The 60,948-nt window shown below is 39.7% G+C and overlaps 2 protein-coding genes across 3 annotated transcripts in view; both read right to left on the bottom strand.

The window, feature by feature from the left end:
- Window positions 1–523: 523 nt before the first annotated feature.
- On the bottom strand, window positions 524–37,872 carry LOC139130232 (uncharacterized). 2 transcript variants are annotated; one of them, XM_070695982.1, is made up of 5 exons: window positions 37,691–37,832; window positions 37,033–37,129; window positions 25,471–25,664; window positions 15,268–15,599; window positions 524–1,751 (listed from the first exon to the last, which is right to left on the bottom strand). In XM_070695982.1, exons 2-4 carry the CDS (start codon window positions 37,068–37,070, stop codon window positions 15,304–15,306), a joined length of 528 nt encoding a protein of 175 aa, XP_070552083.1. In that variant the 5' UTR covers window positions 37,071–37,129; window positions 37,691–37,832; the 3' UTR covers window positions 524–1,751; window positions 15,268–15,303. The 2 variants fall into 2 exon arrangements, 1 of the variants encoding a protein (XP_070552083.1); XR_011551824.1 differs by lacking the exon at window positions 37,033–37,129 and having other exon boundaries at window positions 37,691–37,872.
- Window positions 37,873–53,348: 15,476 nt separating this feature from the next.
- Window positions 53,349–60,948, bottom strand: part of LOC139127163 (histamine N-methyltransferase-like) — a 13,059-nt gene continuing 5,459 nt past the window's right edge. The window contains exons 2-4 of the mRNA XM_070693083.1: window positions 57,947–58,146; window positions 56,651–56,983; window positions 53,349–53,896 (exon numbers count right to left, since the gene is read on the bottom strand). Of these exons, the coding sequence (XP_070549184.1) occupies window positions 53,694–53,896; window positions 56,651–56,983; window positions 57,947–58,139 (729 nt within the window). The 5' untranslated portion in view covers window positions 58,140–58,146 and the 3' untranslated portion in view covers window positions 53,349–53,693. The remainder of the gene's footprint in view (window positions 53,897–56,650; window positions 56,984–57,946; window positions 58,147–60,948) is intronic.

Here is a 60,948-nt window from a genome sequence, read left to right as displayed (position 1 = left end):
GTATGATCGGGGCGTACCATTCTATTTGTAGGTGGTGTTAAAATTTGATAAATATTATTTGTTTTGGTGGCGACATTTTGAAACCAGCTCCGAGCGTTTGTTTAACAGCGTAGATTTGTCAGCACTGATGATATGTAGCTTTTCTGATATACAAAGATTATATCGCTTGCTTATGTTAGAGTAACTTGATGCTTTGTCAATAATTGACCACGAAATGTCAAAGACCTGGTTCTTTTTTTGACCTAGGTTGGACCCCAACTGTAGCCAAAACACTCCTTACAAAACGTCTGAATTACCTTATATTGAAAAACTTAGACTATCAGCAGGCGATTCATATCAGAGTTTGCACTTCTGCCTGTAAATGTTTATTCTCATATTATTTTCCCGTTTAAGTAGGACAGCAACACACACACCTACACACACACACCTACACACACACACACACACACACACACACACACATCCACATCCCACGTTGGAATTAATAAACGCTGCATCCATAACCATGACAACAGCCGCCATGTAAAGCTTGACCAGAAAGAGAAACTGACATGCCTGTGTAAGGCATTTTATTGACCTTCATCTTTAAACGTCAATCCCATAAAAATATCAAATCTGTGCATTTGTGCATTCTCGAAAATTGATATAAATATACATTGATATAAATATGCGTGTTGAGCACTCCAATTTTGTTCAATAAGTGATAGTGGAATTCGAATTTCAGCCCAAAATGACAGTTTACCATACATATGCGAATATATTGAGATTTGCTAGTAACGAATTCTTTCAATCCACAACTTATTGTATTCTATGTATCCTTTTATATAATATGCTTGATTATTGACCGAATTTTACTCCGACACATCATGGTGCAAACAATCAACAATTTCCTCCAATCCTTATTATCATTCAATAACGTGGACATAAGTATATGATAAAGAGGTTATCCCTCGATATCACCTCTTGGTAGGGTCGTATTGCTGCTCGTGCGGTTGTGGGCCGCATCACACGAGTCGCGGCCCACAACCGCACGAGCAGCAATACGACCCCACCAAGAGGTGATATCGAGGGATAACCTCATATTATCGTTTCACTTGATAACAGAGTCCAAGGGACATACACGTACGGATAGACAAAGGATAGTTTCAACTTTTTGATCAGCCTAAGACCGTTTATATTACAGATATGAAAACATATCAAATTCCAGATTTCAAGATTTCAACTTTTGAAATCAGGGACGTTGTTTAGATTGGAATTCTGTGGGAGGTATCGTTTTACAAAGTTGACCAATCCCCGATCGCGATGTCCTCCGGCCCATCGGCATGTGACGACTGAAAGTTCCCTTGTACCGCTAAATTTCCGTTAAATGGAGCCCGCAAGGTGATGTCCATGCTCAGTCCTTAAAAAGCACGAAGTCTTCCTCGTCTGCGATGAAGTACCGCTTGCCATCCACTACGCGCAGGCAATTTTCTGTTATGTATAACATTGATTTGTCGGTAAGTTCCTTGGAGCAGATTTTCCTGAAATCACGCGTGCCACACAAGAAATCTAAAATCATATTTCCTTCTTTCGAATCTTCTTTGAAGCTTTCCTCAAAACAAATACTATGTTCCTGCGTCGCCACCTCTATATGTACGTGTGGCAGTGCTTGTTCAAGGCTCTCCATCAGCGATAAAGAACCGCACACTATCCGACGAGCGTCATGTATGCCTTCAATCTTCCATAGATACTTGAAAAACTCTCCCAAATGCCTGTTCAGCGAGAATAATTGACAATAGCGGTTGAACAAAGGTTGAAAATAAGTTTTTGCATGAATGTGCTGAGTCCATGTTTAGGCTGCGTTCACAAATAGCGATTGGGGTGGGGGGGGGGGGGGGCTGGAAGAATCACGATTGAAATCTTTTTTTTTTCAGATCCCCCCTCAATACTTTAAAAAATTTCAAATCCCCCTCTATATGATCAACATTTTTCAAGTCTCCCCCAACTATCACAAACGCGTATATCAGTAAAAGGATGTGTGCGCAGAAAGAATAAACACGTATTGCGCCATTCCGCTCACAGGTGGTCAACACTACCTGTTATTAGCAGTTTGTAAAGTCATATTCCTAAATCAAGTTCTTCAGTTGATTCGTTTTTAAACGCATCAGTGAACTTTTTGGATTTATCAGTCTAAGCCAACTTGAGTTAATCCAACTTTGGCCAGGTAAATTGCTCCTGCCGAAGAGCACACAAAATGATGATCATGAGACAGTAGGCAAATCGTGAATTCTGGCTTATTGTCATAGTGTAAAAGATTGAGCACAGTGACCTCTAAAAAATTTGTTTCAAAAGTACAAGACATATATGAATTCGATGCTACTCAAAGTTGACAATACTGAAAGGTTCAATTATTCTATCAAATAAATATCTTCATCTCTGAAATTTGGGGTGTAATAATGCCAAATTCGGTTAAAAAAATAAGTAATTCAATTTGAATTCAATTCAATTCTTCAACTACCATGTACATCAGAGTCAGAGCTATCTCCGTCACTGCTCAGGTCTGCAGTGACAATGACATTGCATTATCAGGGCGGTACCTATTAGTGACACTACCCCTAGGGAGTAATTGTATTAACTTTGATAATATTGACAATATTTTTGTTCAATTTATACAAATTTTTTCTTGTTCTACTCCCTACAGCTTTTTGAACTGTCCATTATTCAGCTTTCTAACGCAGCCTGTGTATGTGTACCATGCATTTGTATCTCTGACAACTGACTGTTAGTCTGGACTCTAATCAAATTATCACCTAACATATAAGCTTACTTATATATACAGGCTTTGTCGACAAACTGAATATTGTGTGTTTGAGCATGCTGTAGGGAATCATCAAGAAACTTTAGTTGATATATTGCTTAGAAATATTGCCAAAATCATCAACAGTTGCAGCTTCTGCCCTGGTACTAGACTCGTTTGTTTGTTTTTTATGACAAATCATACATGTTTAATTTTTTTCAAGATAAAAGTCCTGAAATGTGACAAAATAGTTCTAGATTTTGTTAAAGTATTACAAACATTACAACAATGGCATGACATAAAAATGGTACCATTTTTCACTGAATTGCCAACAACAACTTGGAATTGTAAAATGTAAAACGTAAAAGGGAACCAAAAACTTTTTTAGTCCCCCCTACAGGCCGAGCAAAATTTTTAAGTCCCCCTTCCACTACCCCCAAAATTTTCGAATCTCCCCTGAATTTCTCCAGCATCTCCCTCTAACCTTTTTTGTGAACGCAGCCTTATGAACAATTTGCACAGTACAATGTATTTAAAAACATATGTTTAGCTGAAACATTATGTTATTCATGCAGTAGTGTACTTTGCAGCACATGCTAGAGTCATATGTAAAGCTCTTTGCTACATTGGATGTGGAAGTTGCGGCACCTGGTGAAGATTTTTGTGACGCCATTTAAATATAATGACGTCGGTAAAATTGACGACACACGGAAACTGAAAAAAAATGATATAACAATACGAGAAATTTGGGCCAATCGTATGTTGCTGGTTGAAATCTGCAAAATAATAACATTGTTTGTAAAGTAAATTATTTAATTGAGATTTTTAAAAGTTAATGAAAAGTAAAACATTAGAATCAAAACAAGTAACGTTGTCATTGTTTGGACATGTCACACCTGAGAGTTGACAAAAATTTGTTTGAGTTGTGCTAGGCGTGACTATAAGAAAAGTATATTGTCAAATGGCATGAAAGTCTGTGCCTAAACTGACAATTAAAATGTTCCTCACTTTCGTTCCACTGAGACCTCTTAACCTTTTCGCGATAGTTCGCTCAGATAGGTGGTATTTACTTCTAATGTACAATACAAAGCGATCTCACAATCATATCAGTTGGCACAACAGTTCCGCCAACAACAATATTTATTACCCAAGAATAAATCAACAAGAACAGCGGGTATTCGCAGATACCCCCGTATTGTACAATGATTGACAACTCGCTAACAAGTATAGCAAACACTGACAGTAACACATCAAAGAAATTGTTTCCGTGACGTCACAATTTACTTGAATAACACTGAAAACATGATAGCTATGTGCTAGTAAGCCTTAATGTCTTTGAACTGGCTGTACTCACAACACATAGAAATACACCAGTTCTCTGTTCATATGGTGTGCACTCAAAACAAACTCAGCAGTCTAATAGTGACAACTCTTCAGTATTTCCGGTCACTATGACAAATAAAAGTTATCTCAAAGTTTGAACACACTGTAGTAATTTAACAAGTGTACAGAAAATAAAGGTAGCCTATAGCAGTGAGGCTTTAACTCTAAACTGATACTCGAACAATGCAACAGTTCAGTAAAATTCAGTAAACACTAAACATAAACCTGAACTCAGTTGTAGTTCTATCAAACTAATACAACAGTATTTCAGTGTCAGACAACTTGTACAAACACTCATACTATTCTAAGCCTTCTTGTAGGGAAATAACAATCGCCCACTTTTCGAACCAATTTCACACCACGATCCAAACTATAAACGTCCCTCCAAGCGGCAAAGAATCACTCATACAAAATCGACTTACACTCGTGTGTGTGTGATTATTAAAGCACGATTTCGATTCCGCCGAAAGCTCGGATTTGTAGGCAAAGTTTACACAGTTCGAAGGACGAGAATCTTTGTTGTCCTACAAGCGTGTATATCTACTAAACCTGATCGTTACTGTTCCTGGCGTCCGGTCCGGTAGCGCGGCGTAGCGTTGAAGGTGCATAGAAGTTCCATTTACAGGCTGGTGAGTTCCCACTCGCGCCGAAGCTTCCGGTCTGTCCTTTCACTCGTAGCTACGTCACTCGCCCACACGTGGTCGGGCTCGATGGATCGTTCTGTCAGAAATTGTCTCTCTTACCACATATTGAATGTTCTCTAAAAATGTTCCTGAGTCTCACCCGTACTAGACTGTGTGATGGTTGAGTCAGTTCTGACGTTCACAACGTCGGAACAGAAAGTTTGAAATTCGACTGTACACAAGTCGCGTCCGGCCCCATGCCGTCTTCCAGCTTCTTCTTCTACGTCACCAGACATGTGACATAGTATACGTCATAGCCCGCCAATCACTGGCGTTTAGCCGCTCAAACTTTCTTGGCTGGTGTTCTGTTCGCTGGCTACCGCACAAGACCAGCAAAATGTTCTCGAATTCACCATCTCCATCCAAACGTACAAAGATTTATAGAGTCTATATCTCCAGCAATATAACATCGCATAATCTCCGAACAATCCTATAATTATTGTGTAAGTGTTACTGAGTGCACAAAACAAACACATTCACTTAATCATACGTGTAGAAATTGTCTGACAACATATGAAAGTTACTTTTTCTCTATTAAATAAAAAATGAGTGAAATCACACATGTGATACCCTCCCTCCCAAAGCATGTCATCCCTTATCCTCCATTTCCACCATCGGTCGATAATCGGCCGACTGGGAGTGTAAGGGGAGACATGCCAACAACCCTCCCTGGAACTGCCCCTACATGGAAATATGTACCACACAACTCTTTACAGTGGCTTTGACTACAATAGCTAAACTTCATCTTAATACGGACCTATTACATTGCGGTCTAATAAGGATGCGTTTGCTCTTCCTTGACAATCTAGAAGTCCTACCTACAAGTAACCACTCTAGTATATAAGGTATACCAGGTAAGCCCTCTCAGGGGTGAGGTGTAAATACATGCAGCAGAACAGTTACATAATACGAATGTTCACAGATATGACCAAGGGTCATCCAAGGACAATCCAGGTGGGCACTGTTGGGGTGACTCTACAACATTACACTGCTAACCCTGCAAGCAAAAGAGACTGAAGCCATATAGGTAATGAATGACTGGCTCCTCTGCTGCAAACAGTCAGTGCTGACTACACCTATAACAAATACAGTAAGAAATTCTGTTAACATAAAAGAACAAAACCACACATAGACTTTGGCAAACACGCAGGCTAGCGACTTCACAGGTTGCCGCCGTCTATATATTTGTTCTGCGTATAATTTGTTTGACCAATGTTCAACACGCCTCCACATCCAACCCGTACCAACACATCTCTGGTACTCTGTCTCCGACTCGTGCCATGGCCGACTATCTCTCCGCCGCATGTCACACCGTCCCCCAACTTGCTAAGCCATATGAGAGGGATAAATGTCAACTCGAAATCTTGCAATTACGCTAAACGATAGCGTGTACGGGAACAATGCAGCAGGGCGAGAATTCCACCTAACACACCTGGTGGCAGGACCCTTTGAAATACTCCATCACAAACGGGCTCCTCTTTACATAGTAGCTACATGGCACACACACCTGTACATGAATCGGTAAGTGGAAGCGGTCAATGCATAACTTAAAATTTGTTTGGTAACATTACTCTATAGTCGTCCATGGCTGACTGTCGGTAATGGTATATATCGCCAGTCTGATAGATATGGGTTGTTTCCCAAAATAGGTGGCTTTGGCTGTGAAGTCCGCAGGCGACGAATCTCGTCCCTCTTGCAGACTCCAACATAACTTGGCTTTCTCTCAGAATTTCTCATAGCAGCCAGCTTTCTCGCAGAAAGTTGATGACTGTACACTTCTCTGTTTCTCAGACCAGGTAACTCTATTCTTGTTCTAGTCCCCTGGATCACAGGGTAGCAAGGCATCTGAAGTGGTTCACATCCCACTAATTCATTGTTCGGCATGAACGCTGGTGCTTCTGCATTTAACCTGTGATCGACATATCTCGTATTACTGTAGCCATAATACTGTGGTTTCTATCAATTTCTCGTTGGATACCGTCATTCTGTAGCTGTGTCATCTGCTACTTCCGTTTCAACCTTGACGCTAGGGGAATCAGTCACTCCTCATCATGTTGACTTGGTTCCGACGCCTGACTGGTAACATTCACCACATCTTCTTCGCAGTGCACGGAACTCACAGCATCACTCTGAGCAGTCGTATTCACATTTGCATTGCTGATATGGGTGTCTGACAAACATGTATCTGTAGACTTACCACTCTTGTCGTCGTCAGTACCACACGACATGGCAGCTGTGTCGTCTGGCTGAATGTCTGCTCCTGCCATTCCCACATTGTCGCCGGATGGAGTGGGTAGCGACACATTGCTGTTTGGGTTGTTGTCTAACGATGCTTCACCATCTGTGCTGACTCGTTCCGTTGCTGATCATGAGGTGGACTGATGCCTTCTGAATCACCATCAGAATGTGACTCTTGTTCAGGCGGATTGGCTTCTGGCATCTGTACTTCTGAGGGTCTTGTTTGACTACTTCGTTGTACTCTTATTCTCTGAGCCCAATCTTCATCATGGAAGAACTTTCACTTTCTGCGTCGCTTGGTTCTGCAGCTGCTCTATGTGTATGTCTAGTCGGAGTTTGTATGCAGGCATTTGGTCCAGAGGATTGTCTCCTTGGTATGCGCATAGGGCGATCTGGAGAAATTGTTGGTAGTGCATAGCATGGCATCAGTAAATTATGATGGACTGTCTTAGGCTACCCTCCAAATTCTGTCTCCAGTACGTAGACTTTGATGTTAGGGTTCACCTTTTCGCGACTAGATAAGGACTGTTTTCCCACTTGTCAGAAAGCTCCTGTTTGCCTTGGATAGACACATTGCACACCATACACACGATCGCCTGGTTCCAATTCAGCATCTTTTGCTTTCTTGTCATACAGGTACTTATTCTTCTGTGCTTTGCTAGCCATTCTGCTGCCCGCTATCCTGTAGGGCATTTGCAAGTCCTTTCGCAGCTTCTCCACGTACTGGTCGTATGTCCCCTCCTCTTCATCAGTAGGCGCTAATCCAAGGTATAAGTCTATCGGCAATTTCGGGTGTTGTCCATGCATCAAATACCAGGGGGAATAACCTGTGACCTCATGCGTTGTGCAGTTGTATGCATGAGTCAGCATTTTGACTTGTTGAGCCCAATTCTGTTTCTGTTCTGGCTGCAACGTACCTAACATGCCTAGTAACGTCTGATTGAAGCGTTCCACAATTCCCGCGCCTTGAGGGTGGTATGGGGACGAATGCGACTTCTTCACGCCCAACAAAGTACAAAGGTGAGCAATCAACCGACTCTCAAAATTCCTCCCTTGATCGGAGTGGATCCTGGTTGGGATGCCGACTTCCTGCAAGAATGTATCCATCAAGACCTTTGCAGTTGTCTTGGCAGTTTGATTTCTAGTTGGCACTGCTATGGCATATTTAGTAAAATGGTCCGTCATGACCAAGATATCCTGGTATCCTCCTTTTGATCGCTCGAGGGAGAGGAAGTCTATGCACAGTAACTCTAAAGGCATCGTTGTCAATATCGGCACCAAGGGAGCAACTACACGACCTCCAGCTGCAATCTTCCGGCGTGTGCACCTCTCACATCGACGGATTATGTTGATGATGTCATCTGTCATACCCGGCCAGTAAAATCGCGACCGCATCAGTTCTATACTACGCTCCTGGCCTAGATGACCCATCTCGTCGTGTAATGCATCCATGGCAGTCTCTCTATGGCTGGGTGGTAAGTATAGCTGGTATACTGTCCTACCTCTCTTTTCTGTTCTTTGCCTGTACAGCACACCATTACACAACCTATACTTCTTCCATTCTCGCAATGCTGCAGATACTTGGCGAGTTTCTGACGCACGTTGCTGACGGTCAGGTGGTTCACCTCTTTGGACATAGTTGTATATCGCACCGATTGTCGGATCTGCCAGTTGTAGATCCTTCCACTCAGCACGACTAATGGTGGGTAATGTCGTAGTACCTTCTGGCACCAGGTCAGCCAACGTCTGGACATTACACCTTGGAATTTTGCCGATAATTTCCATGGCTTGTACCATGGGGACAAGTTTACTTTCAAGAATTGCCACGACCATCTGGCTACTCATTACTGTTGTTTCTTGAGGGGTTGGAGGGACCCAATCAAGCCAGTGAGGATGTCCTTCTGCATCTGTTGAGTATCCCGACTGTGGTTTCCTAGAGAGCGTGTCTGCGTCTCTGTTGAGTACTCTACAGCGGTATTCAATCCGAAAGTCATAATCTGCCAACCTTGCCATCCAACGATGTCCGGTAGCATCTAGCTTGGCACTGGTGGTGACGTACACTAGGGGATTGTTGTCAGTCAATACCAGGAAATGGCGGCCTAGCAGCATGTCAGAGAACTTATCCGTCACAGCCCATTTTAGCGCTAAAAACTCCAGCTTGTGGGCTGGGTATTTCCTCTCACTTTTCGAGAGCCCACGACTGGCATATGCCACCACTCTCTTTACATTTCCCTCGTGTACCTGGTATAGTGCTGCTCCAAGCCCAAGTAGGCTCGCGTCAGTGTGCAGCTCGAAGGCAGTGAGTAATCAGGATATGCGAGGACGGGTGGGTTTGTGAGACGCTCAACTAAGGTGTCGAATGCCACCTGACACTTCTCTGTCCACACAAATTCTGGTGGCTTCTGTCGTACCATCCTTCCGCCCTTCGTCCTGTGCTTTACGTAGAGTCCTGTGGTCAAGTCATTCAGGGGCTTCGCGATTTTGGAGAAGCCCTCTTCGAATCTGCGGTAATAGCCACACACTCCAAGGAAAACTTTGACTTCCTTAGCGCTGCGGGGTACAGGCCAGGTCTTAATCGCTTCAGTCTTCGCTGGGTCGGTCTTCACCCCCTCATGCGACACAATGTGTCCCAAGAAGCTGACCTCTCGCCGAAAGAACTGGCACTTAGAAGCCTTCACTTTCAAGCCATGCTTCTTCAATCGCCTGAGTACCTCATCAAGACGCTGGCAGTGCTCCTCAAACGTTGAAGCAAATATCACAATATCATCAAGGTAGACTATACACGTGCGATTAACCAAGTCTCCGAGGCACTTCTCCATTGCACGCTGAAAGCTGCTAGCGCTGTTACACAGCCCCATGGGTAAACGGAGACATTCGTAATGCCCAACCGGAGTCACGAATGCTGTCTTCTCGATATCATCTTCGTGCATCAATAGTTGTCAGTAGGACGACTTGAGGTCAACTGTGGAAAACCAGTCGGCTCCCTTCAAGCATTCCATACTTTCCTCGATCCTCGGAAGCGCGTAGGCGTCCCGGATTGTCTTGCTGTTCAAGCGTCTATAATCAATACATAGCCGGGTTGTTCCGTCTCTCTTCCCAACTAAGACAATCGGCACTGCGTACGGCGAGTTAGACTCCCTTATGACGCCACAATCCATCATGTCTTGTATCAATCGGCGAAGCTCCGCGTACTTTGCTGGCGGCAGTCGACGATGTCTTTCTCGTGTAGGTATGTCGTCCGTGAGTCTAATGCGATGTTTCACTAGGTCACACTTCCCTAGGTCTATATCACCTGTAGAAAATGTACCCAGATTCCGACGAAACAAATCACGCACCACTCCAAGACGTTCCTTGGACAATAGTGTTGGGTCTAGATCAAATTTGACACCCTCTATAGTAGTGCCTTTAATGTCATCACATGAGTCACTGTTGGTATCAGCCTGGATACTGTTTATGGTTGCATCCAGTCTACTCATAGGGACACTCTCTACAGTTGTCACTGCGTTGATTTCCGCGATAACACTGCCAGGTCTGATTGTTATGTTGTGGTTGTTACCGTTGTATAACCTGACAGGAACTGTAGACTGATCCACTTGGCAACGCATCGCTGTAACAACTGGACTTGCCGTTGCTGTACAGCTGGGTGACAATGTACTCATCATTCGCAGTTGCGCCTGACAATTTGCCGGTCACGATGACGCTACTTTCCGGGCGAATCATAACTGATCTCTTCAGAAGAGCACGTGCCGACCCCACATGGCCATCCTTGCCAGCGAAACGGTACCTGGACTGAATTCTGTCATACGCTCGTCTTCCTGGGACGGACATCTTGTCAACTTTATTGTGATTTGATTTTCTGATGACTGCCGCAGCTCGCATACATGGTTCTAACACATTCGTGCCCAGTGTTATAGGTATCTGGTCTCCATATTCGGTGTTGGGGACAACTATCACCAGGGCATCCATCGTCTGTTCTACGCCATATATCGCTGACGGCAGTCTCACCTGTACTTCCAGGATCCCCAACAATGGAACAGCTTGGTCACCGGCTCCAAGTATACGCAAATCATCAGCCGATGCTTCCAGCGACGGTCAGAAAAGTGTTTGTCGTAAAACCACTTACTCAAAGTAGTAACTTGCGAACCTGTGTCCATGAGGCAGCGGGCATCATGGCCATCCACTACAATCGCCTCTTCATATGCTGGTCCAACCACTCTGCGGCGTATATCTGTCTGCATCATCCGCAGGGTTTGGTCAGTTGTGTGTACATCCGACGGTGTCGTTCTGTCATCTCCGTTTGATGCATGATACCGTTTTCTACGTTGTAATCTCCTGCGCTGATACCTAGCAGGTGGGTCACGTTCTGGCCGAACATTTTTGGTTTGACTCCTGTCAGACTTACGGGCCTTGTTATTTGACTTGCCAGATGCCGACAATGTTTGTTTAGAGTTGTCTTTTGTATTTTGTGGACAGTCCCTAGAGAAGTGTTCTCCCTCTCCACAGCGGTAGCATGTTGAGCTCTGTTGCTTGGGGTTTGGACAGTCTCGCACCAGGTGGCCAACATCGCCACATCCAAAACAGCATCGAGGTGCCCTGGGCCTAGCCGCATACAGTCTATCTGTTTGTTGTTTAAGTCTGTGTTGGTTGGCATTGCTAGCGGAGCTTGAACCCTGTGTGCCATACCCCGAAGAAGAACTAACTTTCGTCTCTAACATGTCCAAGCGTTGCACAACCGAATTCAGAGATGGCTCAAGTTGTCGGGAAAATTCTCTAGCTGCACTGTCTATGATGTCCTCTTCAGAAAGCAGTGTCCTCTTTGAGTTGTCTGCCATCTCCTCGTCTTCATCGGCAATCATTTGGTGGGCAGCAGCTGATCTCGAACGCGATGTCGAAGGACGGGGCTGTCTTCGCTCGCGGACTTCTTCCTCAGCCTCTCGTGCAAGCCCTACCAATTCATCGAAATCGTTAACTTGGCTCACCCGATGACGAATACTGTCTCTAACGCCTTCGTCTCGTAAACCTCTCCAGAATGTGCTTCTCAGCCGTTCATCCATCGCTGACTTGGGTATACCACCCTTTCGCTGTACCTTATTCAATTCCTTCTCCAAGCGGTTAGCAAAGTCAGCTATACTCTCATTATCTCTTTGAAGACCCTTACTATAAAAGTTTGCCAGTAAGGTTTCTGCTGATTGAACGTTACCATAGCGTTTGCGTAATTTCCTCAACATTTGGTCAAACATGACTGTCGGTCCCATTCCATCAACTAGTCGGACCGCACCACCTTTCAATGACGCTCTGATAGTTCGTAACATCGACATGGCAGACTCTTTATTTCCATGTATGTACGTCATGACCTCCCCTTCCCATGTCTGGAAGTCCACGTCAGACTTGCGGTTTACATCACCAGAAAATGTACTTAACTTGTGTTTGTCTCCCAAGTACACGGCTGTATAATTACCATCGCTGTCTCTGTAAGTCGTAGGGGTAGCGTCAGAAGTTTGCCACTTTTTACCATACGGGCCAATGGTCATCTTTTCTTTCTCCAATGCATTGTCTAGACGAGCGATTTTGTCTTCAAACATGTCTTGACGTGAAGAGGCAGGTATGTTGTACTCTCCTGTACTCAGCCTTGTTGATCTGGGGCGCGAAGTCTCTCCTGTAGCAGGTGTGAAATTGGGCGATCTTGATCGGTCTGGTCGCGCAGGCGTACTCTGTGCCACACTACCTCCTCCTACCGCACCACCAACTCCATCAGCAGCATCCCCGTTTTCCTTCGCACACCTGTACTGTTCTCTATGCTCCCAATCACGCCGTTCAATTTCCTGTTTTCTATACCTCTCTTCTACTTCTTTCCGAAATTGGACATTTTTCTCATTCTCTTCTGCCCGCATGGCTACCTTCCAAGCCTCCCTTGCTTGTCTTTCATCCGACAACCATTGCTCCTTCGCCTGGTTTAAGCGTTCACTCTCTTCGACTCTCCATCTTTGTTTCTCTTGCTCTAGCCTGAGTGAAATCTCTCTCTCTATATCTGTTTGGGTAAAGTCTTGTGGCTCGCCAGCTCTCCTACCGACTGCTGTATCTGCTGATGGGACAGATGACACTCCTGGCAAGCGCCTCACTCCCCGGCCAGCCATGCCCAACGAACGAGGGGTTGTTTCATCCGATGCCATTCTAGTCGTTGTGCAAATCACAGTTGCAAATACAAGCCACACGCACAGTGACACACAGAGCACGCAACTTACAGTAAATCACTTTGAAACTTATGTAACACTATACACTTGATAATGCTATGAAAAGTCAATATTCTTAACATCAGACAAAGCTGGTTTAATAATTCTTTTATCAACTGTTTACCACCTGATCTGGATACTGGGCACAACCTTTTGTTAGTTATATGCCCCACGTTGGGCGCCATTTATATGTCACACCTGAGAGTTGACAAAAATTTGTTTGAGTTGTGCTAGGCGTGACTATAAGAAAAGTATATTGTCAAACGGCATGAAAGTCTGTGCCTAAACTGACAATTAAAATGTTCCTCACTTTCGTTCCACTGAGACCTCTTAACCTTTTCGCGATAGTTCGCTCAGATAGGTGGTATTTACTTCTAAATGTACAATACAAAGCGATCTCACAATCATATCAGTTGGCACAACAGTTCCGCCAAACAATATTTATTACCCAAGAATAAATCAACAAGAACAGCGGGTATTCGCAGATACCCCGTATTGTACAATGATTGACAACTCGCTAACAAGTATAGCAAACACTGACAGTAACACATCAAAGAAATTGTTTCCGTGACGTCACAATTTACTTGAATAACACTGAAAACATGATAGCTATGTGCTAGTAAGCCTTAATGTCTTTGAACTGGCTGTACTCACAACACATAGAAATACACCAGTTCTCTGTTCATATGGTGTGCACTCAAAACAAACTCAGCAGTCTAATAGTGACAACTCTTCAGTATTTCCGGTCACTATGACAAATAAAAGTTATCTCAAAGTTTGAACACACTGTAGTAATTTTACAAGTGTACAGAAAATAAAGGTAGCCTATAGCAGTGAGGCTTTAACTCTAAACTGATACTCGAACAATGCAACAGTTCAGTAAAATTCAGTAAACACTAAACGTCAACCTGAACTCAGTTGTAGTTCTATCAAACTAATACAACAGTATTTCAGTGTCAGACAACTTGTACAAACACTCATACTATTCTAAGCCTTCTTGTAGAGAAATAACAAACGCCCACTTTTCGAACCAATTTCACCCACGATCCAAACTATAAATGTCCCTCCAAGCGGAAAGAATCACTCATACAAAATCGACTTACACTCGTGTGTGTGTGATTATTAAAGCACGATTTCGATTCCGCCGAAAGCTCGTATTTGTAGGCAAAGTTTACACAGTTCGAAGGACGACAATCTTTGTTGTCCTACAAGCGTGTATATCTACTAAACCTGATCGTTACTGTTCCTGGCGTCCGGTCCGGTAGCGCGGCGTAGCGTTGAAGGTGCATAGAAGTTCCATTTACAGGCTGGTGAGTTCCCACTCGCGCCGAAGCTTCCGGTCTGTCCTTTCACTCGTAGCTACGTCACTCGCCCACACGTGGTCGGGCTCGATGGATCGTTCTGTCAGAATTGTCTCTCTTACCACATATGAATGTTCTCTAAATGTTCCTGAGTCTCACCCGTACTAGACTGTGTGATGGTTGAGTCAGTTCTGACGTTCACAACGTCGGAACAGAAAGTTTGAAATTCGACTGTACACAAGTCGCGTCCGGCCCCATGCCGTCTTCCAGCTTCTTCTTCTACGTCACCAGACATGTGACATAGTATACGTCATAGCCCGCCAATCACTGGCGTTTAGCCGCTCAAACTTTCTTGGCTGGTGTTCTGTTCGCTGGCTACCGCACAAGACCAGCAAAATGTTCTCGAATTCACCATCTCCATCCAAACGTACAAAGATTATAGAGTCTATATCTCCAGCAATATAACATCGCATAATCTCCGAACAATCCTATAATTATTGTGTAAGTGTTACTGAGTGCAAAACACATTCACTCAATCATACGTGTAGAAATTGTCTGACAACATATGAAAGTTACTTTTTCTCTATTAAATAAAAAATGAGTGAAATCACACATGTGATAGACACAATATACCAAGATGGTTTCCAAGTACTTACCACTGTTCACTGTAATCAGCAGCATCCCTCCATCATTCAGAAAGCCGTATAACATTGTAAAGATGGCCTTATCGTGAAAAAGTAGGCTGATTGAGGGCAATGAACGATATCGAAGTTTGGCTGCTTCGTCAACTGACCAATTTCATGAAGATAGGTTTGTACAGTCATTGTTCGAAACTCAAACTGTACACTGTTCCATTGGCCCTGGTCCTGTTTTGACTTGGCTAAGGCTTCAAATTTCTCGGTGTAGTCGCCCGATGGTTCAATCACAACGTAGTCGATGGGATAGCCTCGACTCAGTATAGCGTCGATGAATAGGCTTTCTCGTTCCCCTTTAAGAAAAACATAGCAATGGATATAAGTCATTTCTCTTCACAAGTAGTCTCTTACTCTGCTAAATCTATATCGTGCTTGTACGAATCTGTAAAATAATCGCAATCATACCAATCCATAATCCAATAACACTAGGTCAAAATTTGTAAGACAATAGTTGTAAACATAGACACAAAACAGCACAGAACAGACAGTAAATAGACGGTACAAACAAAGTCAAATTCATGAAAGAAAGATATATGGACCTCTGGCCAAAAGACCAAGAAGTGATGTCAGGTGTTTCGAAAATAGTAAGCGCATCCTGCCCCACATGTGGCACCCGCTGTATATCAATCTGTAAGTCAGATAGGTAGTGGTCACTAACTAAGGCCCAATGTCACCGATGCCATCAGTGATCATTTGTCGAAGAGAGATATTGTATTTGCGATACCTGCCAAAAAAGCGTTTGAATGTAGAGACAAGTCTTGCTCTGGTGTAACCTTGATTTAACAGTTTGAAAGAGAGATGGCCATGTCTCTCTACAAAATCACCATATGAACTGCATGCTCTTGCATATCGTATAAGCTGGGAAATGTATACCCCATAAGCAGGTGAGAGTGGAATATTACTGATGAGGTGTGGAAAATTAATTATACTAAAGTTGAAATCATCTCTCTTGTCATATAGCCTAGTAGAAAGGTGACCATTGGAGTCAAATTCAAGTAAAATGTCCAGATATGAAGCAGAAGAGGCCGTTTCTGTAGTTTCTTTAATCTCCAATTCTGGAGGATAAATCATAGCGAGATATTTACTGAATTCAGAGTTATTCAATGAAATAACATCGTCTATGTATCTAAATGTTAGGTTGAAAGTTCTAGCTACAGAGACCTTTTTCTGTTTGATGAGGTTCTGGATAAATTCTGCCTCGTATGAGAGCAGAAATAAGTAGGCAAGCAAGGGAGCACAGTTAGTGCCCATAGGAATTCCTATACACTGTTGGAAAATGTGTCCTCCAAATTCAACAAGTATGTTGTCAATGAGGAAATCAAGCATACTGATAATGTCTTTCTCGGTAGAAAACACTTAGCGTTATATTTGTAACAAAATCTGTAGAATTATACCCTAATACAGAATATTTATAACGACGTGTACCGTTTTTGTAGAAAAATGCTTGATTGATGATGTTTTTCAAGCGTTCTTTCAATTTATCATGTGGTATTGTGAACCTGAACCACGGGTTTTCGAATTAGAGCTCTCTTGCCTCAACGTTTTAAGGCCTTCATTTATGGGGTCTAGATTATAAAAAAAACGTATGAATTTTTTCTTAAAAATAGTGCAGTTTGCAATTAAACTAGTCAACTCAGTCTCTTGATGGGTAATTGCCAATATTGATGTGTAATTGATAATTAGTGAAGGCTACATTTCATTGACTTAAACATGTACAATGACGCATCTTGTTCAATTTGTGAACAACGTAATTAGGAAAAAGAAAAGATGGAAGAAAAAAAATTACTTTTTAAATAGGTTGTGTCATATAAACAGTAATCGTTTTACATCAGCAAGCATGCGTTTTGAAAAACACAAAGGAAAATGGCCAAAAGTAAAAAATAACAAGAAATGACCACAAAGCCTTTTCCCTCAACAAAAATGCATATATAGTAACAATGAAAAACCGATCATTTGAGAAAACTCACATGGACGTACGAAAGCCCGTGAGAGAAATCTTCTCAAGCAAATAGAAATAATTATTTTATAAGCACGATATAGTTTCACAAGAAAGTTTCTCGTGCCCACAAGAAGGTTACCCTTGGGCACGATAAGGAAGGAAACATTCATTAAAGCAAATCAAAAATAACAATTATTTCATACTCACGAGACACTCTTTCATTTAGCACAAGATAGTTTCTCGTGTTCACGAGATATTTAGTTCTTTTTGTGTGCTTTAAAAGATGTTCCTTACGGGCTTTCATATGAATCTGATCCGAAGAGAAAAGAAATCACTATTTTCCGGTGCAAATAGCGATTCTATCATACTCTGGAGCTAGTGTCACATTAAAGGGGCAGTATTTGTATCTTTTGACTTTTTTTTTTCATTTTTTCGATGACTAAATTCCCGGTCAAATCAATAGGAGACCTAAATTGTGACTATGGACGGCTTCAAGGATATGTAAAACCACCTTCTTGCTCTTTTACGGCGAGGTTCAATGTTGGTAAGGGCGTCTGCGCAATTTGAACCAACCGCTATGATTGAACCCCAGCACATGACCAATATTACTACGCATTCGTCATCTATCAAAGTACAGGTAGAAAGCTGAGCGGCCGTCACCTTCACAGTAACTTCAGCACAATGCATATCGATGAGCTCACGGTGCATAAACAAATGCACGTCTCACAAACTACTGTCAAATAGTGAAATAACTAGGGCATTTGCTTGTAAGTTTGATTTTAGTATCGATGACACGGACTGTGAAACACATAAAACCATAAACGCAATTGGGTCAATGGTAAAACTAAAACGATGTCGGATTGCTGTGGTGATTGTGAAACAGCACAGTCGCTCGAGAGCTATTCAGCTCTGGGACTATTCGCCCCATAGACGAGTGTACAGAAGCGAGAAATACCCCAAGTCTGGAAACAGAATGGCTATAAAAACCACGCCATGTCACATTCTGTGTCCGATTTCACTGAGAAAATTAGGAAGTTCATCTATCATGCAACCGTCGATCGTTCCCTATCATTCTAAAATTTCATACCTGATACTTTATCTGATTCAAAGACGCCCGTTTCGTGTGATTTTCGGCCGAATTCGACAAAATCTGGGGGTGAGCAACATTCCGGTCACCTCACAGTGGACGTTGGGCACCTCCACTTTACTGACGTTAGCGCCGCGTACCCATGAGGGGTGACTGGAAGGTTGTTCATCCCCCGGGGGGGGGGGGGTCACTTCCATTACTTGCCTATATGTATACGTGCCGCCCAATGGGGTGGGTATTTCAGCAACTTGGTCTAAGATGGGGGTATCAATTCCACTGTAAACCAAGGTCTAAATTGGGTGATTTTTGAGTGCCACAGAAGAACAAATTTCAACCGTCTGTTCCCGTCTCGCTCGCAGGGTTCTGAGCTGCACTTTATAAGCATCGATATCTTTTTCTGTGGCAGGGGAACCATTAAAGAGACCCCTGGCTTACGCCAAAGTAAATATCGACTTGGTTGTAAAACACCGTCACTAATTGGTCAGAACTCCATATATGGAAGATTTTTGCCCAATAGAAAATACCCAAGCAAAGTGGCTCCTAGTATTGATCATGACAGTCAGGTCAACCATGGCCACATGAAGTGGTGTTGCTTTACAGATGAACAGCGAGGTTTGTTGTGAATTGCAATTTCAAAAAAAAAACACCAGTCAGACTGTAACTGCAGATAATTGATAATTTGTAGAAGCTGGACCAAATTCGGTGAGGGTGAAAGACAAAATTTTCTTTCATCAATTTTTTTTTGGTATTTCCTTTTGGAAATCATGGCTTGGCCAGCAACAACATAGCCCTAAATGTGGTACAGTGGTAGGCTTTGCCGGGGCAAATACTTGCTTTTTCCGTTTTAAAAATTTTGACGCTTTGACTTTTGACCTGGGTCAAAGGTCATAAAGGTCTAAAATGGGGTCCTAAAATAGCGGGATTTTAGGTCTAAAATGGGCCCTGGGTTTTATACCTGCGGCCGCACACCCCTAACACTTCTCTGAACAGGTACCCCCCCCCCCGGGTTCATCCCTTATGTTTTGGCGACGTGTCTTCTGAACTCGGCCGAAAATCACACGAAAATTCATACCAGATACTTCATCTGCTTACAAAATGCTCATTTCCTGTGATTTTCGGCCGAGTTTGAGAGACACTTGGTCAAAACATAAGCGTAAGCAACATTCCAGTCATCCCTCATGGGTAGGCAGCGCCAACGTCAGTAAAGTGGAGGTACCCAAGAGGTGACCGGAATGTTGCTCAACCCCAGGTTTTGGCGAGGTGTCCGTCGAATTCGGCCGAAAATCACACAAAACGAGCGTTTTTGAATCAGATAAAGTATCAGGTATGAAATTTTAGAATGAAAGGGAACGATCGACGGTTGCATGATAGATGAACTTGCTAATTTTCACAGTGAAATCGGACACGGAATGTGACATGTCGTGGTTTTTATAGCCATTCTGTTTCCAGACTTGGGGTATTTCTCGCTTCTGTACACTCGTCTATGGGGCGAATAGTCCCAGAGCTGAATAGCTCTCGAGCGACTGTGGAAACAGGTACAGAGTAGTGCATTTTCTGTGCATTTGATCGTTAGCAAATCTTCGCCAACTTTTAAGATTTTTAGGGCATTTTCTTGCCATTACGTTGGTTCGTTTTACAAACACGACATGATCACTTGTTGAACTTGGAAACATCGCACTCGGACAGTAGCATCTGTGACATCGCGACACCGTGCCGAGCGGGTACTGTACTGTCGATTGATACTGCTCGCGATTGGAGTCACCTCTCGATACACAAGATCTGTTTGAATGTTGTTATTCTCTAGGCATCGTGTAATTATTTGTATCAGTTGCATCGCATTTTGAACCTAAAGTGAGTACATCGCAATGACAGTTGCCTAGACTCTATAAGTCGCTTACGGCCTCCGTGCCTCCGACCCACTCCCAAAAGTGGGTTTTGCGTAAGTTAAGAAGCGCAGCTGAGCACATTGTGTATCTAGCCCTGCATACAGGTCTGTGTGTTCCCGGCGTCATACGGCCTCCTCGCCGTATAACGCCAGGAACACAAAGACCTGTACGCAGGGCTAATCGTGTACCCAGGCGAGGCGGGTGTGCTCGAAAACGAAACTCAGTGAGAGTTTGGGATTAAAAATGGGTTGTTTTTTGTGGAGAAACTGCACGCCGCAACCGAGGTGCTGCCAGCAATTTGGTACAGCCCTGCTACGCAGAGCTAGCTTTCACCCAACAATGTACATGATGTACGTGTCAGTCTCCAAAGCAGCTTCAATCATAGACAGTAGAGGCCCCTCTGTTGTATATGCTTCAATTTCGCGATCACCTCGACAATAACGTGACTGTCTACTGAAGTTTATCCCTTCATTGTACTCTGTTTTGACTACAAGTCTGATTTGACTGCCAGTCTACATATGGAGGTACAAACCAGACGAAAAAATAGGCCTTGTCCGAGTCGTCGGCTTCTTGCAGCTTGTAGGCATTTGAAATGCCCATTACAAAATGTGCTCTGTAGCAGCAAAGAATGGTGTATCTAAGAGCAGGATTGGCCGTCAAGATCTCCATGAAAAACTGACCGTCAAAATGTAACGGAGCAAACGAGAAGGCTCCGCTGACCTCCCTCTGAGCTCAGACATTATCTCCGTCCTGTGGCGCAGCAGGTCAAAAATTTGCATAGTTCATTGCGCATGCAAGGTAGACATTAGCAATATGACGATCTGTGTAAGACGCAGTCTTGGCAATATGACAAGCCAATTAAAACTGTGTGGGGACTCTTGTACTAACACAAATAAATGTTATTCACTGTCCAATCTGCCCGGCCTACGATTTCCGGCCAAACAGGCTACAAAAAGTCAGAAGCCATCTCGTCGCCAGTCATTGGCAACACCCGATAGAGGACGCTACGGACTGAGATAGATTTGAAATTTCTTATCGTGGACATAGTTTTAACGATAGTGCTGTTTGCTTCGAGCTGGGACACTTTAAAAGTTTCGTCATATGCACAGCGTGTTGGATATATCATTTTGTTGGAAACTTAGTGGGTTTTTTTCTTAAATGTTGACTATAGATGGAGACTCGAGCATATTGGACGATACTACAGACTAAGCTAAGACGTGGACGGAATTTAATCTTACTGCAGTTTGCTCCGAGCTGAGACATTTGATAATTAAGACACATAGCGTGTCGGATATTCCGGCAAAGTAATGACATTTTTCGTAATCATGGACTTTAAATATTATTAATATTATTAATCTTATTTAAACTCGATAACTTCATAGATGAAAACACCTCTTTTCATTGAGGTCGAATAGACAAAAGAAAATCATATTACAGCACCAACTTGAAAACACGAAAAAACACAGAAGTACAAATATTAAAAAAGCTACGAAGAAGCATCAGACAAGTAAATAGAATACAGAAAGTTGTTACAAGATTTCTTAAAGCTATGATTGATTTGGGGAGATTGTTATATTCATCCACACCCGCAACAGACAAAGTGTTTTGATAAAGAAATGTACGTGCTTTGGGAACTTTAAGGAGGTTCTGATTGGAAGAACGAAGTGATCTGGAAGGGATATAATTATTGAACATACTGGCTACACAATTAGGGGTTAGATTGTGAGTTGCTCTGTAAATCTGGGCCAAGATATAGTCCTGAGATTATTGTGGATGCAACCAAACGTGAGTGATTGGTCATTTTTTGGCGTGGACGGAGTTTTAACGTTAGTGCAGTATATTCTGAGCTGAGACATTATAACCCATACGTCATATACACAGCGTATAGGATCATGGACATTGCTGCCAATGATTGACTTTTCGTATCCATGGCCTTAAGATAGAGTTATGAGCTTATAGGAGGACACAACGAACTGAGATAGATTTTAAATTTCGAAGCCTGGATGTAGTTTTCATCTGCATTTTGCTCCGAGTTGAGACATTTTAAAAGTCTCGTCATATAGGCCTACACAGCGTATTGGATATTGCAGTTTGTTAGAAACTTAGCGTTTTTTCTTTAAAATATTGACTATAGATAGAGTGTCGAGCAAAATGGAGGATGCTACGAACTGAGATAGATTTGAATTTTCTTATCATATATGGAAATATTTTTAACGTTAGTGCAGTTTGCTCCGAGCTGAGACATTTTAAAAGTTTCGTCATATTCACAGCGTATTGGATATTGGGGTTTGTTGGGAATCGGCGTTTTTTCTTAAATGTTGATTACAGACGGCGACTCGAGCATATTTGAGGATGCGACGGACTGAGATTGATTGGTAATTTCTTGACATGGACGGAGTTTTACATTAGTGCAGTTTGCTCCGAGCTGAGACATTTTGATAATTTATGTATTACAGATTACACATACCATGTCGGATATTGTGGCAAAGTGATTAAATTTTTCGTAAGCATGGACTTTAGATATAGTCCTGAGATTATTGTGCATGCAACCGAACGTGCATTGAGTGATTTGTCAATTTTTTTGGCCTGGACGGAGTTTTAACAGTTTTAACGTTAGTGCAGTGTGCTTCGAGCTGAGACATTATAATCGTTTCGTCATATATACAGCGTATTGGATCTTGCATATTGCTGCAATAATGATTGACTTTTCGTATCACTGGCTTTTAGAGAGAGATGTGAGCTTATTGGAGGATATAACGGACTGAGAAAGATTTTAAATTTCGAAGCCTGGACGTAGTTTTATCTGCAGTTTGCTCCGACTCGGAGCTGAGACATTTTAACTCATCCTGGGCCTATACAGTGTAGTGGATTTTGCAGTTTGTTGGAAACTTAGCATTTTTCTTAATGATGTTGACTATAGATAGGGTGCCGAGCATATTGGATGGTGCTACTTACTGACTCGGAGATAGATTAGTAATTCTTAACATGGATGGAGTTTTAACGTTAGTGCAGTTTGTTCCGAGATGAGAAATTTTGACCGTTTCGTAATATGCATAGCGTATTGCATGTTGCAGATTACTGCAAATAATTGACTTTTCGTATCCGTGGACTTTAGATAGTCCTGAATTTATTGTTTTTGTACTATTCATAGCGTGTCGGATATTGCAGATTGCTGCAAAGTGAATGACTTTTCGTATCCGTTGAATTTCATAGAGTCCGGAGTTTATTAAATGATGTTGCAGACCGAGATAGAATGGTAATTTCGTAGCCTGTACGGAGTTTTAACGTTTCTGCAATTTTGCTCCGAGCTGAGACATTTTGACCGTTCCTCATACACACTGCGTATTGCATGTTGCAGATTGCTGCAAACAATTGACTTTTCGTATCTGTGGACTTTCGATAGAGTCCTGAATTTATTGTAGATGCAACGGACTGAGATAGACTGGTCATTTCTTAGCCTGGACAGAGTTTTAACGTAAGTGCATTTTGCTCCGAGCTGAGACTTTAATAATTTTTGTACCTATACATAGTGTGTCGGATATTGCAGATTGCTGCAAAGTGAAAGATTTTTTGTAACGGTGGACATATAATAGAGTCCTGAGTTTATTAGAGAATGCTACGGACTGGGATAGATTAGTAATTTCCTAACCCGGACAGAGTTTTAATGTTAGCGCAGTTTGCTCCGAGCTGAGACTTTCGTACCTACACTTTGCGTGTTTGGTATTGCAGTTGGCTGCAAAGTGAATGACTTTTCGTATCCGTGGACTTTGACAGAGTCCTGAGTTTATTGGAGACTGCTATGGACTGAGATACATAGTAATTTCTCAGCCTTGACGGAATTTTAGAGTCAGTGCAGTTTGCTCCGAGCTGAGACATTTGATAATTTTTGTACTACACATATATTTCAGATTGCTGCAAAGTGATTGACTTTTTATATCTGTGGACTTTGACAGTCCTGAGTGTATCTGGAGAATGCTACGAACTCAGATAGATCTGTAATTTCTCAGCCTTGACGAAGTTTAACGTCAGTGCAGTTTGCTCAGAGCTGAGACTTTACTAATTTTTGTACCTATACATAGTGTGTCGGATATTGCAGATTGCTGCAAAGTGATTGACTTTTCTTATGTGTGGACTTTCATAGAGTCCTGAGTGTATTGGAGGATGCTGCAGACTGAGACGGATTGGTAATTTTTTTAGCCTAGACGGAGTTTTAACGTTAGTGAAGGTTACTCGGAGCCGAGTCATAGATTGTCGGATATTGCAGATTGCAGCAAAGTGAAACTGAAGACAATAGATAGCCGTGAGCATATTGAAGAATGCTTGGAATTGAGATGATTTCGTCGTTTCTTAACAAAATAGGAGTTTAACGCTATAGTGCAGGTTACTCAGTTCTGAGATAATTAAATAATTTTGTTACACTCATAGCTGGTGCGGTCAGATAGTACAGACTGCTGCAAACTATTTTCGTGTCACAACTACACGCTACTTTAATCTTTTCAAGGTATTCTTGTGTTAACTTTTTTATCTCATAATTAGACGAGCAGCATCGGAAAGTTGGTATCTATTTGAGTCACAATGTATGTCGACTTGTACAATGGAGAGAATGAATGAAAGCCGCGGAGGAGTTTTCTTTAATCTTCGAACACTTCCTTGACAAGTAGTTCACAAAATAACTTCGGAAATTGCGAAAGTGACCTCTATTCGCAAATGACTCTTTACTTTTAGAAATCTCGTGATGTTTTCGTTGTAAATATTTGCTTAATTGCCATGGAGATAATTTTGACCCTCTTATCAAAATTGAAAGTTAAGCTTGTGAACTTCATAAAGTGTCTGTCTGCCGAGCTTTAATAAAATATTAAAACTTTTTGCAGCGGAAAATATGTGTTTAGCAACACCTCTAATATGGCTTTCAGCTGGCGTTTCCTGTCCTGTCAAAATGTTAGTCTTTTTCGTTTTATGTAAGCTTTGGAAACCACAAAATAATAATGATAATAATAATAATAATAATAATAAAATAATAATAATAATAATAATAATAATAATAATAATAATACAGGAAATCAGTACGGAAGAATTTCCTCTCTGCTTTTAGACCGTAACGTACAACTTTTAAAATATCACTGATTAGGTATTTGGTTGTAGAAAATAAATAAATTCCTTTCAGGGGAAAGTTTTCTATTTGGCGACAGGGTTTTTCCTCAGCTTCCTAAAGGGTTGAGAAGAATTTCTGATTACATGAGTGTAAAACATACCGTCTCCAGATCCAATGGAAAGAACACGTAGAGTAGACACATTCTTCATCTTCATCTTATCTATTTGGTTCCTATACATCGCAATCCTTTGGTCGTTAGGAATGGTACGACGATTCCTGTGGTACGCATTGAATCGCGGAAAATAGGCTTCGGTGTCGTTATCAAGATCGCCTACACGTGCCGCCATCTTTACCCTGAAATTGTCAATAGTAAATTTGTTCGTGTTGAAACATTTCAAATTCATATCAAGTTGATAAATACAGACTGTGATACTGCTACAAATGGCATGCTATCTCCATACTAGAGTAATGGAGGGGGAACTCACGTTCTCATAATTCGGATTCTATTAAGTTTAGCGTTTGTATATAGAGAGAGCTGTACGATTTACTTTTTAAGCTACCTAAAGTTATGATACCCCTGAGAATACGTGCGATTGTTTCCCGACGCCATGTCAAATATTGCTATTTCAGATATTATTGTCCATTTTAAAGGCACGTATGCTTGCATGCCAATGCCTTAGAGATACACCACCGTAGATTTCTTGGTGTGTTCTCGAAAGAATTGATGCGATTTCTGCAAGTTCTCCAACAGCAGAACTAGGGAAAGACATCCATGGGTCCTCAGCTCATAAATTTTGCCACTGTTATAGTCGTACCTCGGCGGTGTGAGGAGCGTACTCACTGCTGAGAGGTACTTCGAGATCTTTGACAGAGTAGAGACTCACAGAGTTGTTGGATATCAATGATGGTGGCTTATTACTGAAGTGTAAAGTTTACACATCAGAATGCCCAGCTACCTCCGACTGAAGATAGTGGGTGATTAACCTTTTTTTAAAAAGAAATTGTAGCATCCTAATTAGATTAAATTAGTTAAGCCTCCAATCGACTAGTATTTCTTGATTGGTTCAAATAATTAAAATATTCTTCCCTTCAAGAAATACATTACTAAACTTTCTCTGATAGGACATTGATCATATAAAATTTTACATAATCTGCATAAGTGACATCATCGTTATACAACATTTCCCTTATGTAATCGTCCAAGGGTCCTGTCTGGAATTTAGGTATTGATGATACGAATTCACTCTACTGGCTTGACAATAGATGTCACTAGTACAAGTTTCTACCTGTATCCTTGATACTTAGGTATCAATGACGCAAATACATTGAATGTCCCTGACAACGGAGTTTTAACCAAGATGAAGGAAAATTCGTAATGATCATTAACCCTAGCTTATACAGACTTGGAAAGTTCAGCCGTCTCGTTCACTGACCTTTGTACAGATTCCGAAATTACAATAACAATATCAATAAGCCAAAGAAAATTTAGTCTGTAACACTCCCCTCATTTCAAGGAATGCGTCCCGTATTCGAGTATACTAAAACAATTTAACATACAAGTAAATATTATTGATAAAGTGAATAAGTAAAGTTAATCGCACGAGTAGGTGTGCTGTTACAGTTGTAATCACCACACTTATGGTCAGGAACTTGTAAACATCACGAGGCCGAAGGCCGAGTGATGTTTACAAGTTCCTGACCATAAGTGTGGTGATTACAACTGTAACAGCTCACCTACGAGGTGCGATTAACGACTTATACCACGAAAAACAGGCCAATCTTCTCTAAAATTTGAAAATTACTGTTAATAAATCGTCTACTTTTGATTTGAATACCCACAATGGAATGGAGTGACTCATTGTACGTCGAAAGGTTCACAGAGGTCATTATGCACCTGGCATGCGAGTTGGGGAGAATGACCTATCCCAGACAAGTAGGACAAGGGCTCCGGTCAACTGCAAATCTGCATTTGAATAAGGGCTACAGAGTGGTATAATGCACCTGTGTAGAAGGAAACTGTTTTAGTCTGATTGGTTAAATAAAATGGCTTGCCTTACTCTATCTTATCGGCTATTGGCTAGCGAGAAGGAATTCAATCTGTACATGCATGTGATTGCCTCGTGGATGCATCAGGCTTTCAATGCCATTTTCGTGTTTTCGACTGGTCAAGATGGATCTTGTCAACTTGTCTGATCTGATGACCCAAGAGACTTCCTAGAGTTTCATGGACGGCCATGTAAAAACAACCAAAGTGGATTTTACACGGGCAAACTGCCCTATAAGAGCAGCCGCTACTACGGAGCGCATAAAATCCACGATGTGTACTTCAACTTTATATAAAAAAGTACTGGGCGATGATACCACCGGACGGGATTGTACTATCGATGACCCTTGCCAAGGGATAATCAAGTTCTCATGCCAGAAAATATACGTCTTTACACAAAGCAAATGTGCAAGATTGCTTGGACAGAAGGCCAGCACACTGGACATTCTGGCAAGGTAATTTATTGTTTTACTAAAATATTTACACAAAACGAATTCTGTAAAGTTATAAAATTAAATTCATTGACCAAAACAATTTGTTGTGTGTACGGCAGTATCACAGAATTTCTTTCGACTATTCCACAAACGTTACAAAAAGGCTGTACTTATTTCCATGATATTTGTCACATATGTCTTGTGTTTGATAATTTCAGGTGAATGCGGCAACATCTCTGTACCATCAGGGATTCAATGAGCAGCTTATCAAAGAACAAACAGGTCCCAGATCAGATGACGGTTTACGCGCCTCAAATGTATGTCTACTGCACTACAAAAGCATGTGTCGAATATATTACTATCACCTCCATCTAGTGTTAACTCAGAGGAATCTGTAAGTAAACCAGTTTCTCAAGTTGCGACAAAACAATGTAACAAAACAGACAGGATTGGTCCAACCTAAGAAGACGCCGAATCTAAAGATGGACAGTCTTCATCAACAAATCATGTTGCTTACATTGAGCATGGTCCAAAGAAAGTTGAAATTAAATTATAAATTGTGATGCTATAATATCAGTTGAAAAAATTGTCTTCATTGTGTTATTGAATGTGTGTGGATGCTTTAGACATCTCGACTTGACCTATTGTTCTCATGCAAATTAGTAATCAGTCATACTTTTTTCATATTTAAATGAGTAATCACCACACTATAATTGATATGATAATGATTTTCTTTCATTAAAGTGTGGTGATTACTTATTTACATATGAATAAAAGTGTGACTGATTACTAATTTTGCATAAGAACAATAGGTGTCAGTCATGATTTCAGGGATAAATGGATGGCAAGAACAATAGGTCACATGACCTGGAGTGGTATAAATGCAATAAAAAATACATAATCAATTAAATGTTTGGATAACATACAACATAACTCAAAAAAAAAAATAATAAAATCCATGAAATACATGCTAAGACTAAAGTATAAATGGCATACATATATATAAAGTAAAACAAGATATATATTATAAAACGACTAAAAATACATAAATACCGTCGACGAATAAGATACAATTATAAAAAAAATATGAAATAGATATAAAAATACATACAGATATAAATGCAATTAAAAGAAAGATATGTTTTTGATAAGGAATAAACTAGGTATTCAAAAATCGAGGACACGGATATATGTGTATATATATGGCACCTTAAAGCCCCCACTCAATTATCAGATTTATCTAATATAAATATTATGTACTTGATGAAATATTCAATGGAAAACAAAAGAATGACAAACTGTTAATGGGCTATTGACACATTTACTAATGCGAGAACCTGGGATTGAGAAGGGCGCCTTTAAGAAGTAGATAAATTCATTAATTAATATTCACACATTATTTCTCACTAATAATTATCATACGGGTTCTGATTTAACCCAAATTTCCATAGAAATTCATTATTTTTATGGGGGAGTGCCATACTGTTCAATAGCCACACGCGTGAAATCTTCAGAAGGGCCCGGGGACTCTTCCCTTTTCATAATTGACCCCAAACGTTTACCTTCTTCTTTTATTTTTACTAATTTTTTCTTACTCTTTCTCAATGGATTTCGTCGAGGAAGTGATTGAATTGAGACATTTGGTTCAACTCTTTTATCCATTTTGAAAGGAAAAAAAACAACTTCCTATATAATATTTCCAAGGTTGAACTTAATTTAACTTATTTAATCTAAGTCTGTGTCTGACCTTAGTCAGCGGTACACACCTTGAAGTCACACCCTGATTGTAAACAGTCGAAGTATTTGTAATTTTAGATCTGAATCCAAACAACAAGAAGTGGTTATGTAACTCGCAGGGTCAAGGAATCGGGTCATTCCATTATACACTCAGACATACTGGAGATCTCCATTTATACAAACAAACATACAGTGATTCACGCAAAGTCAACTTCTTTTCACTCATTCACCTGACCGCAGTTCCGAGGCCACCCAAGGTAAAGTTAACTTGTCTAACATACCTGGCTATTACGGGTTTGTCTGCTATTTTTACAGAATGTCTCTTAAGAAGTTCCAACAAAGTATCTTTCATGTTCTCAGCATATTCCCATGTATTTTCTTTATGGAACAACCCTTTCACTTTACCAAATACATGTCATTTACCATTTAATATTTCGATACCGGCTTATCAAAATGTTATCTACTACAGTCACAAAATAAAATCGTTATTGGAGGCAGGTGGGTTTTATCGCTGATTTCTCAATTCATAGTTCAGAGAATGACGGCTTAAACTATTCCCGTCCTTTTAACCTCGTGCTCCTCCCTTCTTGCTGGGGCGTAAAAGTTCTCAATTTCTCTCTCTCCCTTTTGGAAAGCTATTTATAGCAGAATAGCAAATTCAATACAAAATAATTTCTCGAGGTAAGTATTCATTAAACCATCAAATAATTACCACTCACAATACACATCGTTTTCTGTATAAACAAGACTCAAATCAATAATGTCTTAGCTGCTGTACGTCGATGCTTCAACAAGTGCATCCTCAAAATAAAAAATAACACATATAAAATCTTCTCTTACATGAAGTTTCTCCATAACTTCGTACACAAAGAGTCACTTTTACTCGTCGTGACTGTATAAAATTCCCTTTAAATCTCTTAAACTCGGCTTCTAAATAAACTCAAAAATACCAAGACATTATTCTTTTTTTCAAGTACTGTTTACACAGGCAATGCATCAATTACAGAAATATGTTTCGCATCTGAATTCCATAAAACATTAAACATATGAATGATAAAAGTAATTGGCGAATTACAACCAAAGAAATCCAAGTTAATTCAGCAGGTAGGATTACACTACATACAAACATTCATGCTGCTAAGCCGGCCTCATAACGTATATACAGTTGAATCCTTCAACCCATGACTTAATATGGAAATTTTTCATGCTTCAAAAGTCAAAAACGTTCGTCAAACACTTTTTAACTGTTCCATCAAAGAAGAGATCGGAGGCATTTCAATAATTGAACCATAACCGTAAAATACAATATACATCATGAGTCTTCGTGGGTATCGTCTGCTTAGAGTATCTAAGGGATGGACCATTAGACCTTGGGAGGGGGGTGGTCACAATGAAATTGTGAAAATTTTTTTTTCACTATTGTAAATTTCTGAATTTTTTTTTTCCAATTGAGATTAGCTGTGCAAATTTTTTTTTCAGAGTAAATTTTCAGATTTATAATTTTTTTTTAGTTCGTCGTTGTCTGAACATAAAGAGGGCAACGATGTGGTGCCAAGCACCACAAGCGGGCACGCAAGCGGTCACGGAGGGGGGGAGGTCAGGAGAGAGGTGTCCCCCTGCTGCTGTTGGAGTTTTTGAAAAAATAGAGATTAAAATGGTGTTATATGGTGGCACTTGGGGAGTATTTTTGCGGGGGGTGGTCAGGAGGGGGTGTCCCCCTCGTCGTCTGAACATAAAGAGGGCAAAGATGTGGTGCCAAGCACCACAAGCGGCCACACAAGTGGTCACGGAGGGGGGGGATCAGGAGAGGGGTGTCCCCCTGCTGCTGTTGGAGTTTTTGAAAAATAGTGATTAAAATGGTGATATTTGGTGGCACTTGGGGAGTATTTTTGCGGGGGGTGGTCAGGAGGGGCCGTTGGAGCTTTTGAAAAAGAGATTAAAATGGTGTTATTTGGTGGCACTTGGGGAGTATTTTTGCGGGGGAAGGTCATGAGGGGGTGTCCCCCTCCTGCCGTTGGAGCTTTTGAAAAATAGATATTAAAATGGTGTTATTTGGTGGCACTTGGGGAGTATTTTTGCGGGGGGTGGTCAGGAGGGGGTGTCCCCCTCCTGCCGTTGGAGCTTTTGAAAAGTAGAGATTAAAATGGTGTTATTTGGTGCAGTTGGGGAGTATTTTGCAGGGGGTGGTCAGGAGGGGGTGTCCCCCTCCTGCCGTTGGAGCTTTTGAAAAATAGAGATTAAAATGGTGTTATTTGGTGGCACTTTGGGAGCATTTTTTTCGGATTACACATCTTCCTCTGAAACATGGTCTTCTTGCTCCTCAGTAGCTTCCTATAGTTTTGAAAATTGACTATTTTGGTTTCCTGGCTTCCCTTTCTACTGCGTGGTGAAATGCCTACATTCACTCCACCAAACATCATGCGTATCTCATGATTTACAAATGATTTTGACAAGCTGAGAAACTAAAATAAGCTAAATAATATAGTTAAATTTGCATATTTGTGTTTTTAGAGCAATTGTTGCCCTTTTTTGATCAAAACATCTATTTCTCTGTAGCAGCATGTCCAAATTGATTTGATGTGTATAGATGTGTTGAAATTTCAATATTTGTCTTTTTAGGGCAATTTATGCCATTCATGGTCAAAAAATCTGTATTCTCTGAAATGGCTTGTCCAATTTCTTTGAAATTTGCTACACAAAAACGATTATTCATGCAGAGTTATTCAGTATTTGCTATTGAGAAACTTTCAAAGTTCAACCCTTTTGTGTGTTTTTGTGTTGGGATTTGTTGGATAGATGGCATTCTACGTAGTGTATTGTTGAATGTTAAAACATGTGTTGCTGTTGTTTTTTGAGGCTGTTTTTTGAGAAAAAAGAATTGAAAATGCCTTTTAAAAAGCAAAATAATACATAATGACTTGATATGTTGTTTTATCATTATTGACGTGTTTCTACTTGTTCACCCATTCTTGCATTCATCATTGCAATAAAATGCTGGGAAAAAAATGAAACTGATGTGGCCTGCATCTGTTTACCTTGATCTTAAAAGGCAAATACAACTTTCTGTCTTGACAACCATACCATAGTTTCAATGTTTTACCTAGTGTACCTGCTTGGTTTGTACGCAGGAAACAAGTAGAAAACAGGCTCTATAATTTCATAATTTTCAAGTGATCAGAATACAAAAGTCCTGAAAAGATAAGATAATCACAAATTCCAGTATAAGGGATACAGTCACTCTAAATGTATAAATTAGAATTAAAAATGTGCCGGGAGGATGTACTAAAAAATACAGAAAGTTGCTTTCTGTCGGTAAAATCTAAAAAAATTCAAAATTTTAAAGACTTTTGCAGATTTTTTTTACGCCTTTGTCTTCTTATTTATTTTTTTTTTATTTTGCAAACTAGTTTGAAGATTTTTTTTTCCTAACTTTCTGCTCTGAAATTTTTTTTTTCTGTTTTTGACCACCCCCCTCCCAAGATCTAATGGTCCGTCCCTAAAGTTAGTCAGTTATATCATGCATAGAGTCCTTGATTGATGTTTCGAACGTCGATACGTTACTCACGGATATCTTCACTGAAGAGGCCGGTGATGTGCGCATCCGATCGGTCTTCGCCGTCCGGTTCATGCTGATTAGTTTTCCCATTTCGTGGCCACATCATCGGTGTTCTTAGTTGTTCTAAGTCGTTCCTCGAAGTTGATATTTTTCGAACGTCGTCTACTCCCTTAAGCGGAGCCTCCCTTTAAAAGGACGCCACGCTATGGCGGCGTTCACTGCGTAGGTGAACACCAAACAGGCAACACACGGGCACACGCTCCAGAAAATGCCAGTTTTTAGTTTTCCCCGTACGCAAAAACACACACAGACTGCCAAGCGGTCAGCGCAAAGTTGCTGCCGATCGAACTCTGTGGTTATATTCAAAGTCTAACACGACTGGAAGACAATTGTTTAGGAAATTCCAGCGTTTGTGGTAGGGAATCAATGACCGTTGGCGATTTGAACCGACCGTCAATCAAAAGCTTGCATAAACTCTGTTTGCAGGATTAGCAAAATGTGACAAAAGGTTGAGATCAGTTTGTGTGATTAATGTTATAGAAATCAAACATCGTACTGGCCAGGTTTTGACTGGGAGGAGAACTCCACTAATGCGAGAACCTGGGATTGAAAAGTGCGGCTTTAAGCATTACAACTTCCCCGATGCTAACTTGACACCTATTAACGCCTGTTAATCAGATGCGAAAAGCGCCACCTGTATGCATTTCGCGGCGAAGTGTAAATGAAGTTAGTTTGCTCACAGTATTAGTTAATGAGGGGATTATTGACAATGAATTTTCTGGCCAGCATTATGGCAATGCAGACTTTTATTTGATATGCTCACCCTCAAGTCCTCAACACGATACGGACTATAGCTGATCCTTACCTCCATGGGTTGACCCATGGAGCTAGAAAAGGACGTCTCTTGCTTGGAGGAGGGACTGTCACGCGTTGATAAATCGATACCGGTTTTGGCCGTGCAATGTAATAGTACATTGGCACCTGATTATGTGTACCTAGACGTGTATAAATCATCAGTGGTTTATACAGCGGTACAACGTATCGGTGTAAGCATGGAGCCAGATCCGTTTCTAGCTCCATGGTGTAAGACTACCACTTTTTTTTGGCTGAGTGCACCAGCGATGGTCCGCATCAAACAGTACTACAGAAGAAAATTTACACCGCAAATTTCCATGGACTTTTTCCATTTTTTTGAAGTCACATTATACCTGCACTTATCGTGAAGGCTCACTTCTCAGCCGTAAAACATTAGGTTTTCATATCAGTGACGTGTGCATGTGCGCAATTTTAAACAGTGTCGATCGACCTTCTGTGAATGCTAAAACACTTTTTCGAGCCATAGACCCTCGAGGGTCTATGTCTGAGCGTAGCATCAATAACTTGCAATGTAGTAAAGTAACATCCCCGGAAGATTTTATTTTCTGACATTTTGATCCTGCATACCCTCTGTGCTTGTTGATCAAGCAATGAAGCTAACGAGCGTCCTACTGTTCACCATATCCTTGCCCTGAAAACGACTACGAGGCAGATTATTTCAATTTTTCAAATTTCCATGGGAGAGAGTGGATGTAATCAGATAATTTTCTGGAACTCCCAGGCTATGATCACCTCATTCAATCATTACCCGTTTTCCGAACGATCTCTTGATATTGATTTAGTGTGTCACCATCAAAGTTTAACTTTATTACAATGCTGAACTTCTTTCGAGAAACTTAGAAATAAAGATCGATTATTTTTACAATATGTACACGCCAACGAGATGCTATAGCAGGAGCGGAGATTAAACCCAGTTGGTCATGGATGCCTTCTGATCTGAATAAAACGTTGGGTATCTTTAGAGCGGCAGTGTTTCACCATGAAGGCGCGACTTTGCACAATTTTTAAATATCGGATATTTACTATCTAGTATCGAAGGTTGACGATTTCGGGACAAGTATCGATACTAGGCGATACTAGAATGAACTGCGATTGTTTCATGGGAAGCCGCGTCTGTGAAATCGACGATATTTAGGATACCCGATATTTTTTCGGCGATTTGGGGACTCTAATATCGATACTAGAAGATACTAGAATTACTTGCCTTGTGCCTCGGCACGCTGGATCTATATGAAATCTCCGATATATTTATCGGCGATTTGGGGACTCTAATATCGATACTAGACGATACTAGAATGACTTGCCTCGTGCCTCGGCACGCCGGATCTGTGAAATCTCTGATATGTACCCAATATTTATCGGCGATTTGGTGACTCTAACATCGATACTAGTAACATAGGATGGGGATTACGATATTGGCGTTGGTTGCCTTTCAACGACAACTCGCAGTGAGAGACATTCTTGTTTTCGTGAAAATTGTCTTCCTTCAGTGACTGTCGCTCTCACTGTGTTTTTATCTTAGGGGGACTTTTCAAAGTTTACATAATGTGCATGTACCACCGGTTAATTGCAGTTTGTAAGCTCTGTTTAAAAAGGAACGCAGTCCTCGCTTCTAGCGTTTATGCGGCTTATGCTGGCATAATTATGTTTATCTAATTTGAATAGAAAAGGCTAACAACGTAAAAGCGAGGTCTGTAAAAAGCATGCGATTCACTACCAGAGGAATAATTTTGACACCTTTTCATGCTCCATGAATCCATCATGAATGTCCATCAAATGTTGTTTCAACAAATTTTGCAATGTTTTGATGCATTATTTAGACAAAACATGATCTAACCTTTCGCCAAGGGCATTTGGCGAGAGATAAGCAGCATGGACCACGTGATCCACTGCCGTCCCGCAGATAAGATTCAAAATTATGGTGAAGTCACCGTGGTTTAATGACCAGCTCGTAAATACCGTAGCCATGAGCGTTAATCTTACACTTTACACCCTTTGATGCAGCAAATACTGAGTCCAAATCACCACAAATTCAAGTAAATCAAAGTCCGAACCGAAAACCTTTATCTACGACGTCGACTGAAACTTAACATCATTCCGTTCGAGGCCCGCGGCCCCTCATTATCACCATCATAAAAAAATCGGCGTCATCAAGGGACTCTCAATTTTGTATTTTTATATTTTTTGATTCGGATGTAGCTTTACCTACACTTGGCTATTTAAAAATTGAATTCGTTCTCCACTGCTTGATGCAAATGTTCTGCTGGGAGTGTTTGAAGACTGTGTGAAAATCACAATTATCACCTGTGTTGTTTGCTGAATTAGCAACCTCAAGAATGGTACAAATTTTCATTACGATTTTCTTCTGAACGGAAGTCCTTGTCTGATTCAAAACGTTTGATAAAACGATTGTGACTGGCGAGGCTACATCAGGATGCAATGCACTCGAGTCGAATACATAGACAATGTCTCTGTTTTTTCTTGTGAGGTGGGATGAGGTAAGGTATACAGCTGTCGCTATGTCGTCATAAGTACGGACCGAAAGAAAGTAGGAGTTACACTTGTAAAATATGAACTTTAGTAGCAGTCAAGTCTACAAGCTATAGAAGTCGAGCGAAGTCTGCACGCCACGGTCATTCCACTCGCTTTTGTGGAGTGACCGTGCTTACGTCGTTCGATCATTTTCAGCTTTTGTGCTAGGTGTTGGTACAATGAAGCGTCTTTTCAGTTATTTTGTACCGATCTCGCATCGCAATTGCCATGTGGTGTCAGAATTCGAAAATACCATGAAACCATAGTCCCTTGTAGAGGGACTGTGACGAAAATAATATTCAATCAAACTTTACAGGAGAAATAGTCGCGGTTTCCAAACACTGCCTTGCATGCAAATGCTGTTCGAGTCATTTGATTTTGGTATTATCGATGTGTACGTGATTCACACCTTCCGACCGGCATAGCATACTAACTAACCCCGAAATTTCGGGGTTGCATACATGGCTAGTTAGCATCGGCGAAGTTGTAATGGTTATTTGTTGAGCTGTAAGTGTCTTTCATGTTTCACAAATCGGTTCTTACCGGAGTCTTATATCTCGTAGTCGAATTCCGAGCATCATTTTGTCGTTATCGGGTCATTGGTCGTCGTCATTGTAGTCGGCTGCCGGTTTTTGGACGGCTATCGTCAGATAATGTCCATAATGAGTTGTCATATCACAGGGCGTTGTCTACATGTCCGTCCCCAGGGGTGGGTAGGTGTTTCGTTGCATCGCTAATAAAGATATATTCTACCAACCTTTGGTGTTTCGGTCTTAGCACCGCCCTTGACAATCTTGCTTGCTTGACAATCTAACTGAAGACCTATACCTTGCTGGTGCGTTCGTTGTTGACTTTGTCAAATTTAATCCGGTGATAATCTGGTGAGAGCGTCCACAGATGAGTAATTTACCCTTGATTACTTTGGCTAATTAGGCACTCAAACTCATCAGATAATAGACGCAGCATGTTGATAAAACGTATACGCAAGATTGTCAAGGGCAGTGCTAAGTTAAGACTGAAACACCAAAGGTTGGTAGAATATGTCTTTATTAGCGATACAACGAAACACCTACCCACCCCTGGGGACGGACATGTAGACAACGCCCTGTGGTCATATACTGATGTGAGCTTGCTTGTTACCCGTCGGATATCTCCACCAAGTGTTATAGTGTTATCTCGCCGGTCTGGGGAGCGTACTCACCGTGACTGCTGAGAGGTACTTCGAGATCTTTGACAGAGTAGAGACCCACAGAGTTGTTGGATATCAATGATGGTGGCTTATTACTGAAGTGTAAAGTTTACACATCAGAATGCCCAGCTACCTCCGACTGAAGATAGTGGGTGATTATCCTTTTTTTAAAAGAAATTGTAGCATCCTAATTAGATTAAATTAGTTAAGCCTCCAATCGACTAGTATTTCTTGATTGGTTCAAATAATTAAAATATTCTTCCCTTCAAGAAATACATTACTAAACTTTCTCTGATAGGACATTGATCATATAAAATTTTACATAATCTGCATAAGTGACATCATCGTTATACAACATTTCCCTTATGTAATCGTCCCAGGGTCCTGTCTGGAATTTAGGTATTGATGATACGAATTCACTCTACTGCCTTGACAATAGATGTCACTAGTACAAGTAGGATATTTCAAAGTTTGTCTCAGAATTTTTTAAACCTTCTCAAACAATTTTTATGCCGGAAAAACTTCCGGAGCGGTGAATTTAACCCCAGTTAATTTCTTTGAAATTCTGCTAAAAAATCTAAGCACGATAAAAAAATCTGAGACACACTGTGGAAGAGCGTTGTGACAGCTTGCATTCCAGCAACTTTGAGTCAGATGATTTGAAGTATTGAGACAAGATATAGGGAAAACCAATTTTTGAAAGGCTATGCAAATTACCTCTCACGTGATAGATATGTAAACAATGATGACACTTTGGTTACCAAAATGTTGTCCTATATGTAGGCTTTCGGAAAATGTATAATTTACAGGGTTCTGAGCTTATTCACCACCAGAGAATTGTTAGAGTAAAAAAACCAATATCTTGTCTTTGAACCTTAATGCTCGGAGAGCATTTACACAAATTGTAAATCGTTGTCTTGGTATGCAAATACCTTATTTATTTGTCAATGTCTCAAGGGAATGTACGAAGTGCATGTATCGATCCTTTCAATGATGTTTGTGACATTTCTAAGAAATATGTGTATTTTCAACGGTCATTTGTCCTCGTACTAAACACTCACCCCTGATTACTTGACCACACCATGCTGCTTGTCAGAAACACAGTTTTATCAGGGGACTTAGTAATTAAACATCACGCGATGTGGTAATGGCGTAAAATATCGGAATTTCATGAATAGATTACGGAGGAAGTTGAGGTATTGACCCTTTGTTTCCTATCGTTTGTTCCTATTGAAAATATTTATCAAGTTGTGACATGTTCAGCAAAGGTTTGATTCAGGTTTTTTTTTTCAGATACGGACGTTCATAATCAGCTTGCCTATACTTGAACAAATTTATGAATGCAGAACCAAATAATAGAATTTTAATGTTCCCACTTGAAGCTCCACACCAAAAAGCCCGAACTAGTTAACAAACAGAAAGAATGGATATAAAAAATAAAGCAAAAACCAAATACGGACACTGACAAGATGAAGGTTTTCTCCAGTTTTAGTAGATAAGCAAGTGTAAATTAAAAGACAACGTCCGCGCATTTGCTTAGATTTTTTATGGCTGATATATGCGCTTTAATATCTGAGCATTTCTTTTTTATTTTAAAAATAAGAGACACGTTCATCCACAGGGCACAGAAATCAGTCCCCTGGGGTGGGGGAGGGGTGGGGAGCTATAGGTTTTTGTGCAACGGTTTTCTTTATTTGATTTTATTAATTTTGACAGTGATATTTCATATAAAGAGGTCAACTCTAAACCGTCTGACTGCTTTCTTTATTAATACAAGTAATTTTATTAATTTTGACTGTGGTATATCAAATAAAGATTTTGACTGCATACCGTCTGACTGCTTTATATATTACCGACAAGTCCTTATCTCCTCTCCAACTTGTGTCTACACCACTGTAATTGCTCCGGAAACATTGGCAACTTGCTAATCCGCTGTCCGTATCAGCGGATTAATTGATTGAGTCAACATCACAGCCGTCACACACGTAGTGAAATGAGGATTGCGTTTGTCCAACCCAACTTGACATGTATTACTACAATACAGTGGCTCTCTCTTGAGGGACTATGAAAATACTAGTCTTGTAATGCTTATAGTAAATGTATTTTTAGAACGTGTGCTGGCGATGGTGCAGGATTTCAAGGGGCAAGTTAATTATGTGTAGAAGTGGTGGCCACATGTGAAGTGATTGCAGTTTTGCTTCAGTAAATGTGAATTGTTTCCACGATAAATAGTTTGGTTCTACACACAAACTTTGTTGTTTTTATTCATTGTAAAGGACACATAAACTCAACCATAGAGTTGCAAACTCTGACGATTTCTTGTATGTGCTTGGTGTCAGTTATCTCATTGAGACTGGATGCCTGCTTTGGTATAAACAATATCAATATCCCTGCTGTGTTAGCCCGGTATAATCGGCTGCTGGCATCAATTAAAACAATGACTCAACCTACAAAGTGTTGCAGGAAGGTCAATTTTCAGTGTAATACCTTTCAATGTTATTTTTTGTAGCTGCATGTGTTGCAACACTGCGTCATCACCTAGTGATCGAAATTCATACACCTCTTTTCCTCCATTGAAAAAAATAAACAGCCAACATAAACTGTATAAAACACAAAAAAATAAAGAAAGAGTTATGTAATGGATATTAATTTGCATTTCGATGCCTTCAAAACATGTATCATTTGGTTTGAAAGATTAGCATTAAAATGGCGAAGACGAGAATTTCCTGAATAAATTATAGATGGCTACCTTCATGTGTACTTCTACAATCGTCAGTATAAAGGATGTACAACAGAGGAGACAGAACGCAACCCTGAGGAGAACCTGTATTTGTTTGAATGATACTTGACAAAATACCATTGACAAACACCCTTTGTGATCTATTTGTAAGAAAGTCAATAATCCAAAGTACAAGTTGATTGCTAAAATTAAATTTTAAAGAGTTTTTCTGCAAGGATGTGGGGTTGGATTGTATTGAAAGCAGTGGAGAAATCTGCGAAAAGAATTCTTGCATGAGCACCTGTTTTTCTAAGTGCTAGTACAGTGTATTGAGAATGAAAAGCTTACCATCTTCAACACCTTTTCCCGGTCGATATGCAAATTGTAGGGGGTCAAGTTTGTTGCCAACCTTTGTAAGAATAATTATGAGCTGCTAACGAGGTATTTGGTCAGGGCAATAAGCCCCCGCGTTGGCGATCGGCAGAACAAATTAATGAAGGGGATTAGGGAGGGCAATTAACAGATATAGACTGTTTTCTTTGAAATACTATTAACAGATAGCTAGGGTAAAGTAATAGGCACACACTAGACACAGGTAAGGCTTGTATAATGAAAAAAAAAAGTTCAATACAAGACATTTATTGATCATATTCATAATTTCTAGACGAATATTGCTCGCCGGACCCTGTGGTGGTTAATGAGCTCAGAACCCCTGTTAATTATTTATTTTTGAAAAGCCTAGATATAGGGCAACATTTTTGTTACAATAGTGTCACCATTGTTTACATAACTATCACGTGACAGGTAATTTGCATAACCTTTCAAAATCGGTTTTCCTATGTTTTGTTTCAATGCTTTGAGATATGTGGCTGAAATTTGTGTGAATGCAAGCTGCTCTTAGGATATTTCAAAGTTTGTCTCAGAATTTTTTAAACCTTCTCAAACAATTTTTATGCCGGAAAAACTTCCGGAGCGGTGAATTTAACCCAGTTAATTTCTTTGAAATTCTGCTAAAAAATCTAAGCAAGATAAAAAAATCTGAGACACACTGTGGAAAAGCGTTGTGACAGCTTGCATTCCAGCAACTTTGAGTCAGATAATTTGAAGTATTGAGACAAGATATAGGGAAAACCAATTTTTGAAAGGCTATGCAAATTACCTCTCACGTGATAGATATGTAAACAATGATGACACTGTGGTTACCAAAATGTTGTCCTATATGTAGGCTTTCGGAAAATGTATAATTTACAGGGTTCTGAGCTTATTCACCACCAGAGAATTGTTAGAGTAAAAAAACCAATATCTTGTCTTTGAACCTTAATGCTCGGAGAGCATTTACACAAATTGTAAATCGTTGTCTTGGTATGCAAATACCTTATTTATTTGTCAATGTCTCAAGGGAATGTACGAAGTGTGTGTATCGATCCTTTCAATGATGTTTGTGACATTTCTAAGAAATACGTGTATTTTCTGTCAACGGTCATTTGTCCTCGTACTGAACACTCACCCCTGATTACTTGACCACACCCTGCTGCTTGTCAGAAACACAGTTTTATCAGGGGACTTAGTAATTAAACATCACGCGATGTGGTAATGGCGTAAAATATCGGGAATTTCATGAATAGATTAGGGAGGAAGTTGAGGTATTGACCCTTTGTTTCCTATCGTTTGTTCCTATTGAAAATATTTATCAAGTTGTGACATGTTTAGCAAAGGTTTGATTCAGGTTTTTTTTTCAGATACGGACGTTCATAATCAGCTTGCCTATTCTTGAACAAATTTATGAATGCAGAACCAAATAATATAATTTTAATGTTCCCACTTGAAGCTCCACACCAAAAAGCCCGAACTAGTTAACAAACAGAAAGAATGGATATAAAAAATAAAGCAAAAACCAAATACGGACACTGACAAGATGAAGGTTTTCTCCAGTTTTAGTAGATAAGCAAGTGTAAATTAAAAGACAACGTCCGCGCATTTGCCTAGATTTTTTACGGCTGATTATGCGCCTTAATATCTGAGCATTTCTTTTTCATTTTAAAAATAAGAGACACGTTCATCCACAGGGCACAGAAATCAGTCCCCTGGGGTGGGGGAAGGGTGGGGAGCGATAGGTTTTTGTGCAACGGTTTTCTTTATTTGATTTTATTAATTTTGACAGTGATATTTCATATAAAGAGGTCAACTCTAAACCGTCTGACTGCTTTCTTTATTAATACAAGTAATTTTATTAATTGACTGTGGTATATCAAATAAAGATTTTGACTGCATACCGTCTGACTGCTTTATATATTACCGACAACTCCTTATCTCCTCTCCAACTTGTGTATACACCACTGTAATTGCTCCGAAAACATTGGCAACTTGCTAATCCGCTGTCCGTATCAGCGGATTAATTGATTGAGTCAACATCACAGCCGTCACACACGTAGTGAAAGGATTGCGTTTGTCCAACCTAACTTGACGTGTATTACTACAATACAGTGGCTCTCTCTTGAGGGACCGTGAAAATACTAGTCTTGTAATGCTTAATGTATTTTTAGAACGTGTGCTGGCGATGGTGCAGGATTTCAAGGGGCAAGTTAATTATGTGTAGAAGTGGTGGCCACATGTGAAGTGATTGCAGTTTTGCTTCAGTAAATGTGAATTGTTTCCACGATAAATAGTTTGGTTCTACACACAAACTTTGTTGTTTTTATTCATTGTAAAGGACACATAAACTCAACCATAGAGTTGCAAACTCTGACGATTTCTTGTATGTGCTTGGTGTCAGTTATCTCATTGAGACTGGATGCCTGCTTTGGTATAAACAATATCAATATCCCTGCTGTGTTAGCCCGGTATAATCGGCTGCTGGCATCAATTAAAACAATGACTCAACCTACAAAGTGTTGCAGGAAGGTCAATTTCAGTGTAATACCTTTCAATGTTATTTTTTGTAGCTGCATGTGTTGCAACACTGCGTCATCACCTAGTGATCAAATTCATACACCTCTTTTCTCCATTGAAAAAAATAAACAGCCAACATAAACTGTATAAAACACAAAAAAATAAAGAAAGAGTTATGTAATGGATATTAATTTGCATTTCGATGCCTTCAAAACATGTATCATTTGGTTTGAAAGATTAGCATTAAAATGGCAAAGACGAGAATTTCCTGAATAAATTATCGTCTTTGTTTCCCATTATTTTCATACAGCAAGGTAGCATTTACGTTGTTTTAGTATGTACAGTGTCGACTGCGTGGTCGAACTTTTGACGAGGGTTAAAGGTCAATCAATCGTCCTTTAATTTACTCTATACTTTTTCTTTACTTTTTCTTTAAAATTTCATATTTACCACATATCTGATGCACTCTCCGTACGGTTGGATGAAAAGTTTTGAGCTTAACTATGAGGGAGCGATGCCAGATCAATGAAGTTGGTTCGCATTTATTTCAGCTCTTCAGATGACGACCTAGAAAAGGACAAACTATCAAGGGAGAGTACTATTCTATTCTATTGAGGCAGTTACGGAAGGCTATAAAAAACGACGCGGAAAGTTGAGAAAGGTGTCTTATTCCATCAGCACAATTTTCCACCCAACAAGTCAGTCATTTCCATGGCAACAGTGCGTGACTGCGGCTTCAAACTCGTTCCACACCCACCATATTCCCCTGACCTAGCACCCCAAGACTTTCATATCTTTCCCAACATGAAGAAACAGTTACCTGGAAAGCATTTGACGATGATGACGTAATATCTGCAGTTCAGAACTTTTTTGACGACAAAGATGAAACCTTCTAAAACGCCGGGACGCAAGCCCTGAAGCACCGCAAGGGGGACTATATTGAAAAGTAAATAGCATAGAAACTCATTCCGGTAGTACTTCATAGATGGGTTCAAAACTGTTCATCCAACCCTCGTATAGCATACACTGTCAAATACGGATCATGATAATACGCAGATTCTCCTTTTAGATACGAGTGCGATATCATGACCTTTGAACCTTATTAGTATGGGTAATCGCCTTCCTTTTGGCTATTGACTCAGTGCTAAAGCTGATCTTATGTCGGCATAGTTTTTGGAACAGCCCTGTTAAAGCCCCCACTCAATTATCAGATTTATCTAATATAAATATTAATTACTTGATGAAATATTCCATGGAAAACAAAAGAATGACAAACTGTTAATGGGCTATTGACACATTCGCTAATGCGAGAGCCTGTATTTCGCCTGCCTCACAAGTCAGACGATATATGGAAACCGATACCACGTCTTCTTCAAAATTTTCCATCCGTAATTGAATCACTGTAAAGGTCGAAGACAGCGGCTGACTTTTGACATTGTTGTCAATAGGTAGTCGTCATTTTTTTACAGCTTCGGGGAGTCGGAAGAATCAGAACTCGTCACTCAAAAAAAAAAAGATTAAGAGCTACAGAGTGGTGCTCAAATGTGGAGAGGAAGATAGAGGCTATTCAACTTTTTGGGGGGTATGCGAAAGCGCTTAGTGAAGATATAATATGATACAAATACAGCAGAAATAAGGTCGAAGGGATCCTGGTCATGTACCATTTTGGTAAAACGGTTTACTGCCATTCCTAAATGTCCACCATATATCAGACGTCTAGTTTTATTGGCTGGCTCCAAAGTAGATTTGCGCATAATTAATTACCGTACAGGATGTCTTGCCATAGACGTATAAGAAACATTCAGCGCTTTTCCTCCGATTTTTACAGCATCGCTTGAGCAATAAACATGTGTCGACTTCTTTTCCATTCTGAAATGCAAGGGAAATAGCTTATCGCCAACAATAAAAAACCCACACAATTCACAGCGTAGATTAAAGGCGGAGCCTCCCTTTAAAAGGACGCCACGCTATGGCGGCGTTTCACTGCGTAGGTGAACACCAAACAGGCAACACACGGGCACACGCTCCAGAAAATGCCAGTTTTTAGTTTTCCCCGTACGCAAAAACACACACAGACTGCCAAGCGGTCAGCGCAAAGTTGCTGCCGATCGAACTCTGTGGTTATATTCAAAGTCTAACACGACTGGAAGACAATTTTTTAGGAAATTCGAGCGTTTGTGGTAGGGAATCAATGACCGTTGGCGATTTGAACCGACCGTCAATCAAAAGCTTGCATAAACTCTGTTTGCAGGATTAGCAAAATGTGACAAAAGGTTGAGATCAGTTTGTGTAATTAATGTTATAGAAATCAAACATCGTACTGGCCAAGTGTTTGACTGGGAGGAGAACTCCACTAATGCGAGAACCTGGGATTGAAAAGTGCGGCTTTAATGAAAATTCATGTTGGTTGTGTGAACAGATACAAACAATGCTAGGTTCCTGACCGAAAGTCAGCATTCAACCGTAACAGTAGCTGTTATGTACCAAACGATGCCGTGTCACAAAAAGTATTTGCATAAAAATGATATTAAGAGTATTATTATATACTGCGCACAGTTGCTGTACTCTTTCACGTCAATCCGATGTCACGATCATGTTCACGCGACTTTGGGAGAGTCATAAACTTACAATGGAGAAAATCGGCATTTTTGGATAGCTTGAGTGCGGTCAAAAATGGAAATATTGCTACGCTTTTGTTTTTCGTGTTCCAATGATTGTTCCTATCGTCAACACTGGGTCATTATTAACTTTTCTTTTAGCTAGATTCGATGATGCAGACTTTCGGTTAAGAACTATGCAGAGTTCAATGTCTGTCATATAAAGCCATGTTTTCAATATTGCTCCCTCCATGATTTCTAGGACCACATTCCGTTTCCGGTAGTCCATACCCAACGTTCGGTACTGAGTATGCGCCCTATATGCGGTATCCAATTTTTTTCAACTGCATCACAGGTAATAAACTATTGGAATAAATTGGTGTAGACAGCAATCAACAAAATGTATGAAACTGACCAGTGTGTGGTTAATATGAAAACCAGAGATCCAAGACCGCCACTTTAGGGAAGGGACAATGCTGAATACCTAATTCTGGCATTTGTTGTCGTTTACATTGAGTATTTACATGGTGTTTCTCCTTTGTTTACCTTTGAATTTGTTTTATTATGATGGCTAATCTGCTTTAGATATAGCGGATAAATATCCCGCAACTTTGAGAAAGAGAACAAAATATATTTACCCAACTATACTTGGATTGAAAAAAGGGCTTATTCGGCTTTCATATAAAGTTCAAAAATTCTATACGAAGATCTCAAGAGAGCTCGTCTTTGTGTCACCGCTACTGCCGTTGGTGGAGGGACTATGATTTAATGCTGTAAAAGCATTGGATGTGAGCAACCGATGTGAACAACAGTAAATCTTCCGAAACTAAATCTTTCCTCCTTAGTTGCTACAGAAAAACACAGGCGTCACATAGAGACACACAGAGACACAAAGACATATAAAATTATATAATATAGAAGTATAAAAAACAATATTAAACATGTATATGGATACATATATTTATATACGTATATACATATGTGTATATATTATATGGCATATATATGTATATGTATATATATATATATATATATATATATATATATATATATATATATATATATATATATATATATATATATATATATATATAGAACAAAGCAGGTCAAGACGCACCAACTCAGGACACCAAGCTTTTCATTTATAAAATTTATTACACCGACGTTTCGTGGGAGTAATCCCACTTTATCAAGGTTAAAACAATCTGAAATAAAATAACAACGACAAACTTAAAGTAAAATACACATGCTAAAAAAGATTGAATCATACAGAGACTGGAAAACGTGTAAAAGTTAAAAATAAAAATTGGCGCCAACTTACAAAAAAGCCGAGCAGAAAACTGCTCCGCTTTCCTTCAAACCCAGGAGTGGAATGGTCAAAGTGTGGGTATTGTTTCAAAACAACGTCAAGGCTTATTTATACTTGAAAGACATTTGCATATTAAAGTGTAGGAAAGGTGGCAGTGCAAACCACACAGAAATGACGTACTAAAAATATCCGACTCTAAAAATACAGCTCAAACAGGTGAAAGTATGAACCGTGGACAATAGCGTACATCCAAGGACACTTATGTAACAACTGAAATTCTACAATACATCAAACTAGAACAGTTACAAAGAAAACTAAAAAAGAAATACTGCTGAAAGAGTGATGCCTACTAAAAATCGTCAAAATGAAATGAAGAAAGAGCTCTAAAATCTGCTTACACATCTAGAATTTTTGTGGTGTCTCTCTGTTCAAACCCTGAGGATACATTGTGTTGAGTTGAAATATCCACTTGGACTCTGTGAAATTTCTGGAGAATTTGTCATCTTTGTGTACCTTTTCAAGAATTACAACTTTCATATTTTTGACGGAGTGGTTAGATGAATTAAAATGTTGGCTCACGAACATTGCAGGATTATTAGGGTCAGACTTATTAGATTTAATCATACTCCTGTTCCAGCCATTCTATATCTGATTTTATTCTTGGTTTGTCCAACATATTGACACATGCATTTATCACAGTAGATACAGTATATAACATTCTCAGTTTTACAATTATAATTCCCTTTTATTTGAAATATTTTTCCATTATGGATATTAGTCATTTTGTCCGTTTTTACCATATGTGAACACATTATTTTACATTTACTATCTCCACATGGTCCTGAACCATAATTTATATTGTCACTACGTTTCAATGTTAATTTATGTCTAACAATGAGTTGACCAAGGTTTGCGCACACTCTTTGTGAAATAAGAGGTGGGTGGGGCACGACTTCACGCATTCTTTTGGAAATTTTTAATATATCTTGGTGTTTTTTGGCCATTTCTTTTATATTTGGGCGCAGAGGATGAAAGTCACTGACCCATGCTACTCTCTTTGTTGTCTTAGGTTTGTTATATTGAAGAAAATGTGTCCTAGGTTTATTACGAACCTTCTCTATGATTTCAATTATCTTATTTTTATTATATCCTGATTTAACCAATTTATCTTGAAACTCTTCTATTCGCTGATCAAACCATTTGTCTAGGGAACAAATGCGTCTCAGTCTTATGGTACCACTGTAGATAATGCTGTTGAATATATGCTTGGGGTGAAAAGAGGATGGAGGCAGATATCTACCGCTATCGGTTGGTTTAATATATAGATCTGTCTCTACTCTTCCATTAATTAGACTGGTGGACATATTCAGAAAATGTTGCATTTTTGTTCCGTATTCTAAAGTAAATTTGATTGACGGGTGAATGCTATGAGGAAAGTGTGATAAGTTTGGAGTCTATTTTCACCAAGTGTCCAAATACCGTACAAATCATCAATGAAACGTTTAAGAAAGTCTGCTTGATCTTTATAAACACTTGTTTTTCTCCAAAACCAGCTCATAAATATGTTAGCATACATGGGTGCAAAGGGAGTACCCATGGCTGTACCATGTGTTTGAAGGTAGTACTCTTCACAGAATTCAAAGTAGTTATTTTGAAGGATGATATCTGCTAGATCAATGATATCATTGATGTTTTTGTCATTTAAATTAGAGCAGGTTTTGAAAGCATGTTTTAATGCTTCTAATCCTTCTTTACGGGGAATATTAGGATAGAGGCTCACCACGTCAAGACTAAAAAGAATGGTATTGTCTGGCAAGTTTGACAGCTGTGATGCATTATAATGGTGCAAATGATTCAGAAAATCGGTGGAATCTTTGACCAACTCTACACAGTATATTGGCACGATATTCATGAGTTGATAGTGAAGCCAGAGCGAGGCTCTACGAGTGGGACTATTGATCTGTGAGATTATTGCTCGTATGGGTGGTTTAACGTCAACCGTGATGTCTGGATTTTTCAATTTATGCCATTTAGCAAGCCCATGAATATAAGGAGTTTTAATGTTATCATTGTGGCAAATAGCTAACTTCTCTGTATCTGAAATTGTAGAATTGTGATGCATTTTATCTGCTTGTTGAACAATTTTCGCATGAACTGTGGGTGTAAAATCTGTACTCATCTTTTTGTAAAATTTTGTATCTGATAAGTGTTCCTTCATGACTTCAATGTAATTCTGTCTATTCCATACAATAACTGAACCACCCTTATCTATCTTACTGATATATATGGACTGGTCATTTCTAAGCTTATTGATTTCTTTTCTTTGTTCAGTTGTGATATTGTCATTGTGTTTAGAATATTTACTTTTACCTGTGGGATCATACTGTAAAATCTCATCCAATTGAATTTCACAGTATTTGTCCAGCATGGGATCTCTGCCCGTAGGTGGTGTCCATTTACTTTCAATTCTCAGTTCTTTTGTAGCTCTCGTGAGGCAGTGTCAGAGTTATTTTCACGATCAAAGAAGAATTCTCTAAGTCGTAAGCGACGATGATATAGCTGTGTGTCGTTATGAACTTCCATTTATCCCATGTTTTGGGCACTGGTATGAATCCCAACCCGTTACTTAATAGTGATCTAGTTGCTGTAGAAAGTTCCTTACCGCTGATGTTGACGATCGAGTTTTCATTTGTTGCTATTATTGCCTTCTTGACCATATTTTTTCTTGCTCGTTTCTTCTGTTTTCTAATGTTCTTGTCATATCTACGATTTTTCTTCTTGGCAGATGTATTACTTCTCTGTATGGATTTCTGATCGGGTAGTTGTTGAGCCGTTCTTGGCGTAGTCTTCTTGTGGGACACAACAGATGCCAGAGACGCAAACTTGTGTTTGTGTATTCTGTTAAGTTTTATCTCAGTGTTTCTCACTTGATTCTGTAGCTGTTTATTCAAGCGACGATAAGTGCGGTTACCTGTATTCTCTTTGAGTTTCTTTCGTAAGTTTTGTGTTCTTGTTTGAAGTTTTGGTTCTAGTTCGTGTTTGTAGAATGAAATAAGCATATCTTGTAACTTTGTCGATGTTTCACGTAAAGTGCAATGCCATTTATAGTTCAAATTCGAATTCTGCAGAGGCGGCTTTTTGAATATAACGAGACCTGATGGTACTTTCTCTTCCGATCGGCATTGTTGCAAATAAGTTAAATGCGATTTGTAACGAATAAGTCTGTCCGTTGTATATATATATATATATATATATATATATATATATATATATATATATATATATATATATATATATATATATATATATATATTGTTACGTGCAAAAAAAAACGAAAAGAAGATGAACTCAGCAGTTTCCATGTAAAACGATATTTATTACTAAAATAAAACTAATTGCTAAGTCAGGGATAGCATACAAACTGTCAAAGTGTACAGACTACTTATCTCAGCTGGGACGACAAAGCTCCAGTCTCAGAGTTGTAACAGTCAGTCGGATGAATGGACAGTCCTTTGGCTTGCAGGCTTGAAGTTGCACAAAGTCCACAGTATAAATCCAGCGTGGCAGTGAAGGTCTTGAAAAGTCTTGAAATTAATACAGCTGGAGTTTCCAAAGACTCTAAGTAACACGGAAGAGACTTGATCCCAAATGTCTGACTGGAAGGTGTGCACGTCCCTATTTATACCTATGTGCTTACATAAGAGCATATAAGAACAATCTAGAACTTTTATTGACATGCTAATTATACTGTTCTAAAATTATCTCTCTTGCACAACTAACTAAATTTCCAGAACATTCCAAACATGATTAATTGAATTCAAGGTTGTGAGGTCGTTAAGGGCAGTGACCTTGAGAATGTTCTAGACTAATTAAACTCAGGTCATGATGAGTGTGGAGGAAAATGACATACATAAATATATATATATATATAATATATATATATATATATATATATATATATATATATATATATATATATATATATATATTTGTATATATATGTATATATGTATATATATATATATATATATATATATATATATATATATATATATATATATATATATATATATATATATATATATATATATAATCGACATCCCAAGTTTGAGCTAATGAAGGTTACACCCACAAATACGACTTCAGCTGCCATGCAAACCTAATTTATCACATAATATCAATAAACCAGAGAGAGATAATGTGATAATGTTTGAACGAATTTTTATTGAACTCTGACCAGAAAAGGCAATCATCATAAAGATGTTAAATCTTGGCCATCATATATTTTTATCCGGTCGATTTACATGTACATGACGAAAGAAGCGCATTTAGAACTCAATTTTTGTTCAAAAATGAGATATTTGAATTTCACCCAAAAATGACAGTTAACTGTATATATGCGTCTACATGGAGATTGCTAATGAGATTTTGTCGAATGAAAAACTACGTGCAAGTCAGCAGTGCTTTTATATATGCTCGGTTATCGACAGCATTTCACTAAAAAAGTCATTTCACAACAACATAAGTTCATGTTAATACCAGTGAATTTTGCGACGTCATATCCCTACATTATTACTGATAATGTATTCTACTATTAAGCATTGTGGCCCCATGGCGATCGCGAGCATAACAGGGACTGCGCATTTAAAAGGAGGAAAACTATCGGAAACCATGTAATACACAAACGATATATCTCCATAAAGGTGTACAATATTGATAATAATGTCTTACTGTACGATTTATCAATTTGTTTAGTCCGCTCTGTCTGGCTCGCGCTCAGCATGCTGGCCCCTCCGATACGCTGCAGTATATGCATTACTAATACTACTTTGTTTACAACATGGTTCGCTTCGTTGCCATATAGGTGAAACAGAACTCAGGACACTTGCAAAATAGACGATACTGGGTTTGACACATAACATATTATGCATTTCAGTGGCCATGTAAACTATGCAAGCGTCTGAAGCGCTTCTTGAACCAGCCATAACAACGGAAGCAGTCATCAACCTTGACCGGAAGTGTCTACGGAAATTACTACGGGGCCATTCAAAGTCTCGGTCCGAGGTCAGCTGCTGCCAACAATCTGGACGACCGTGGAATCCCCGTTGATCTAACATTTTGGCCACCTAATTCTGATGCACTGACTGTAATCGGAGACAACTTTCATTCATCGTTTTTATCCTTGTCTGTGGTTTCACCTTGCCTTGTTCTTGACATCGCGACTGAGACCCTCCAGTATGTTTTGTCAACTGTACCTTTCGAGCACCCGTTTACGTCGAGTTTTCTCGTCCGCCGAAATAAAAAGGCATTTCTCAAGAAACCATAAAAATTAAATTTATAGACAATTATTAATGAAATTTAAACATTTGAATAACATTGTTGACCTCTGTTGATACCGTTTGCAATGAATGCTGTACTACTAGCGATATAATAATGATCGTATTGATCAGCTGATACCATGCAGCTCGCTGATCATGCTGATGTTGATGCATGAACAAGCCGTTTTTCTTTATGTCTGGCACTTCACTGTGGCGGTTTTTGAATGGTATGATATCGAAAGATGATGTGTCAAGTTCGATATAGAGGGTAGGGATGCACTTCCTTTTCATTTCCTTCGAAAATACATCGTTTTTTATTTCCAAATCGAACCGTGAAAATGCTGCTCATTTTTTTGTGTTGAACGCGCGTGTTCAGTGCAGTGCAGAGTTGAGTGCGTGTAAATTTGTACAGTATACAGAGTCAGGGCCGATCATGCCTGACGACGCTCACTGACTTCAAACTCAGTTTTCTACATCTACAAATTCACTGGTATTGCCAAAACTATATTAAAGTAATAGCAATAATGTACCCACTCCCGGCTACTGATGGACTCAAGCAAACTTTGCACATCAGATGTACTCGGCTTCGCCTCGTACATAATGTTGTGCAAAGTTTGCTTTCGTCCATTAGGCCAAAGTAATTAAATTCTTTGTTTTGCGTCCCCATCCGCTCAGGTTTTTAAGGTTTTCATGAAAAACACACACAGTGTATTTGAATAGGAAATGTTGGGACATAACCGCTTAGCTTTTCTGGACTAAAATTTTGTTACAATTTTGTATAAGCTGCAATCAAATTACATTGTGTTACTTTTCTTGTGTGTGTTTTACAGCCGCTTACACGCGTACCTTTTCCCATTTAGAGTGGACGCAAAACAAAGAATTTAATTACTTTGGCCTTATTGGCCGGGAGGGGACACATTATTGCTTACAGACCAGCGATTTCCTCCAGCCATCCGCACGTAATAACTAAAAGCTCCCTTATATCACTAAATTGCCGTGAAATGGAACTTGCAAGGTGATGTCCAAGCTCAGTCCTTAAAAATCAAGAAGTCTTCATCGTCTACAATGAAGTACCGCTTGCCATCCACTATGCGCAGGCAGTTTTCTGTTATGTATGACATTGTTTTGTCGAAAAGGTCCTTGGAACAGACTTTCCTGAAATCACGTGTAGCACAAAGGAAATCTAAAACCATATTTCTTCTTTCGAGTCTTCTTCGAAGCTCTCAAAACATATACTACTTTCGTTTGTTGCCACCTCGATATGTACGCGTGGGAGTGCTTGTTCTAGGCATTCCATCAGTGATAAAGCTCCGAGCACTATCCGGCCAGAGTCGGGCACGCCTTCATACGTCTTCTTCATATACCTCCCAAAACTCTCCCAAGTGCCTGTTAAGCGAGAAAGATTGACAACAGCTGATGAATGAAGATTGAACATAATTGATTTACATTAACGTGCTGAGGCCATCCGTGTGAGCAATTTGCACTGTACTATGTATTAAAAAATCCCACGTTTAACTAAAACAGATGTTATTCACGTAGTACTTTGCACCTCAGGGTATATGTGAAACTCTTTGCTTGATTTGATGTGGTAGTTCAAAGTAGTGCACTTGTTTTTTGAGAAGCTATTTAAAACTAATGAAGTCGGTAAAATTGACAACAAAAGGACACTGAAATAATGATATAGCTGTTAAGAAAATTTGTGTCAATTTCATATTGCATTTTGTGAAATACTGACAAATAATATCAGTAACATTATCAATGATTGACATTATAAATGACATTATAAATGAATGATTTAAAAGTTATTTTTAAAGTATTTTGATCATTATTATTAGTTGTTTTTCAAGTATTTTGATCATTATTATATTAGTCCACACGGACACCGTCCGGGGGGGGGGGAACTTATAGGTTGGGTCATGTCCGTGGGTCCGTCCGTCCGTCCGTTCACGCAGATATCTCAGAGACGCCTGGAGCGTTTTCGTTCAAACTCTCGGTACAAGGATAGTACCCTACCCATGCAGATGCAAGTCAATTTGTTTACCAATTGCGATCAAATTTGGCCGTGTTAGAGGACTTTTAGTTTACACCTCCATAGACTCCTATGTATAAGGCAGTTCTCCATAGACTTCCATGTATAAGGCCAAGAAAAATAAAAATTTAGTTTCTCATCGTATTCATATTGAAAAAACGATGCAGTGACTCAGTTTTTAGTCCCAATGGATGAAGTCCAGGGGGCTTATAGATTGGGTCATGACCGTCCGTCCGTCCATCCGTGAGTCAATCCATTCACGCAGATATCTCAGACATTTTGACAAAATGTCACGTGGCCTCGGTGACCTTTGACCTCAAACATACATATTTGTCCATAACTCAGATACCATAAGTGCTACATCCTTCATATTTGGTATGATGGGAGACCTTATGACGCCACATACTGTACCTCATTAATTATGCGCATATCTAATTTTGGGCAAGCCAATACAGGGCTCGAAATTAACTTTGTCCCCTGGTAGTCCACTTGGGCTACCATTTTCTGAAGTTGGTAGCCCAGTGACAATGACTGGTAGCCCATGCATATTTGGCTATTTTTCTTAATTCTGCCCATGAAGTGAATTTGCTAGTCATATGATGTGATTATTACATGCTTCATATATCGAAAGTCGCGCGCTCCATAGGATTCAATGTTAACTCGACGATGACGTCGCGGGCCGCATAGTTATCATTTGACTTAAAGTGAACCGGAACTATTTTCAACATGACAATTTCGGGATTTTAAAAAATAATAAAATTACACGTTTTGCATAAGGAAATACTATTTTCACAAAATTATGCGAAAAAATTCGACAAACCGCATAACAATGATTTAAATATATCAATGTGCCGTTCGATGATTAAAATAATAATTATTTTCCACAGATTTTTGTATAACATAGAAACAATTGGAAGCATATAATTGTCATATGTATGTGACCCAAAAAATTTTTGAGTGAAAATTATGCAAGAGAGGCATGTAATAAAAATATCATAGCCTAAAACAGGGACTATGTAAGCTCGAGGTAGGAGACCATTTGCCCTCCTTATGTCGGGCAAATCACATACCCTCGGGCACATAGTCCCAAGTTTGTGCAATATTATATAATATTGAACATCTTTAATACCCGTTTTACTCTCAGAGTTGAATGCCAATTTTGATAGTCGTCATGACAAAAACACGACCTTCTTTCTTTGTCCAGCTGGGTTTGACTGCATTTTAATAGCTCATCCCAAAGTGACAGACCAGGCATGGCATGCCAAGTACTGACTGAATTTCAGGTCTCAGGCTTTGGTAGTCCGTGTGGACTACCATTTCATGGATTTTGGTAGAGCCAGAGAAAGTTGTAGTCTGTGGACGAGGGTTTACCGCTCCTGCAAATTTTAAACTGAATTGAGCCAATCTATGTTTGATTGTTGGAATTATAAGATCATTTCTAACATTTTGTCTGGTGAAGTGAGAATGATTAATGGGCGTAAAAAAGTCAGAGAATTATTTGGGCAACATCTCATGTAAAACGTCATGGACAAAAACCGCCAATTGTAAACTATAGTTGTTGGTATATATTCAAAATACCAAGTTTCTTGAAATGTAGTTTTGACGATGAATTCCAATTGCTGAAAGTTATGATTCGTACCATACGTTTTTGTTTTTTTAGATCTCATTTAAGTACGTTGGATATATATATATACACTGCCCCAAATTTCCAGACCATAAATAACATGTGGAAGAACTATAGAATTGTATAACGTAACAAGAATAGATTGTGGTACAACAGAGCACAAACGCAAAAATACTACTGTTAACTTTCTTATTTTAGACTTGACAATAGAAATTTGCTGTTTCCATGACAGACATTTATCAATAGTAACCCCGACAAGGGAAGAAACAGCTGACCTCAGAAATTGGTAGATCATTTATGGTGAGTGTTCCAGAAGTGTCACTCCTATTCCTACTACCCATTATAATTAAATAATTTGTTTTGGTAAAATTCATTGTTAGCCTATTTGCGGTACTCCACTTAGAAACCTGTTCTAATTTGATTCTGACAAAACAAGTAACATTATCCTCGTTTGGACACAACACCAAGATGGTTTCCAAGTACTTACCACAGCCTACTGTAATCAGCAGCATCCCTCCATCATTCAGAAAGCCGTATAACATTGTAAAGATGGCCTTATCGTGAAAAAAGTAGGCAGAGTGACGGCAATGAACGATATCGAAGTTTGGCTGCTTCGTCATCTGACCAACTTGATGAAGATAGGCTTGTAGAGTCATTGTTCGAAACTCAAATTTTACACTGTTCCATTGGCCCTTGTCCTGTTTCGACTTGGCTAAGGCTTCAAATTTCTCAGTGTAGTCGCCCGATGGTTCAATCACAACGTAGTCGATGGGATAGCCTCGACTCAGTATAGCGTCGATGAATAGGCTTTCTCGTTCCCCTTTAAGAAAGACATTGCCATTGATATATGTTATTCAGCTTCGCAAGTATAGTATCTGATTTTGCCAAATTACCATGATTGCGTTTTTAACGAATGTGCAATGCTGAAACATGGGTTTTCAGGTTATAGCTCCATTGCCTTTACGTTTTAAAGCCTCCATTTCGGGTTCTAAATGTTAAAAAATTCATTTCTTATGTGTTCCTAAAAATTGCAGAAATGCCCAGAATTGAACATATCAGCAGAGTCTTTCGGCGGGTAATGACCAACATTGATGTTGGTAATTGGTCCGGATTAGATTTCATTTCACACAATAAAGCATCCGGTTTTCATTGTATTCAGCGTTGTTAGGAAGACGTAAAGACAGAAGATAAAATTTTACTTTCTTTTAACTAATTGTGTCATATAAACAGTAAGCCATTTTACGCAGCAATCATGCATCTTTAAAAACATAAAAGGAAAATGATCAAAAGTAAAAAAAAAAGAAAACGAAATAGCCAACAGTTATTTTTCTACATACAAAAGACTGATAGTTTCGCAATGAAAAAAAAACAATTATTTGAGAAACACTAATGAAAGGGTTCGGAAGAGGCAAAGAAATTGTCACTAAATCCTCGTACAAATACATCAAACTTTGGAGCTATTGTCACATTAAGGGCAACAGCTATTCGCTAAATTTTCAAAAATATACAATCGACATGCCGCATATGATATGCTTAGGAACAATATTATCCTACATGTTTTCGTTCTTTTTGGGAGTGTTTATCAACATAGTATCATGGTGTCATAAATTTTGCAGTCACCATGAAAGAGAACGGCGACACCTTGAAACGACAAAAATGTTTCTAAGTACTTTTCGACATATAACAGGAGTTATATCATCGATGCCATGCCATGCCATCGATGCCGAAATCTGTTTTAATGCGGATTGAGAATAATTTCTGGTTACATGTGTGTAAAACATACCGTCTCCAGATCCAATGGAAAGAACACGTAGAGTAGACACATTCTTCATCTTCATCTTCATCTTATCTATTTGATGTCTATACCCTATAATCCTTTGGTCATCAGGAGTGGTATGACGATGACTGTGGTACGCATCGAATCGCTGTAAATAAGCTTCGGTGTCTTTATAAAGAATTCCTATGCCGGCCGCCATCTTGACTCTGAAATGTACAAAGGAAATTTTGTTTGTGTTGATTCATTCACACTCATACCAAGTTGATTAAGATGCAGACTCAGATATTACTACAAATAGCACGCTATCTTTAAACTGAATCCAACGGGGCCTGATCTGTTCATGATCCTGATCACCGTCCCTCACGGTGTCTTGGTGCTACTAAGTTCACTGTTAAACCCTACTTACATAGCGCTGTTCGTCTTTTAATTTCTACTGTTTAAGATACAAAACCTTTCCGAAAATATCTGCGATAGTTCCCCCGACACATTGTCAACTATAGCTGTGTCACATGCCGTAGATTATGCCTATGCCTACATACTCATGCTTTTGGATACCCCCACCATCTTAGACTATTAGATGTGTTCCCTCAAGGGTTGATGCTAATTCTGTAAGTTGTCCAACAATAGGACAAGAGAAAGATAATCAATTGGCCTAAGCTCAAACTTTATGGTCTCAACACTCAATACGGCTTGTAAGGAAAGAGATAAGTAAACGGCGCGAATCCTATTCGGCGACTATTTTTCTTGCATTGTGCAAGATGCTAGCGTGTAATTATTCTTCGTTCCGGGATAGCGGCCATTTTGTGACGCTCAGCGGCCAACTCAAAACAGGCCATACGGGAAGGCAAAGAGTATGACCAGGATAGCGATAGTAAAAGCAGATTCAGTTGTTTTCAGAGCTTTGCCTCCGGATCGGGCAAATGCATGCGGCAATCTGAGGCAAGGGATTAGGAAGCTTTTGCAGTCACTTGGTGAAGGGGTTATGGATTGTACTGTAAATCACATCTGCTGAGCCAGCAGGCCTTTTTAGCTTATCTTGCCTGAGTTGAAGGTTCGGCAATTTATGATGCAGGTAATTCAAACATTTCCGTACACTGATAACGGTCCAAGTGCTTTGTAAGGAAAAGTCAGAATACATCAACGCAAATTAGAATATTCGGTATACCTTGAAGGAATTTTACCATCTATGTTAGCCATAGAAGATTTAGGCGACCGACCGTATACCAATATGGCGGCTTTCTACTGTGAAAGCACATAAGACCACGTAGACGCCAAAGTGAAATTTTAGGATATTTACATGAATTTCATACCAGAAATTTCCCAAAAGATGACAAGATGTGCATTGATTTTACTTGTTTCATGGACAAACAGAATGTTCTGCCATGACAAGGATTGCATTTGCGTTCAAAGTACACATTTGACCATTATCTCCTAGTCTTGATGTCGTAAGAAATCGGCTTTTTGCCACAAATGCAGTTCACTAGCGTGTATTTAGCAGAAACCAAAGTCATTTGCAGTAGCGAAACTTAAGAAACAAAGCATGCTGATGATTGAAAGTGTTTTATAACATTGTAATGGGGAAGATCAGCGCAGTTACGTGTTTTGGTGAAATGTGAACGGCCGCGATGATGGAATGACGAAAAGAGAAATTATCGATTCGAAACATATTGCGGGACAGTTTCCAACCCGTCGCTTTCACTTTCCCGCCATTTTTTTCTAAATACACAGGAAAGCATATTTTCCAAAGTTGGCTGATTGACAACCATTGAATATCTAGGTAGATAGTGCTACACTCCAAATGCGGTTTACAAATGCAAGGGCAATGTAACGCATAGAGCACAGGGGGCTGTCTACATGTCCGTCCCCAGGGGTGGGTAGGTGTTTCGTTGTATCGCTAATAAAGATATATTCTACCAACCTTTGGTGTTTCGGTCTTAAAGGCCAGGGACTTGATACCCGGGATCAAGTTAATCCCGTTCACCTTTGATATTCACGGGCGGGATCGAATGTTTATGTCTGTGTGAATTACGGTCACCATTAGTGCGCACAGGAGATTGTAAACAGACCAATGTGTTGACATGCAAACAACAGATTATACGTAACTGAATATAACGGCGAGAGCAGTACACTGAGCAGACCGAGAAACATTTCATGAAGCGGCCCGCGATGCTTATAGCAATAACAGGGGTACTTCAACAGTAATGACAAAGGTACAGCACGACACCGCTGCAACTGACGGCTTTATTACGTTCCGAATTAGCCTACCCGGGGCCCGGGCGCGGGCTGCAACTGTACAATCGCTGCAGCTAAACGATAGCGTAGACGCTGTGCCATTGCCAAGATACTCTGCTATTACCAATCGTTTCGTCTACAGAACTACTAAAAGCCCTCTCACTAAAAAAAATAATTACGGTTTGAAATCGTCGTAAAAAATCTGAAATTAACACCGTGGTGCATTAATCTATAAAAGATTATTAACAGAAATAATAAAATGTAACATAAACCGATCATAAGAAACGTTGGTGTTGAAGAACATATTCTTTGAAGAGAAGACTAGCAACTATTTTCTGAAAGTACCCGTATAATATAACTGTAGCAAACTTGCGAATCAAGCATCTGAAGAGTATCTTCAACACTTTTGGTTTTGTTCTACTCTTGTTATAAAATAAGTCAAATTTCGGGAAAGTATCTGTACATTTTCGATATCTGTGCAGCGCAAATGTGTAAACCGACACTGCATCCATCCATCCTACAGACCATGATCAGTTCGCGAGTGCATAAACCATCTCTCTCTCTCTCTCTCTCTCTCTCTCTCTCTCTCTCTCTCTCTCTCTCTCTCTCTCTCATCTAGCCATTTATGTTTTATTTTGCCGACATTATTTAACGCTTCACGATCACCACTAAATGTTAATGTCGATTTCGATTTACGAAGTTTACCGGATAAACTTCGGAACTGGAGACATGTCACGACATGGAGCTAGTTATCACCATCGAAAGTCTGTAAATGT

This window comes from Ptychodera flava, chromosome 3 (genome assembly GCF_041260155.1).
Source record: "Ptychodera flava strain L36383 chromosome 3, AS_Pfla_20210202, whole genome shotgun sequence".
NCBI classification, from domain to species: domain Eukaryota; kingdom Metazoa; phylum Hemichordata; class Enteropneusta; family Ptychoderidae; genus Ptychodera; species Ptychodera flava.
Note: the sequence above shows the minus strand (reverse complement) of the source record. Positions and strands in the feature narration are given on the sequence as shown.

Excerpts from the sequence above, each read along its gene's own strand:
- LOC139130232 (XM_070695982.1), bottom strand. The coding sequence starts at position 37,070 with ATGATGCTCGGAATTCGACTACGAGATATAAGACTCCG. Across the intron at positions 25,665-37,032 it reads CTACGAGATATAAGACTCCG|GGTAAAGATGGCGGCACGTG; the intron begins GTAAGAACCGAT and ends TGACAATTTCAG. Across the intron at positions 15,600-25,470 it reads TTCCATTGGATCTGGAGACG|GGGAACGAGAAAGCCTATTC; the intron begins GTATGTTTTACA and ends TTTTTCTTAAAG.